The sequence below is a fragment of the Bidens hawaiensis genome, unplaced genomic scaffold, assembly GCF_021521415.1.
Source record: "Bidens hawaiensis isolate Kalapana, Puna unplaced genomic scaffold, B.hawaiensis_p1.1 tig00001087_1, whole genome shotgun sequence".
NCBI lineage: Eukaryota > Viridiplantae > Streptophyta > Magnoliopsida > Asterales > Asteraceae > Bidens > Bidens hawaiensis.
In genome coordinates this window covers 797174-869262 of record NW_027491062.1, presented here as the reverse complement: position 1 = coordinate 869262, position 72089 = coordinate 797174, and the positions used below count along the sequence as shown (strand labels likewise).

Sequence of the window (72089 nt, the reverse complement as noted above, 5' to 3'; positions counted from 1 at the left end):
GCCTCACACTTTCTCGTTAAACGCGTACACATGTGAAATAATTTACAATCTTGTCATCACCGAACGAAAATTCGCATGTGCAATCATCTTTCTCTTTGAATTCTGTCCAAATCTTCAAGATTTGTTCAAGTTCATCATAAGCTTTCATTGGTTTGAGTTCTTCATGTTATTCAACCGGTAGAAACCTGTAAAGGCATTTTGTTAAGCCGGCAGTGACACAATGCTTTGGGTCAATGCTGAAAAAACAAAATTAAGCTGATAATGACATTTAAATTTGTTTTATCTATGTTGGTGTAACTAAAGAGTGTTGAAAAATTAATGGAAAATAAATATTTATAAGTAAGTTCGGGTATACCTACTCAGTATTTCATTTCGGTTCTATGGTGTGAGGGCTTGGCAATGAAAACTGTGTTGTGTTCTAAAAGATGAATGAGACATCAATGCTCGAAGATATGCGCTTGGAGTTGTGAAATTAAGTAGGAAAAAGTTAAGAAACAATTGAAAATTTTTCCCACATCGGCGGAGAGAAACATTTTGGACATTTTTATAAGTGCGAATATTGCAACATAACAAATGTTTATGGGTATTTTAAAGGATGCTAAGTAGGGTGTAGTGGCCGGTTTAAATCATCTTGCTTTATATTTTTGAAATTTATTTAACTGACCCTAAAGGTAAGGCTGTCGAAACTTCGCGACTCGCTTGAAAAAACTCGAATCTAAACGAGCTAGCTCGGCTTTACTCGATTTTTAAACAAGCCGAGCTCGAGGTAGCGTTGGCCCAACCCTTTGGTTCCTTTGCGTTCTTTATGATGTTTTTTTTCATTTTTTTTGAAATTTCTTTTTTGGGACCTTCGAAAAGTTCACGGCTTGCTTGAAAAAAACTCGAATCTGAATGAGCCAGTTCGGCCTGACTTGATTTTTTTCAAACGAGTCGAGCTCGGGGCAGCGCTTGCTCGGTTAGTTGTCTCGTTTAGATTTAAACCTTATATTTTAATATAATAATAATAGTAGTAGCCATGGGGCATGCTCAGAGACGTTAAATAAGCGAGCAACAAAACAAATCAACATTTCGATGATGAAAAGAGATCGAAAGACGTTACGTGGTTAATCTGAATCCTATTTTGAATTTGTCAAAAGGATTAATAAGGGTAACATACAAAATTTATGAACTTCATCTTTTTACTGTCCCACGTCAGTCTTAAGACCAAATATGACCTATTTTGCCTATATGAAGTTTACTAGTAAGTAAGGTTTAGATCTGCTCGTTTACTGCCAAATATGACCTATTTTTAACTTCATTTTTCGTCTTTCGAAACTTGTTTTATAGCTCCCTAAAGTGACCATGCTAAGGTCCGGCGACGACTGACACATAATGCCTCAACAGCGACCATGTTAAGAGCATTCATTCCTCATTTATTACCTTCAACACAAACGATACTTATTTCTCACGCCGGAGTCGGGTCACAGGCTAAGGGTATTATTTGTCTTAGTATGTCCAGGTCAGAAGTGCTTCATACTGCTGCTACCTCACACTGACTCAGTCATTCCCGGTGCCCGTTTCAACGTGTACACTTGTTTTATAATATAAAATCTTATCATCATCCGACCAAAAATCCTCCTGTGCAGCCATTCGTTTAGTTCTTCAATCGGTAGAAACCTGTAAAGGTGATCTTTTAAGCTTATGATTGCACTTTTGAATCTTAAGATAACACGAGACTAATTCGAGCTTAGTACTAATGATATTAAAAGTGTGTAATCTTCACTTGGCAAACTTCCCTTTATTTATCAATTGCTGGGAACATTTTAGAAAATTGATATAGCTGTCTTAATTTAACAAAAGCTGAAACAAACAAAATTGATTTTAGTTTTAAACCGTAAGCATCTATAAATGTTTGAGCACTAAAAGTTCAACTGAATGATAATCAAATTTAGTTCCAATGAAAACTAATGGAAAATGCATATTTATAAGAGTATTTCGGTTTGGTTCTATGTTGCGAGGACTTCGCAATGAGCTAAATCGTGTTGTGTCCTAAAAGATAAATGAGATGTCGATGGTTGAAATTAGGTGCTTGAAGTGAGAATCAAAATGAAACGTGTCCCACATAGGTGGGGAGGGGCCCGTAACAAGCCAAACCGTGCTGTGTCCTAAAAGATGAACGAGATATAGAATTTTGAAGTTAGGTGTTTGAAGTGAGAAACAAGTGGAAACTTGTCCCACATAGATAGGGAGAAAATATTTGATGAGTTTATAAGTGTGTTTAAAAATTATAATAGCAAGCATTTTAAATTGTGCAAAAGCAAGATGGTCAATAATTAGTATTGCACATCCACTGTATTGCTAATTTGAGATCAACTTGCTTTTTATCTTTTAGAGTGTTTTTTTTTTGTTTTAAAGACGTGCGAAAGCACTTTAGGCTGCAATTGCGCTCGCACGTCACAACAGTTTGCAGTGCTTTTTTCATCTTTCGAAATCTGTTTCAACGGAACCGTGTTGAATATAACCATGAACCAACTAGTATCGTCTCATCTCCTCTTCTTGTATTTTCAATTTATTTCAGTTGTGTTTGTATAATATATTGCAATACAAATACAAGTGAAATAAATTGAAAATAATACTAGTTGGTTCATGGTTATAAGACTTTGATCCTCACAGAAAGAATTGAGATATTTGAGTTGGGTTACACTTGAATCCAAGTGGCTGAGTTGTTACATGCACACTAGTACACATGTTTTCTAACAATCTCATACACAGAAATTAGAAAATTTTGGGTAATTATTCCATGAAAAAAGTATAAAGCATGTTGGTTTTATGGTATTTCTCATTTCTCCTATCCTATGACAAGCTAAGGTCATTACCGGTGCCCGTTTAACGCGTACACTTGTGAAATGATTTAAACTTATCATCCAACCGAAAACTTTCCTATGCAATCATTTTTATCTTCGAATTCTGTCCAAAATCTTCAAGTTCTGTTTGACTACATCATCAGACGATTTTTTAAGCTTATGGTTGCCCTTTTGAAGCATAAGATAACCCGAGACCGGTTTATAAATTGATTAAGTTTCAACCCGTAAGCAACCATAAATTTTTTGTTTGAGCACTAAAAGTTCATATGAATGATAATCAAATTTAGTTCTAATGAAGGGACATTAGATTTGTTTGTCTATCTTGGTGTAAAGAGTGTTTGAAAATTAATGGAAAATAATATTTATATGTATTGCGGCTAGTATAAGTACTAAGTATTTTGTTTAGGTTCTATGTTGTGAGGGGCTTCATAACAGGCCAAACCGTGTTGTGTCCTAAAAGACGAATGAGATAGGGACGGTTGAAATTAGGAGCTTGAAGATGTGAAAATAGGAAGGAAAAAACCTAGAAACAAGTGGAAACTTATCCCACATTGGTGGGAAGATAAATGTAGGATGATTTTATAAGTGCAAGTATCATGATAATATTAATGTCAATTGTGTTAGGTGTAAAAACAATCATTACATACTCGTTTGTTGTAGTGGTGTTTTTACACTCTTCAGAGTTGTCGTTTTTCATCTTTCAAAGTTTTGTGAAAGCACTTTAGACTAACCCACGGTTAGCTTTTTGATTTTTTTAATAAACGATTTTTCGGTTCAGTTAACCATTTTTTAATAACTGAAATGAACCAATTAATACTTTTATTCGTAGCAATCTTCTTCTTCTAATGAAATGATGTTCCAATAAGGAAAAGACGAGTTAGATGATATCTAACGACTATAGAAAGAGACTTGGTGTTCATTGCTTAGACTTTGATACGTTTTTTCTAAAGTAAGCATCCATTTACCCATTTTTCCATTATAATGTATAATACTATAATAGTACGGATTATGAAAAATAAAAATCAAGAATTCATATTTTACTGTATGCACATGTCTAAATTTTGTATTGACAAATTTAATAAGTTTAGGGATACTATTGAATAAAAAACTTACTACTTTTATATATATCATATATTATATCTGAGATTTATTCCTTTTTTCATCAAGTAAATTTGTGTATTGCTAATGCTTATGCTATGCCTTTTTCATGGTAATCTGATTTATGATTACTTGTATCAAATTATACAAAAATTCGTTCAAATTATTAAATAGTTCTCTTTTGATGGATAAAACTTTTGAAAAATTAACCCTTTAATGCATCCACCCTACTTTTATACATTTTTATGCTGTTTTTATCCCAGAAAAAACTAGCAAAATTCAAAAATATTAGACCCAATTACAAATTTTGTCCTTTAAAAAAAGCCAAATTACGGTTCGTGTCCTTTCCTTGCAGGCGGTGTCCTTTAAACTTTTTTTTTCTACACGTTATGTCCTTTACGCTAACTGGGTTAGAAAAAGTCAATTAAATGCCCTCACGTGAGACGCATGTGAGGGCATTTTTGTCTTTTTGCCTACCCTTCTTCTTCTTCTTCTTCTTCTTCTTCTTCTTCTTCTTCTTCTTCTTCTTCTTCTTCTTCTTCTTCTGTATCTATTAACACACACACACATTTCATCACCATACCTCCCACTCTTCTTCTCCATCACCTTAATCGATGCCTCCACCATCGCCGGTTCTACTATCGCATGGTTTTAACATACAAACCCTAATCGATTTCGATTCTACTGATGCCGGGTTACAACTGTATTTGTCCCCCGTACCGTCATCTTGCACCTCTAGCCACCACTGTTATCTTGCCTGGCTATTATCGCCTATTTTCCATCTGATCTACTGTTGCCGGGTATCTTTGGGAAACCCTAGGCGGCGGTGTGACGGTGGCAGTAGTCCGATTGTGGTTCTGATTTCGATTGTTGCGGTTACAAGACGGTTGTGATTTTAGGGTTTTCTTCTTTCTTTCTTTTTTCCAGGTCAAAACAGGTTTCAGGTTGAAATTGAATCGGAGGGTTTCTTGACGGATTCGGAGCGATTAAGGGTGGAATTAGGTGAGGGTTTTAGTGGGTAATCGATGGCTGAGGTTGAATTGATGGTGTAAGATCGGTTGTAGATTGAGGGTTGTTGTTTGTGGTGATCGGAACCGATCATTTTTAGGGTTTTCGATTGAATTGAAATGAATTTGGATTGGGATGATGATGGTTTGATTTTGTGGGTGAGATTGAAGGTGATGGTGGCGGCGGTAGGTGGTGGGTAGTGGTGGCAGTCGGCAACAAGCCGCGGCGGTAGCGACCTAGACCAAAGCTCACAGATTCATCGATTTTTTTTGGTTGATGAAATCCTTTAGATGGTGGTCGATGTTGTGGTGGTGATAGATTGGATGACGATGATGAAGATGATGTGGAGCAATGGTGGGGATGGGTGGATGAACAAGGTAGGTGATATAGGTGTGTGTTTTCCAGCGGCCAGTTTCATCAATCCGGCCATGGTTATGGAGGTTGCAGCTAGAGTAGAGAGAGAATAGAGATGGAGATTGAATGTCCGGTGGTGTGGGTGGTCGCCGGATGCTGTGATGGCGGTGGACCTGGTGGTGGCCAGAGAGAGAGAAAGAAGTGTGAGAGAGAGTGAAGATGGCGGTGGCTGCCGGAGTGTAACAGGGGGAGAGGGAGAGAGAGGAGAGAGAGAGAGTTTATATCAATGTGTTAATAGATACAGAAGAAGAAGAAGAAGAAGAAGGGTAGGCAAAAAGACAAAAATGCCCTCACATGCGTCTCACGTGAGGGCATTTAACTGACTTTTTCTAACCCAGTTAGCGTAAAGGACAAAACTTGTAGGAAAAAAAAGTTTAAAGTACACCGCCTGCAAGGAAACTTAGAAAAGGACACGAACCGGTTTTTGGCTATTTTTAAAGGACAAAATTTGTAATTCTGTCAAAATATTAATAATAAACGTTACTGAATGCTTAAAAAATATATTTTTTTTTTAAAGTTTGATGAGAGTTTTTAAAAATTGATTCATTTTCTTCATGTGTGTGTAAGAATAGATCATTAAGTGTGTAATAAAGAATATTTGGTTTGGGTATTTAATTATAAATAAATAGTGAAATGTAACTCCAGTCTCATTTACTCCTTGTTAATTAAAGACAATTAATTCAATATTCGATAATTGACCAATTTTTATGCTTTTTTTTCACCTGAGCTATAAGACTAAAAGGGATATTTTTGTCAAATATAGAATATGTTTACATTTTCTCATTGTTATATAGATTATTTCTGACATTTTATATGTTATAGAAAAACTATGGTTACTTTTTAAAATATTAAAATAATAGTTAATCGTATAAACTCATGCAATTTTAGCAACCGGTTTTAACATAACTATTATAGCACCCCATGAGTTTTAAATAATTTCTATAATTGGTGCAAGATTAATCATATTATTATACATTAGATTCCATTTAGCAAGTGTTTTGAAATGGTTATTTTTTTATTATTATTTTTTTATATATATGTAATTGATTTTTACTATAACTAGTTTATCCTTTATGAAACAACTTTACTAATTAACAGTACTACTTTTTGACAAAAGGGTACACATTTGGGTAAGTGCTAAGGAATAATTTCAAATATTGGAAAAAAAATGTACTTAAAACTTAAAACAAATATAGTGTGTTTTGACCAATTAGAAATTAAAATACATTATTAACTAGAATTTTACTTTTGTTTTAATTTAAAAAGAAAATAAACACATTTATATTGGTTTATTATTGCATTGATGTTCAAGTTTTAAAGAAAAGATTTATAGTGTGTTTTGACCAGTTTAAAGTTTGGTCATAAACTAATTCTAACCATTGGATTACCATAAACATCATTAATGTTTCCTCTTAATTAAGTTTTTACCTTATAAATGACAACAAAATGAAAAAATTGCAAATTAAGCTTAAGATAAAAGACTACAACATCACCATCTCTAAGCTTTATGTTCTCTCCCATGGATATTGTTTACGAAAACTACTCGAAACCCGAGTTAGAATCTGAATTCAAATTCAAAGATGATTTTCCAATCGACACAAAAGGAGTCTTTCAAGATTTCCATCATCTTGATGCTTCATCTTTCAACCCGGATTATACAACACATGTTGTGGGATATGACCCTTTTGGGCTTTTGCCATACGGATTGGGTTTGAATGATGATTTTTATGAAATTAAACCGGTTGAACAAGTGACTGATGGTGGAATGGTGGTGAATTTGACCAACCAGTATAAAAGCTGTACTGGTTGGACACAGGTGGATCTATCATCCCGTTTTGGACTAATGGAACGTAGCCCGATTCTGAATCCAAAGCCGATGAGTTTCTTTGTGGCTGATGAAGGATCGTGTGTAATAGCTGACAATGGAACGAAGAAAGGTGATAAAAAGAGTGGTAAAGGGAAAACGAAGGTGAATTCATCCAAAGGGCAATGGACCAAAGAAGAAGATAGGTAATGTCACTAGTCATTAGTGTCTAATGAATTATATGTAAAAGGGTATAATATTAAAGGTTTAATGTCTTAAACATGCAGGGTTTTGAAAGAGATGGTGGAGAAATATGGGGAGAGAAAATGGTCATATATTGCTCAAATCTTGAGAGGGAGGATTGGCAAGCAGTGTAGGGAGAGATGGCACAATCATCTTAGACCCGACATCAAGGTTTGCATTTACGTTCGTTATTTAAAAATGTTCAATAAATCAGTGTCTCAAGTGTCAAATTTGTATATAAAATATAAAACCGTTGAAACTAACCAAACATATCAATTTATAGCAACTCAACAAGTTTGAGAGTTATATGGTTTGGTTAACAATCCGGTGTTGACGCTTAAGTGGTTTAGTAGCCGGCTAACAGTTTGGAACCAATTGTCTAAAAATGAACCGGCCGCTTAACATTATTTTATTATTTTTAATTTTTATGAAAATTATATATGTATGTGCATAATATTGTGCTTCGAAAGTAGTACCTTTGTAAGATAGAATAGAAGTCTCGAAAATCATAACAATACTAATAAAATGCACAAAAAATTATCACCCAAAATCTCTTTTTTAGCAGTCACTTGATAGGCAGGCGGTACAGCTTCAAGCCTTCTTAGGTTTTAAACGTTTCACCTGAGAGTATAAGAATACTCCAGCTAGGGCCACTCCGGTGCCTGAAGATTCAAATTTTGACTCGTTAGAGACCAAGTATTAACCCGAACCGAACCGACTCGGCTAGACCACAGCATGTCGGCTGGTTTGGTCAGTTTAAATTTAAAATCCAAATGGGTCAGTCCATTAGTTACATAATCAGCCCGTTATGTGTAAAAAGACCAAAATACCCTTCCAGTTAACAAAATAATTAACAATGTGAAAACCACAGGGCCAGATAAGTGGAAACAAAAAATAATTGACTAAATGGGTGGTTATTTTGGCCAAACCATAGAGAAGAAAATTATAATTTATTCTTTATTATTTATTGTTCTTTAAAAAAATTAAAAAAATGGAGTATATAGTTATGCATATGTGTGCTATATAATCAATTAATCATCATCCATCTTTTATCATTTTTAAAAATTCTAACACACTAATGATTTTGAGTTTTGACAAATAAAAAATGGTTGAAATCGCCAACTGGACCGTGAAATGGTTTAAAACTGTTAACTCTAGAAAACGTAAGGGGCATTTTTGTAAATAGTTCAAGCATTACCTATGGAATTGATAGGTGAAACAGGTGTTCGGAAGAACAGAACAGATGTCACGATCACCACCACACGTTTCACACAGTTACCAACAGAGTGTGTGACTGGAGATACCCTTTGTAGAATCATATAGGAAACCTGCACAATATATTCAACTTAGTTTCTATTTACAGAAAGGTAAAGTTGTCCAACAGTTGACTTTAAAATACAAAAGTCAACTGATTTACCCGAAGTATAGATATAAAGGTTACCTGCTGATAGGCATGGAAGCAGATTGCAGCAAGAAGAGATCTAGTGTACACTTGTTGGACATTCAAACCCTGAAAAGATTATTAAAAACTATAAATAACTGTTCATGAAAATATAAGCTAAATATAACAAATTCGTAAACTACAAAGGTTAATTATAAAAATTACTCACAGCAGATTGGAGATATGCAGGGGTAACCTTCACCCCTTCAGTTAAGAGAGTAACAGGGGCCAACAAGAAAAATGACATGATTGTAATAATCGAAAAGAGTGTAATATTATCCAAAGACTCCTGTAAATAAACATAATGTTATAATAAGAAACTTATAAATCAGTTTCACTAACATTATCCAACAATACCTCTTTCTTAACCATAAATTTCTTGCTAAGAACGTTACGCGATTGGTTCGACACATTGGATGCCATGGCACTCCAGAACCCAGCCCTGTTACCAAATGCAATAATCAGACCATAAAGATAATAAACAATAAACAAATAATCATGAAAACATTAAAAGATAACAAAATATATATTTTTTCTGTTTATACCAATTGAATGAGGCTTCAGTCATTGATGCAAGGGCCACTCCACCAGCAATTGGTAAAAGGGAAGCAACCACCCATGGAGTCGGCATCTGTAGATAAATACCAGAATAAATTGAACTTTAAAAAACTTTTTAAATTACATAATGAGAATGACATCATGTAGATTGTAAAAGATACCTCCCCTAAGAACATAGCAGACAATACAACTGAGAAAAATGGTTCCATAGCTTTAATTGTGTGAGTAAACGAAACAGCAACTTTTCCAAGACTCATGTTTGTGAAAAGATTGCCTAACGTGTGCACCATAGCCAATGGCAGGATTGCTAGAAGCTGGCAAGTTAGCAACTAATTAGTAACAATTATCAAAAAGAATATATTAACAGATAAATACAAATATATTCTAAATAACATGAGCATACCTGTGAACCGCTAATCTTTGGTCGTTTGTGAAGATTTAACGTCCACATCAAAAACACAATGACACTACCAACAGCAAACTGTACTGTTGTCACGGTTATTGGATTTGGGAAGACTTTCAAAACCTGCAGCGTTGATCACGATAGAATGAATTATAAAACTACTTTTCAATTAGAAAATTATAGTGACTTAACAAGTGTTTTCCAACTAACGTCTGTTTCCGAGTTCGGTTAAAGTTAAATATGAACAAACATGAACATGACTCTGTTCACGCTCGTTCAGTTTGTTTACAAACCTAACAAGCAGCATATATATATTAAGGCGAATAGCATGTAACAACAAACTATTTATTGAATTCTTCGCAAAGTTACCGATCTATTCAACCTAAGCGCCTACAATTATAACAGCAATTAATTCAAATCAATAACATACATATCATCATAAGTTTATAACATACATATAACGTTAAATGCGAACAAACATAAACATGATTCCGTTCGCACTCATTTGATTCATTTACAAACCTAACAAGCAGCATATATAACAGCAAACTAATTGTCGAACTCTTCACAAATTTACCGATCTATTAAACCTAAGCGTCTACAATAATAACAGCAATAAATTCAAATCAATCACACACATATTATTATAAATTCATAACATACATATAACGAAATCCTGTCGTAACTAACCGCAACGTATATCAAGGTATAATAATAATAATAATATAAACTAATGTATGAAATGTATAGAAGAACATATCGCACCTGCTTATTATAAATATTGAAGTAAATATTAAACAGGTACCAAAGCCCAAACAACGATCCAAGCACTAACGTATCCACCAGCTTCGACTTCTCCGCCACGTCACCAGCACTGTCAGCAGACGCCGCTTTAGCCTCAAATCCATCGGATTCACGCGACGGAGTTGAAATCCAGTGGCCTAGGGTTTTAGGCGATAACGAACAGCAGCTAACTGACGGAAAACGGTTAGTTGAGATTCCGTTAATATTGAGATTGACGGAGGAGGATGATTTTAACGGTAACGGAAGGTTAACGAGGCGGTGGTTACGAGGCTTGAGGTTTGTTGTGATGGAGTTTGAGAGAGTGAAAGAAGATGTCTGCATTTTGAGATCTTGGTGTTTGGTAGGAGTATTGGAGTATTGGTGTTATGTGGGAGTATTGGTGTTATTTTATATGAGTTTGGTACGGTGTTTTTAATAGGGATATTCTTGGGATTTCAGATTTTTGAGCATATGCATTTGCCCCCACCTTTGAACCTAACTTCCTTTAGTTTTATAAATAACTGGTTTTTAAACCCGTGTATTACACTTAGAGGTGCACAAACCGGTTTTTTTAAAAAAACCGGTTCGGTTAATAACCGGTTTTTTTCTGTCAAAACCCTAACCGGTTAGGACCGGTTTAGAAACCGGTTTTTTTATTAACCGGTTTTTTTTTTTTTTTTTAAATTTCGCGGTTTCAAATACGAATATTTGTTTTTTATATTTTGTACTTAATGAAGACCATTATTTTTTCACAGTATAAACAAACCGGTAACTACAAGGCAAAACGGATTGACCGAAGCCATTCTTTGCTTTCGTTGTTAGGGTTCTTTGCTTGGAAAATGAGTATGAGTGTGTGTTGGTGAATGTGTTTTCAACAAACCAAAGATTAAAAACACATAACTTTCATTTATAGTTTTTACATTAAAAATACAAACATTAAATCGTGATCTCATATTCGTAACTCAAAAATACAAACATTAAATCATTAACACTGAAGAAATCTCTGCCAAGAACTGTTGTTCATGATTTAACTCAAAAATACAAACATTAAATCGTGAACTAGCAGATGCTCCTGTTGTTCCCAATCGCAGTTTGTTCATGATTTGCCTCCATGTTTGCTGTTTCTTTAACTAAATTAGAAAAATCCAAATCAACAAGTAAATAAGAGCACATATTAAGAAAAAGAATGCTTAGACACGATTACATGAACAACTTGCTGTTTCTTACTCATGATTTGCCTCCATGTTTGCTGTTTCTTTAACTAATTTTCTTCGCTACCCGATCCCGAGCTATTTCTTAGGTAATCGTCGTACGCGGCTTCTTCATCGGTCATTGGTTGAGTGTGTCCTTCATTGACCTCGTCTTCATACAAGCCCGCTTCATACTCCATTTCCCCCTCGAGTGAGCGTTGATGTTGTGCCCTATCTAAAGAGTCCAAGTAATCCTTGTAGCAAATCGACATCTCTATAGCTGGTGCAGTGAGTCGAGTCCTCCTAATCGATATAACCCTGCCAGAAACAGAAAAAGCAGACTCCGAAGCTACCGTGGAAGCTTGGACCGTTAGTAAATCTTTGGCCATGGCGGCGAGGATCGGAAACTCCTCCTCCTTACCTCTCCACCAAGCCAGCAAATCAAGACTTCTAAATTCATCCGGAGTCATGTGTTTCACAAAGTTGGTACCACCATACCTTCCAAGTTCACTGCTTGGGGTGTTTACCCTTTGACGTTTACCGGCGTCTTCCCAAATCATGTAGTACATCCCCATTTCAAGGTCGGTTTGGGATTGGGATTGGGCAACAGCTCTTAACGAGTCATGAATTTGGGAAGACGACCCGTATTTTGTAAGGTAGACATCATACATGTTTTACAAGGTGGTGTTGAAAGCATTCTTTAAAGTTTGGCTATAATAGGGGTTTTGATCGTCGTTTAACCCAAGCTCATCACAAATTTTTTCTATTAAAGCTTCAACACCACCAACATTGATGCAAGGGTTTAACGCAGCAGCACATGTCAAAACAGCGGGTAGTTGTTGAAAATATTTTCTAAATTTTTCTTTCATTTTTACACCCATATCAAAATAAGTTGCACCCCTACAATCAAGTTCACTCAACTTTGTGCACATGACAGCAATTTTTGGTAAAGCAATGGGGCTTGTTGGATAGTAAACCCCGGATAAACTAGTTGTGCAAGATTTAAAAATTTGAAGGACCTCCGTAACGATCTCAATCAATAACCAGTTTCTAGGATCATATGGTGCACATTTACCCCTACTTGACAAAATTTGATGAAACGCAATTAATGATTCTTTTTGTTGGATGGCTTTCTCAAACATATTACAAGTCGAGTTCCATCTTGTTGGACAATCCCAATTTGGCCCCAACCATTGACAATTAGCTTCTACACAAAATTTTTTGTATCTTGAAAATGTTTTATTGTTGCTAAAAACATCTCGTAACATTCTTTTAAAATTGTTTCTTTGCGTTTCGATCACGTTTAACCCATCTTGCACGGCCAAGTTGATAATACGTGCAATGCATCGGCTATGAAAAAACGCTCCATCACAAATAGGTTTATACTTTAATTTTAAATGGCCAACCGCGGCCGTATTGTTGGACGCGTTATCAAACGAAATTGAAAAGATTTTATCTTCAATTTTGTATTGTCGAATGACTTTATCCAAGATTTGAAAAATATTTCTACCCGTGTGCGGGTAATCAAACAATTGAAACGCAACGGTTCGTTTCATCATTTGCCACGACTCGGGGTCAACCCAATGAGCCGTCACACAAATGTATGAGTCGGGCGAACCATGAGGTACCGACCAAATATCCGTTGTTAAGTTTACACCAGTTTGTAAGTTTGAAAAGTATGAAATTAGTTCGGATTTAGCGTTTTTCCATGCTTTAAGACAATCTCTTCTAAGGGTCGAACGACTTACGTGTTGGTAGCGTGGTTGAACATAGTTTTGCATCATCTCCGTGAATTGAGGGTTGTCGAAGTGGTTGAAAGGAAGTGTTTGTTGAATCACAAAGTTTGAAAACTGTTGACGTACCGCTTCAACGTCGTACGTAAACACCCCTCCTTGATTCGTCATATCCGGGTGCGAACTACTTCCCGCTTCGTCCTTCAAGGCCTTGCAAAAGCGTTGTTGTATATGCGCTTTTAAAGTGGAGTTTGCATCTTTGGCATAGAACTTCAAACAGTGCTTGCATCGAGCTTTTTGGCGACCGTTAGACAGTTCGCATAGGTCGAAATGTTGCCACACATCTTGGTTTCGTTTCGTGGGGATGATCCGAACGACCGTTATGTCTGTGTTCGAGGCACCCATGTTGACGGATGAAGCAGCACTTTGGGAGGCCATGATAATAAGAGCGTATAATCGATTATGAAATAAACGAGTACGAGTATGAAATAAACGACTACGAAATAAGAGCGTATGGAGTGGTAATGTGGTATAATTGAGTGTGAGATAACAAAATAATCGCGTATGAAATAAACGTTTAGAGCTAGTAGAGTTGTATAATCGAGTGTGAGCTAACCTACCCAACCTAAACTATATATAGTTGTTTGTGGGGGTAAAATGTTAAAAAAAACGGCTAGAAATCAAGAAAAAACGGGCAAAAAAGGACCCAAACGGTCATATGGCCGTTTTATAACGGTCAAAAACCGGTTAACCTAAAAACCGGTTAACCGGTTTTTAGGTTAACCGGTTTTTGACCGTTAACCGGTTAACCGGTTTTTAGGTTAACCGGTTTTTTAATAACCGGTTTTTAAATTTAACCGGTTTTTTTACTAACCGGTTCAATAACCGGTTTTTGTCCACGAATGAGTAACCGAAGTACTAACCGGCGGTTCAATAACCGGTCTAACCGGTTTTTTAATAACCGGTTTTTCTATTAACCGGTTTTCGGTTAAACCGACCAAACCGGTTCTATAACCGGTTTTTTTGAACACCTCTAATTACACTGTATTACACGGTATTTGTTAAATAATTAAAATTTGGGTATTTATTAATATGTAATTTAAAGATTTTCTTTTGAATTTATAGAATGTTTTTAACATTATCACACATATTTCACATATTGCATATTTAAATTTTACATTTTTTTAAACTGAAATAATGTTTTCAGATGGTATAAAATCAAATATTGGTGATTAACTAAACATATATATGATCAATATGAATGTAAGTTAAATAGTGTTTTACAAATTGTAATATTATAAATATTGTCACACATAATTAAATATCTATTGTAAACATAGGTCGATAATTTAGATATCTATTGTAATACGATAATGGCGTAAATCACTATTTAACTAATTTAATAATTCACCGCTTGATTAAAACTTATTATAGGTATTCAATAGTTGGTATGTTTTTTTTTAAATCATGGTTGGAACTTACATATTTAATAGTAACATTAGATAACACATTATTAAAGTTAGTGTTATTTAAATTACATTAAACACATCTGTTTATATGGTTTACAATTAATAGGTCATACTAATTAAACTCATGACTCATAAATATAATAAATTAAGGACGATATAGATTAGAAAACATGAGGAAAATCGAAGTTATGATTGAATGTGGTTAAGACGCATAATTCTCGCTACTTTTGTTTATTAGTACAGGTAGATAGATAATAATAATAATAATAATAATAATAATAATGTATGCAATTTGTTAGGACGTGTGTTGTGGGGAGACTAAAACATGTGTAATGTCATGTTTCGTTATTGTCATGTAAAGAACGAACTTTAGCTAACTAACTATTTAACTATTATGTTGTGGGTTACCTAAATTAATTAATTAATAATAATAATAATAATAATAATAATATAGATAATGGTAAAAAAAAGAGCAAAATGATAATCGGTTGATGAGGTAGTTCCATCTCTTTCTATCTTGCAACGCTCGCTTTTCACCTCTATGACGTGATGTGCGAGGCGTTATCATGTCTTTGTGGTTGATGATAACGCCCAAATACAACCCACAATGCATATATACATAGAATAATATTTCACCCATGTCCATGACATGACTCAAATCTTTGACCTCCAAAAGAGGAAACAACTTAGGCCATCTGTTATAAGCTAACGTCCTTGTATGCATTAGCAATGGAAGGCGCTATACACCAATACACAAATGCTAAATGCAATGTCAAAGGCAAGTTGCTCCTTTGGGTGCCACTACTTTGATTAGAAAAGGGGCTCAAATGCGTAGCGTTAACCTAGTTTCCAATCATCCATACTACCTACTCAAATTTTATAAAAAGAAAATTAACAATAATTATGTTGTTAGTTAAACTCTTAAGCCTTTTTTATATATAATTGTGAGAGTCCCTGTAAGCTTATAACTTACCAAGATAACATTGAGTTTTGATAAATATTAGATGCATTTTACAAACAATTTACTTTTATAATTCATATAGTTGAATAAAAATTTGTATTTGTAAGACAATGATAAATACTTGATTTTTTATTAATTAAAGTTATCATGCATCATTTAGAGATTATAACAAAACTTTACAAACCTAAGATGGATTTATGAGTTTACGTTAATAATGTCTAATAATAATATAGTCCAATATGGCATTTGTGTTACATGTATATATACAATTTTCTCTTTTAGTTGTGAGCATTCCCATCTCATCCCCCATAATTATGTGAGAGGGATTGGTAAATTATAGGGTGGAGTTTTGAATGATTGTGAGTGTAAATTATAAGGTGGAAAGAGAAATGGAGTGATTTTTTGTAAATTTAGGGAAATATTTGGGGTATATTGTTTGCCCCTATATTTTAATATTTGTTGGATTGGTTGTGAGTAGAGAAGAGAGAAAACTGTAATGATAAAAGTATTATTTAATTAAACAGGAAAGATAAATGTAGTGTTTTGTAGTGTAATTATAGAGATGGGGACGAGGAATTAGATGTGAATGCTCTAGAAGTTAATAATTCATTAATTAAATTCAATTAAAAATTACAAGAACATGTGGCTAAAAAGAATTTCCCACCAACCCTTCACCAACCCTCGACCTAGAAATTTCTACCTCTATAATCCCCTAGTGATAGCAACAATGTCAAGAGAACCGGGGCCAAATCCTTATTTTTATTCTCTATTTAACAATCGTTTATGTTTATTATTTGTTAAGTCAAACAACACAAGTTATTAGAGTAAAACAAAATTATGTGTTAAATCAAACCACCTATTATTACTTAAAATTTAAATAGCCGCCTACAAATACAATTTAGCTTGACTAGTGAGAATTATGTTTATTATTTGTTAAGTCAAACAATACAAGTTATTAGAGAAAAACCCAATTATGTGTTAAATCGAACTACCTATTTATGTTTAAAATTTAAAATTTAAAACTTAAAATTTCCGCTTACAAATACTTCTATTTTTTGTAAGCTACTTATACACACAAAAGATTATGTTCTTGTAGAAGAAAGGGGTCAAACATCAAGGTCAAAGGGGTGTATGTTTTTTAGTTTTGTGTTAGTTGTGGTCCTTGTGGAGGCACTTCCAGTCAAAGCAAACATCCATCTAAAGGAACCCATGAATAAAATATAATAAAATAGTGTAAAATAAGGTTGGTGGGCCGTTTAAAGAAATGGGGTTGGTGGGAAATCTAAGACCAATAATAAATGTTTTATTTGTTTTCTTATTTTCTTATATCCCAAAAGAATAATAAGAGAAAAAGAAAAGAAAATCGGTTGAGAATTTATGAATTTCAGTTTCTAATATGACACATACTTGAAACGAAAATTACAAAATTAAACATGATGCTAGTTATAAACGGGTCATCCAGTCTAATATGTTTAATAATTGATCATGTTCACTTTTAAGCACCCAATTATGAGTAAAAACATTTAAGAACACACATAATTTAGTTGTCATGTAAAAAAACACATATCCTTCAAAAACATTTACTTCCTCTCAACTGGTAAAACCTAAAAATTCATAAGAACATTCAATTATATATATCATCATAATCATTTATATTTGATTTTAAAAACGAACTTATTTATTATAACAAACTACATATAAATCAATTTATGTTCTTTTAGTATAATAAAATGTAATAATAATCTTTTCGTACATGGTTTACTTGTCATTAAAAAATTAATCTTTACACAAACAAAGAAAAGTTCCATACCTCGAGAAATAAGGACTTTGATGTAAATACATTAGTAATGGACGGTAAAAATTTGTAAATGAGCGAACGAATGCTTTGAGTCTACTAGTCGTTTACCACCAGCATTGGATTCACTATTACATTCGGCCCTTCTACATACTTGGCACATTGGGCTTTTACCTAACCCTATCGGGAGACCGGTAGAAGGTCTATTATACATATTACCATATATCTAGAAACTTGTAGCCTGAAGATAACAAGGTGTATGAAAATGTGTTCCTCCTTAAATGGTTGAGGCTTGAGAGTTCTAATCTTATTGTAGATAAAAGTGTACGTTTAGGAGTAGTTCTAATCTTATTGTAGATAAAAGTGTAGGTTTAGGAGTAGATTCAAAGGGCGTGCGAGATAGCTAGTCTACAAAAATATATCAACATTTATATATGACTCTCTTATACATATTTGAGTTTATTGTGGTTTTCTTTCCTATGATTTGTAAAATATCTCACAAAGATGGTGTTAATTTCATAACTAGATAGGGATAAGTGGCTAGCCTTTAATTTGTTCCAAAACTCCCAACCCTAGCTTGAATAGATGTGGACGGGAGCTTGATTTGAAGGTAGCTATAATTATTAATAGATTCTTTGAAAATGGGTGATAATGAATTACGATAATGTTTGGTTTACATAAATTTCATTTTTGATATTTAGTAGAGGATAAAGAAAATGCTAAAGTTTTATTATCGGAGAGACACATGATTTTATTTAACACGAAAAAAAGTAATTAGTCTCAGAGACTAAAACAATAAAAAATAAAAATCACATAGGATCATATATAGAAAAACAAATGTAGGGTAATTTAATATACATATTATAAGTATGCATTGCCATAGGGCTTATAGTGACATCGACTTGATCGTTAGATCATGTTTTCAAGACTTGAGTTGCGTAACAAGTGAGTCGAGTTAAGCAACTTTAGCTCGATCTTTAATTTGAGTAAGCTTGACTCGATTAATCTTAACAAGTTGAAATATAAGCTTGTATTCAGCTCAGATAAAAGCTCAAGTCAACTCGTATACTTTTATAGCTTTAATGATTTTGTATTTCCTGCACATGTAAATTTAAATTAATAAAAATATAAAATATTAACATTTCTTACTCAACATTATAGGTATAACAATAAAAGATGAAATTTAAAATCTTTACAAATATGACCTATACTTTTATAAGCGATCTACTTAGCTTAAATGAATTAAACGAGTGAGCCAACCAGTGAGCTCAAACTCAGTTCGACATTATTTAAACTAATTTCAAGTGATCATTTTCAAACCATTTTCAAATGAGTGTTGAGCCGTACTCGCCATAAAATCTCTTCATAAATCGTAACGCCACTTCAACGTGAAGTATACATTTATGGATGATAATGTGATGGGTTCAGAATGAGCATCAAGTTCTATATCTAGTTGTAAAACCATGTTACATGTCGTAAGTCTGTAACTATTAGAATAATTCGTTACCAGACTATGGTTCATGTAAGGTAACACAGACATATATTTTCAGGTAATTGGGTCGGTAAACCAAATCTAATACTCGTTCATCTGCAAAAAAAATAATAAATAAAATAAAAAAAATAAAAATAGGGGGTGTTTGAGATTTCTTATTTTGGTCTCCTTTGAGCATTCATATCCCATCTTCTATCCCCCATCTCTATAATTACACTAAAAATCCATACATTTTTCTCTCATGTCCAATTAAATAATAATTTTTATGCTTTTATCATTACTGTTTTCTCTCCTCTACTTACAACCAAATCAACAAATATTAAAAAATAAATAGAATCAATCAAAGTTTCCCAAAATTCACGAAAAATCACTACTTTTCTCTCTCCACCCTATAATTTACACTCACAACCACTCAAAACATCACCCTATAATTTGCAAACTCTCCTCACATAATTTTAGGAGATGGGTTGTGAATGCTCTTATGACTTTTCCATATGTTATAAGTTACGAAGTTGTAACTGATGAAACATTTCCCCTTACATCATAAGCAATTTCAAACACTTTTTAACTTTTTAAAAAGCTAATAAGTCATAAGTTGGTGAAAATTAGCAATCCCAAACACCCCCACAGTCAATCCTATACCCGAATACCCAACCCCACCAAAATATTATTACAATTAGGGATAAACTTGATATGGTACTGGTACCGATTTCAAAAATTCCCAACGGTTGGTACCGGTATCGGTACCGAAATATTCGGTTCGGCACTGGTACAATGTCGGTATTTCATGCAAAATTTAGAAAATACTGGTACCGAAATATTCGCTTCTGCACCGTTACGATGTCGGTATTTCATAAAAATTCAGAAAATACCGGTACCATACTTGTACCAAAAACTTAAAACTTACCAATTTGATACAAAATCGATACCAGTACCGTTACCGATTGATTGGACCATAATAAAAATCTAAAAAGGATACGATAGAGCTAGTGGACACAAACGATTACTATTATTATTCATGTGTAATTTAATTTAAGCCAAAAATCTATTATCCATATTCAAATTTCCTCCGGTTTCCCCTATTTTGCCCTAATTCATAACCCAATTCAATCACATAACATTTCACATTAATTTTAATTTAATCACAAATCAAATCATGCATTCACTAACCTTAAAGCTGTTCACTGAATTCAACACCACTATCGATTCAAGACACGCGCCGCCGCGTCGGACAAGTTTCGCAGCCGGAGATGCTTCGGTGAGGTTAAATTACGGCGATCGGAGGACGAGAAACTGTAGAATAATAATCGCACGTGCGTCGGAACAAGACGCCGGCGCCGGAGCTGAAGCCGGTGGAGCAGACAGTCAGACTCAGCAGAATTCGAGTTTGTTTTTTGTACGGAATCAAACTTATTCTTTGCTGAAACAACAGATGGAACTTGCCGCCAAATCTGAGGTTAGGGTTTTGTTTTAATCAATGTGGATATATGTTTAGTTTGAGTAAGAGGTTACTGTACAATAATTGCTTAACTTACAATAGGTACGCGACACGCTCAAAGGCAAAAATAGTAATACGCTCAGCCAAAAACCTAAAACGCTCAAAAACGGTTTTCGTGAAGAAAAGTAAAAAATTGATCGATTAACGATCCAAAACTGTTTATTTCGGTGAACTAATGATTAATTTGATATGTATTGACGATTTCGAGATCTTGTGATGTGATTTTGTGGATCGATTTCATGAATATAAGTATTCTTGTACCTATTGTACGTTAAGCAATTATTGTATTCTGTCTTTTCTCTATAATTATAATTATAATTAAAATTATGGTTTGTTTTAGTATAAATGGATGGGTTAAGGCTACTTAAGGGTCATTGTATTGTAAGTAGGGGTAAGTGTTTTCGGTACTGGTATTGATTCGTACCAGTATTGAATTTGGTACCAAGTTTTGAGTTTTCGGTATCGGTACGGTACAAGTATTTTCCGAATTTTGCATGAAATACCGGTACGGTACCAAATATTTTAAATTTTCGGGATCGGGATTTTTGGGATCTGTAGCTCATCCCTAATTGTAAGTGCGCCAAGAATTATAATACAAATAGAAAAGTTGATCTTGGTTGGCATCAAATTCTGTGCTTGTGTTCTTGGGCCTGATTGCCAAATTATCAGTTCAATTGACACGAAGTTATGATTTTTGATACGGTACTTGTGTAGGATTACGAAGAAGCAGCTAGGCTTCGTGATTCTTTGAAGTTGTTTGAAGAGGAGGAGCCTGTTTTACGTCTTCGAGCTTTAATGAAGGAAGCCATTGCGAATGAGAGGTTTGAGGTACAATTTCTTTTTAATATTGTTAGGAATCAAGCAGTAATAGCAAGCCTGAAGCTCTGATACCAGAACAAAAGATAAACGAACACTGACAATATAACGTGGTTCGGTTTCGGTATGAAACCTACATCCACGACTGCAACTAAGGTTTCTATTTATTAGCTCAAGGTGCAAATATTACAGTTACATTGCACGGTATATATAAGATAAAACTATGATTAATAACTTGGGCACTTAGAAACATAAGTATGGACTATGGACCCTAATTAAACAATTAGAACCACACCGGCAGACCCCTCTTTGTTTCTTCTTGTTGCCAACCTTAAGCTCAAGTTCAAAGCCTTCACAAACACAACAAATTTACTGTCTGATTTACTCATAAAAGCAACCATTTCTAGTGTTCTTTGTTCATCGTTTTCTCCTTTTAGGATGCAGCAAGATACCGTGATCAGATCAAAGAAATTGATCCTCACTATCTACTGAAATGTTCAAGTGATGCAACTACCTTGGTATTTTATCTGTCTCATCTTATCATATTAACATAAGTTAAAGTTTATTATATTAAAATCCTTCAAAATTTGCAATAATTTAATGAATTTACAAAAATATAATTATTTGTTTTAGGGGATTAGGGTTCAAGTTAGGAGTGTGTACATTGAAGGAAGAAGTCAACCCTTGAGAGACCAATATTTCTTTGCATACCGAATACGAATTACTAATAATTCAAATCGACCCGTTCAACTTCTCAAAAGACACTGGATAATCACCAACGCTAATGAAAAATCCGAGGATGTTTGGTATGAAACATGATCTTTCTCTTTCCATTGACCAACTTTTTACATGGTATTTGACTTTTTGATAACTTTGCTTTTATAGGGGTATTGGCGTTATCGGCGAACAACCGGTTATACTTCCTAATAATAGTTTCGAGTATTCATCAGCATGTCCATTAACCACTCCTACTGGAAGAATGGTGAGCATATATCGTTATTATTTTTGTAGTTTTTAACATTTGATGGTTTCTTATTGTTTAATACATTGCATATAGGAGGGTGACTATGAAATGAAGCATATTGATAAAGTAGGGTCAAAGACGTTTAATGTGGCGATTGCCCCCTTTGCTCTTTCAACATTAAGGGATGCTACAGATAATATTTGAGGTGTGTGTTTGCTTGTATTTACACACACATGATGATGGTCTCTTGCAGAAGTTGAAGACTTAAAGGTAGTGAAGATTGGGTTGTGTATTTGGTAAATGTGAGGTTAAAAGAATTTTGTTTAAATATCTGTGGAAGGAGTTGACTGTAGAGATAAAAATGTGTAGAATTTTGAATTTGAAATGTGTTCTGAATTTTGTGGTTTAAAAATTTGTGTTTTATCAGTTAGGTTGAATTGATAAGATGAAGGATGATACAATGTTTTTCATAAATTTATAGGTACATTCTACAATTGATTTTGCAGCAAAACTAGTTCCAAACCGCTTAATGTATCGAGTCACAAATCTAATTTTGTTTTTAGCAAGTGTGGTTGGTGCGTCAATGAGTCGAGCCCGTCGAGCATTGCTCATTAGAACTCTCTTTTTAAAGCTTGAACTTGGCTAGTTTATCATTTACTATTATTTATATATGTATATTTACAAATATATGCTATATTATTTAGTTATTTTGGTCATAATTTTATATATAATATTAATTATTATAGTAATTATAATGTAAATATAAATTTAATAAAATAAAGATAAGTTATATAAGTAATGGGTTTGTTTAGACTTGTCTAAAGACTATGTGAAGCTTAAACTCATGCTTGTTTATTAAAAGAGCTCCACTATAAGCTAGAGCACATTTATTAACGATTCAATTCGACTTTCTAATGATCCGGCCCTAAGTAGCTCCACAAGCGGTTCAACTCATTTACACTCCTAGTTATGGGTCGGTTAGGTCACTCTTAACGACTTGCTACCAGAAAAACCTAGCAAGCATATAAGTGTACATGTATACATATATCACTCAATATAGAAAAAATTTAAAGAACCATACAACTTATAAATATACTGTCAGAACTACGTACAAGCACTTACACAGTTAAGCGATTCTTAATTTAAATATAACATGCCCATGCTTGTGTATATCGTTCTTTTGAATGTGTACTAATTTCCACAATTACAAACAAAATTTTAACAAGATTAAGAGTATAAAAGTTTCTCGAAAATATCGGTAAATTCAAAATTTATCACACTTTACATATACAAGTAAATAATCAAAGTGAAGAGTTTGGTAAAGAACCCATTGGGATTACCGTATCATCATTGTCTTTAGTCACCCAGAATTTTGAAGAACTCGCCTTCGACAACAGCCCCGAGAGGAACCCTGGTGAATACTTCGACAATGTATCTTGACCCGGATTGCTTGAAGTGACGCGGGCCACATCTCTGTTAATGGATCTTGACCCAAGATCTACACCACATGGGCAAGTAGCCATCCTTTTGAAGCAAGGCTTGTGGTAAACCAGTTCACATGATTTACATCGTTCAACCTCGCCTTCCTGTAGAAACAAACATGACTCATTCGTCAACTTGCGATTCTCTTTGTTTTGGTGGTGTTCGAAGATGTTTTTGACATATTAGTAGGTTATTTGTAGTAAGAAAAATCGATTTTAGTTTTTTTTTATTTTAGTTATAATAAACTTATTTTTCTTTTACAGCTATTAATGTATATTTTGAATTGCAATGTGTACCATTTATCTACATTGTGATAAAGCATATATCAAAATGTAAATAAATATAAACATATCAGACATAAAACTTGGTCAAAGAAACTGCCATGATCTGGCAAGTCAAAGAGACGAGAGCCTAAACCGGACTTTTTTACCTTTAAACTTAAAAACACCATGAAAAGAAATCTAATATTTTCATTAACATGGATATAAAAAAGATGTGGTCAGATACTTTATTCATCTGTCAACAAGAAACTCTGTTCTTTTCACGGTGTTTGGGCGTCTTTTTGTCATATTCATTAAACTATTCATAGTAATTTCAATATTTTGAAAAACAACCAATGTTTCAAACATATAGATAAAAGACCCAATTACAAATTTTGTCCTTTAAAATAAGACGAATTACGGTTCGTGTCCTTTTTTTAGTTTCCTTGCAGGCGGTGTACTTTAAACTTTTTTTTTCTACAAGTTTTGTCCTTTACGCTAACTGGGTTAGAAAAAGTCAGTTAAATCCCCTCACGTGAGGTGCATGTGAGGGCATATTGGTCTTTTTGCCTACCCTGCAACTTCTTCATTTTGCAGATCTTTACCTTCCCCTCCTTTCTCTCTTATTTCTCTCTCTACGCCACCACCATCACCATACCACAACCACTCCGCCCATGGATATCCTCAAACACCATCACCACCGCCACCACAGCTCCAGCTCCGACCACTCCTATGACGCAGACGCCGCCACAGCTCTGCCACCAGCCACTCCGGCCATGAATTAAGATCTGCGATTTCGATTTTTCAGATCTGCGACCACCAACCACAGCTCCGTACACCGCCGCCACCAACCACTCCGGCCACCACCACAGCTCCGCCACCACCGCTCCATCTCCGTCACTGCTTATTCGCCACCACCACAGCTCCGCCACCACCGCTCCAGCTCCGACCACTCCTATGACGCCACTCGATTCCTTATTAATTTATTTTAAAAAGTAATAATGTCCGGCCCCACACGGCCGCTCTCATCCACCGTCACACCTCATTTTCCAATAGCCCACACTACACCCGGTCACCCTTCTTCCACTCGTATTTCAGTGTCTAAATATTATTAATATCATTATTATTGTGTGTCGGTCATTCCATTTCCGTCAACAAATGGCCATCTCCGGTAGCCTTCGGAGATCTCCGACTACCGCCGGTAACAATCGCCGTATTACATTCAACCTATTCGCATCTTCACTCTCCATTGCTGTCATCTTCTTCTTCACAGCCTCCTTCCTGTTCACCTCATCCTCTCACTCCGTAAGATCCTCTTCCATTATTATTATTATTATTATTATTATTATTCATATTTATTCAATTACACATTATTTTCTACTTATTAATAGTGTAATTAATAATGCATCAATTAATTGTGTTTATTGTAGAATCTAGGTTTTAAATTAAGCGCCAACGCAGCTGGAACAGCCACTCGTAGATCTATACTTGCTTTGAAATCCGATCCGTTAAAACCTAGATTTGATCAGATCCGTAAGCAAGCAGATGATCACAGATCCTTGTCTCTAGCTTACTCCGCTTACGCGCGTAAACTGAAGCTCGAAAACTGGAGCGGTGGAGCGGTGGATGAGAGCGGCCGAGTGGACCACACAACTCGTGTCGGCGTCATAGGAGTGGTCGGAGCTGGAGCGGTGGTGGCGGAGCTGTGGTGGTGGCGAATAAGCAGTGACGGAGATGGAGCGGTGGTGGCGGAGCTGTGGTGGTGGCCGGAGTGGTTGGTGGCGGCGGTGTACGGAGCTGTGGTTGGTGGTCGCAGATCTGAAAAATCGAAATCGCAGATCTTAATTCATGGCCGGAGTGGCTGGTGGCAGAGCTGTGGCGGCGTCTGCGTCATAGGAGTGGTCGGAGCTGGAGCTGTGGTGGCGGTGGTGATGGTGTTTGAGGATATCCATGGGCGGAGTGGTTGTGGTATGGGGATGGTGGTGGCGTAGAGAGAGAAATAAGAGAGAAAGGAGGGGAAGGTAAAGATCTGCAAAATGATGAAGAAGAAGAAGAAGAAGTTGCAGGGTAGGCAAAAAAACCAATATGCCCTCACATGCACCTCACGTGAGGGGATTTAACTGACTTTTTCTAACCCAGTTAGCGTAAAGGACAAAACTTGTAGAAAAAAAAGTTTAAAGTACACCGCCTGCAAGGAAACTAAAAAAAGGACACGAACCGTAATTCGTCTTATTTTAAAGGACAAAATTTGTAATTGGGTCTAGATAAAAAGAAACATGGATATATTGATTTACCTGAAATGGGAATATAAGAGAAGATGGATCATCACAAGCTTGTCTAGCACCACAAGGGACACCAACATCATAGCATATTAAACATTCATCCGTAATATGATCCACGATTTTCTTGGAAATGGTTTCTAACATCACAGGCAGTGCTGCATGCAAATATATGAAATCAAAAGTTAACAAGAAAGCAAAACCGATATACAGTTCTTAACTCTATATATGATCTATTTTAGTTGTCAGCTTGTCATCATGCGAGGTCTACGTCTTTAGTGCAATTTAAAATGTTTCTTTGAATGAATGTATAGTAAACTACGGTTTTAGTCCGTATGATTTGACCAAATTAACCCTTCTAGTCTAAAAGTTATAATTTGGTTTTTTTCGGTCATTGTGGTTTTGTTCTCGTTTCAATATATAGGATTCCGAGTTTTCCAATTTAGATATATTTTGAGAAGCATAGCAATTTATTTTACACGAACAGATTTCACACAATATATAAAAAAGTTACAGAAACCGTATGACAATCGGCTACTAACCTGCAAATACCCCTTTGGAAAGATCAACTAGATCTTTTAGCGCAAAAAAATCACTGCTTTCAAGAATATATCTTCTGGACCCCACTCCTTTGTATATGGACCTACGAAACGGGCAACGAACATACGGAAGCATTCTCCCAATTCTTTTTCTCACATTTATAACGTGTTGTAAAGGTGGAATTTTGGAGAACAGAAATGGGTTCACAGCGCTTACACAAAGCATCGGCTGGAAACAAAATAAACAATAAAAAGATTACTAAACATACTTTTAAAGTAGAAAAATACACTATTGTTAAATAATAAGAATTACCTTATCATGAATTGAATCAAGATATGATTTAGCCAACTGGGACACGGGATACTCTTTAAAATCCCACCAATGCAAAACCCGAGCAGGCAATATTGCGGTTTCATTTACATGACAAGATGAACAAAAAACTTGACCGCTATATTCACAAACACAAGGCTTGCCCCATCCAAACGTCTGTACTAATTCCCATAACCGAGTTTTCCCTTCGTCAAAATACTTATGACAACCCGCACAAGTATAATTTTGACCTTCTAACATCTGTCTCATTGACTTATAAGGCCTCGTTTCAACAATAAGTGATATCGACTGTCCTGTTTGTGACAAAATCTCGGGCCCGTTTTTTGGTGGGGCCAAGAACCATATAATAGAATTAGGAAGATTAGATGAATATTTTGAGTGTAAAATAGATTGTAAGCATTCTTGTATAAGAGCACTTCTTTCTAAAACGACATCTGGCGATGAATTCCCAAAATATTTTCTTGACTCGCGCTCGACCGTTGACCAAGGGGACGCTAACTCAAGACCTTTATTGGCAAATGATGATTTTAAACGACGGTAAAGAGTGAAAAAATCACGGTATCTTCGTTCAACCTCCCATCGGTGGGTCCCGCTCCGTACGCTTAATTTGTAAACAGTGTATTCCTTAACTCCCACCAATCTTTCAGGTAATGAGACATCACCTTTCTTTTGTTTTGCACCAATTACTTCAATGCCATCGATTTTGTAAGGGTTTTGAACAGATGAGTGACGTGTGTCGATATTAGAAGTTGAAGCGGTAGGGCCACCGTCTCGTGAAGGGAGACACACACGATTATGGTGGTCCCTACCATGGATGAATCTAGCTCCAGGAGACTCACCAGAATTAAGTAGTATCGCTTCCATTTCAAATACAACCTCATCATAGAATTCATTCAATTCATTGTTTTCAGCCTGTGAAAATGTACTTAGGTTACTATAATTTACTATAAAATAGTTCACAGCTACAAGAAATAATATAAAAAGATAGAAAAATAAAACTAACTTTACTTGCCATTTCTATATCTTCATGAGCATTCAATGAAACTGGAGAAACATTTTTTCTTTTCTCCACATTAACAATTGGCAATGACTGGCGTGAATATGCATCTTCAGCAGCATCTTGAGCCATTTTAATGTCTTCATGAGTATTCAATGAAATTGAAGAAACATTTTGTCTTTTCTCTTCATTTACAATTGGCAATGACTGAAGTGAATATGCATCTTCAGCATCTTGAGTCAAAGCTGACCGAACCTGGCCAAGGATAATATTGTCCATGGCTCCATTTAAACTTGTATTTTCAGGCTTTTTATGGAGCTCATTAGTCTCGAGTTGACTAAAGTCTTCTGCTTGCTTCGAAACAACAAATGCATCTGTCAATTTTTCTTGTTTATGTGACACATCAATACTTTCACACACAACAGTGGAATTTGAATTTGAGGTATGATCTTTAATTTCAATATCAGTTTCATTTTGGTTATGTTTTGGGATTTCATCTTTGGCAAACAAATCTTGAGGGTTTTCCATGGTTTCTTGCATGTAATCATTCCAATCATCTGAACCATACGCTACTGTTGAAGTCATCAACAACGGGTTCTCATTATCTTTTTTCTTTTCCTGTGAATAACCGGTGTAACCTCTAAATGGCAAGCCAGCAATTTCATCATCTGTACCATAACCATACATAGAACCTTCAGATTCTGAATGTTCTAACTGAGACGAGGTTTCCCCTTCAAATACATTGTTGACCTGGTCAACACCATTACAAGGCTCGGAACCTTCTTCCACCTCTACATTCACCATATGCTCTTCCATTATTTCTTTGTTAGTATTATTACTTTGCATGTTTCTAACTTTGCATGTTTCTGGAATTAACTTCGGTGTTCCACTTAACCACACCTCCTTCATCTTCCAAGTCTGATAAAGAAGATTCCATTATTTCTTTCTTAGCATTATTACTTTGCAATTTTCGAGAATTAACTTCGGATTTCCACTTAACTACACCCCCTTCATCTTCCAAATCTGATAAAGAAGTTTTCATTTCCATTTCATCATACTTTTGTTTTGATTTTTCACCGTTTTTCTGACTATATTCACCTAATTTTCCCAAAACTAATGGTTTTTTATTCTCAAACTTCCCACCTAAACTGAAATTCTCCAAACTACCTAAATCTGCAAATCTGGAGCTCTTTACAGACCCGACATCGGAATCAGCAAAGTCATGAAACGTCCCAACAGAGCCACACAAACTAGGTGTACCCATAGCAGAATTGGCACTACAGTATCTATCAAATTCTGATTCACCACACGATGAGTAACGTGACGAAACTGGTGAATGCTCATCACTTCTATTATTCAATAACTTAGGGTTTGCAACTTTCCAGGCTGATAATTCATCATCAAACTTATCATTCAAGGAGACAGTTTCACTAGTCCCCTCTCCATTCATCATCCTATTATATACACACAGATTCATCAAACATATGTAAGCAATTAAATTAAAAACAAAATTAGGGCTGTAAACGAACCGAATCCAACAATGCCTTGTTCATGTTCGTTCATTAAGCTTTTATCGAACAACCGAATGGTACACAAACACCTAAATGAACGAAATTTGTTGATGTTCATTCATTAAGAAAATGAATTTGTTCATGAACGGTTCACGAACACAAACAATGTTTTATTTAATTTGGATAACCAAGAATGGTTAGTGTCAACGATTCCGTCAGGCTACCAAGTTTGTGTTGGTGTTTTTTCTAAAATCCATATTCACATGTTAATTTTACATGTAAATTAGCCACATAATTCTCATATATATTTTTGTATTAAAGTTAATAAGTTTGCTTAAATCTTTATGATAAAAAATTGCAAAAATCATTAAAAAAATTAACGAACGTAAATGAACACATTATCAAACGTTCACGAGCATAGTTGAACAAACATGGCTTCTGTTCGTGTTCTTTCATTTAGTTAATCATACAAACTTTCGTCAAACGTTCGGTTCGTTTAAAGCCCTAAACACAACAGTTTCAAGTAACATCATCAGAAAGTTAAAGATACCGGTAAAGGAGATTACACACTTAACCTTCTGACTCCGGAAACTTAACGGATCAGTATAAACCTATAAACAATTGAAAAAAAAAAACCTAAAATTAGAAGCTGAATCTTGCGAATTAAACGATCTAAATCCTAAACCTAACGATCCTAAATTCACTAACCAAAACGATCTAATTTGAGTTGTGAACTTTGAAAACGTGTTAATTATACGAATCATACAATAATAATTCATTAATTTGATAACTGAAAGTGAAATCACAATCGGAGTGATGATTACGAGTGCTAGGGTTACAAATTCGTTGAAATTAATGGTTCGAAATTATGTAAATGGAGAATTGATAAGAGTTAATTGGATATATATATATATATATATATATAGATTGAATAATATTAACCTGATTTTGGTGAATTGAATCAAGTGATTGCTGCAATGCAAATCTCAAAAATGGTGGTGGTGCTGTTGTGTTCAGATATCAACGATGTTATTATTCTTACACGAAATCAATATTATTATTATTATTATATTTTTTTACTGCGTTTTCGTTACTTGGTTATTATATTGTCTTAATCGAGTTTTTTAGAGTTTGGCTCTGACGTTTATTGGAAAACCATATCATTGACTGCCACTTAACAGTCGTTATGCCGCAACAAAAATAAAACTCTTTTTCGTAACACACGAGAGAACTCGATATTCGAATTTACAACCTTAGATAAGGTCTAGCTCAAATCATTAATTACCAGTTTACCGTAATTCAAAAATGACACAACTATGCTTTGGAAAGTATTATTATTATTATTATTATTATATTATTTGGCTTTGCAAATCTGTCTTTTATGATAATGATTATAGCCTTTAGTAACTTACAACTGAATAATAAAAATAAAAATCATTTAACCAAGGGCGGATCTCTTTAAACATGGCGTTACGCCCTGTTCTTGAGTTTTTATAAAGGAGGAAATGAAAGGAAAACTAAGGATAGTTAAAAAATAGGTGTTTTTGAGTTTTTTTTAGGATGGAAAGGAAAGAAGTAGGAGGAGTTAGGAGGGATTAAATTAATGTATTTTCCCAATAAGTTATCCTTCTAAAAATGGGATGAATAATTATAAATGAGTTTGTTTATTTAAGGCCCATTTGGTCTATAGGCTAGTTTCAAATTTCATTAATACATCATAACTTCTTGTTGACTTTTTAGTGATGGTTTTATGTTTTTAACATTTCGATTAATATGTTGTCAAATGATGAATATGTTTTATTTTTTTATTAATGTTATTTTTTATCTTAGTCTTTATTAAAAGTGTAACTTTTACTTGTATTTAAATTACATTACACGTATAATTTTAGAAAAAAAAATATGGGTGAGGTGAATTTAAAAAGCGTTAAACCATTTCCTTGGATGAGGTTAGATTGGGTGAGTGTTCAGTGTACTTGAGTAATAGTATGAAGGCTCCAGTGGGCATACTGTTTTACCTAGTGGGCGTACTGTCTGACCTAGTCCACTCAAGGAAAGCAAATTTTTTTGAAAAACGCTAGAAATCGTGGTCCACAATACTAAAAATCTGTTCTACACTAGATAGATTGCTCTGATTTTTTTTTTACAATTCTCTTTTTTAAAGCAGATAGTTCACAGTGCTCATTCTATCGATACTTGGAAAAATCATAAATAAAATAAAAAATCATAAAGCAAAAAAAATGACAAACTTTTGTAAAAAGGTTTCATCTTCAGTGTCTAAAGTGTCTAACTTCTGTAATCGGAATTAGAAATGGATAATGCTGTTTGGACTCCTACCGAAGCTGGGACACAAGCCCAAGGCATGGATCTAGTTCGAGAAAGGGTGGACGAAGACTTGGTTGAGCCTGAACCTGGTCCTTTGAGGGATCCCTAAATCCTTAAGTTAAGTCCCAGGATACGGGCCTCGAGGGGCCCCTCTCCCCTCGAGGATTGGATTGACTTGGTTATTGCGGAACCAGCGTTCTCACTTTGCCAACTTTGAAAAGAGAGATCTATGATCCCCATAAAGGAAAGATAAGAAATAGATAATGTCTATGAGCCCTATGACCTTTCACTCCCGGAATGTGCTTTAATGCAAGGAAGCACTTCCTGGACATCTATATCTAGTTTGAAACCAGATAGAGATAACAAGTGGAGCCAACGACCCACTAAGACTAACGTATCTACAACTACATCCCCGAGCGGCAGTCAAACGGGGGCGTGAATGCGAGATGCCAACGGAATGATCGACTGGACAGAGGCTAGGGCTACTTCCTTCCCACCGCGTCCTTCCTTGTGTGTCGGAGATATAAAGCGAGTGCACCGGAAAAGAACGGGAACTGGGTCGATCTATTCTATGTCGAAGCATCCGAAGCATAACTGCACACTCACACGATCTTTGCCGACAGATAGGAGCATTCGGTGGAACCGGTGAACTACACTTGCTTCTGGATAGATGTGTGGGACAGAGGGCTCGTGGTACCTGCTGTTCACCCCTCCTCCTCTGCTTTGAGAACCGTGTGAACGGAGAGTGGGCAGAAGGGAAGGAGGTCCTCATACGGATTCGCACACTTACTTGAGCAGCGCTAACTTGATCATGAGCGAATTTGTTGATGTTGCACCCATCAAGTATAGAAAGTGCCAAACATTGGGAACTACCCGGGGAGGAGTTAGGAACAGGAACAAGGAGAAGCGAGAACCACTTAAATGGAGGAATCGATTGTATTTCGTCCTTTGTTCCCCATAGCAACTGGGGATCAAAAAGCACCAAATTTGATGACTTATTAAGGGAAAGACAAAATAAGAGCATGCTATTGAAGACGTTGCAAGATATGTCGGGGAGGCCTCCGTTGATTGTGTACGAACAAAATACGAGTCCAAAGGCAATGTAAGAATAAGAAAGGGTTTAGCTAATGGAGATATTAACTCTTCCGGGAACCAGTAACGCGTAAACCATGTCAAACCGAGACCGATCAATATCCAAACGGAACGGATTCGAACTTCTCCTAGAATAGTTTCCGGTGCGAAATGAAATTCATAGAGAGTCTTCTTTCTAAGAGTAGGCGTGGAGAGCTTTTTGCGGGGAAACTTGCAAGTACAGTTTGGGGGGAGACGGGCGTCGACCCTACCTTATGAGTATTCGGACTATTAACAGTTCCGATGAACAGTCACTCACTTTTGACAGTTATACAATTCCAGAAGATGATCTAGAATTGGGTCAATTACGTTTATTAGAAGTTGACAATTGAGTGGTTGTACCAGCCAAAAGTCATCTACGTATTATTGTAACATTTGTTGATGTACTTCATAGTTGGGCTGTACCTTCCTCTGGTGTAAAATGTGATGCTGTACCTGGCCGTTTGAATCAAATCTCTATTTCGGTACAATGAGAAGGAGTTTACTATGGTCAGTGCAATGAGATTTGTGGAACTAATCATGCCTTTATGCGTGCGCCCGGAAAGATAGGCCGACTGCTGAGCCCACTCTGGCTCAGCCGCACCACCCAGGGTGCGAGCCACCCGAGAACCATTTCCTTGGATGAGGTGGATTAAAAGACGTTAAAGTGTCTTGCTTATTATTCTCGTTGACCAGAGCTCTCGAGCCTGGCATATGAACAAGATTATCATTAATCGTTTTTGTAGGAATTAGTTATTCTTATTTTCGGATTTATGATGTTATTTTGGTGAAAATAGTTGTTTTTTTTGTGTGTAAAAACTTAGTTTTTTTTGTAATATTTTGGCCCCTCCCGTGTAATTGTTCAAGTTACTGATTTAAACCAAGTACTCACACCACTAAAAAGGTAGAAGTCCACCGGGTAGTGCAAAGGTTTGGTTTAATGTAGTTAGCTTTCCAAATGGAGAAACAGATACAAAAATCTGGCTTGATTTAATAGAGTTTGTTTTCCATTCTTGTTGGTTTTATTTAAGGGAAAATTCCGAAAATAAGCGTTTATGAAAACAAATTTCAAGTTTTAGGTGTTATATGCAAGAAATTCTAGAAATATATATTATAAATTAGTTGTGACGAGCAGTTTGTAGAACCAATTAAAACTTGTTACGTGTCCTTAAACTAACCGTAACGAGCACGTTCACTAAACATTTACTCGTCGCGACGAAATAAGTTTCATGCCTCGTAATCAACGCTCACGAGTAATTCATAAGTCATTAGTCGCGACGAGTAGATTGTAAGGTTAAACTAGTCGTGACGAGTTAACTACTAATAAAATATTCGTGTAGGGAATGTAAACTAGGTAAAAAAGTCGTTGCTACTAAAGGACTTATGAATTACTCGTGGACGTTGATTACGAGGCATGAAACTTATTTAGTCGTGACAAGTAACTGATTAGTGAGCGTGCTTGTTATGGTTAGTTTAAGGACACGTGACAAGTTTTAATTGGTTCTACAAACGACTCGTGTGTTATCATAATATACTCGTCACGACTAGTTTATAATACATATTTTTGAAATTTCTGGCAAATGACACCTAAAACTTGAAATTTGTTTTCATAAATGCTTATTTTCGAAATTTTCCCTTTATTTTAACTCATTGTTTTATAATAAGGGTATATGTAGTGGGGGTCAGGTTATTCTACAATGAGGAACAAAAATGAAAAGGATGAGAAATATTTTTAGCCATAAAAAAACCCCTCAAAAAATAATGAAAAATTAATAAAAAAAATCATAACTCAAAATTTAATAAAAAAACTAAAAATGTAAAAACGCAAAAATGTTTCTAATGTCTTCCTCGTTCCTAAAAAGATCGATAAAGACATAATGTTGAGGAAAAACATTATTGTGTCTTTTTATTTATTATTGTGTTTATTTCGTCATTGATTGTGTCTTTTTTCCTTGACATTATGTTTTTTTTATATTGTGTTATATTACTCAACATTGTGCTATATTTTGTTCGACATTGTGTTAAAACTTTGCGATCTATTGTGTCTTCTTTATTTATCATTGTGTTGTTTGTTCATTTTCGGCATTGTGTCTTTTTTCTCTGTATTGTGTCTTTTAATCGGTTTTTTTTTGAAACGGGAATGACGGAGAAACATTATGATTTTAAATTTTTTTTTCCGTTTTTTATTTATATTTTGAGTTATGATTTTTTAATTATTTTTTTGAATTTTTTGTTGAGTGGTTTTTTGTGTGGCCACAAATTCTTCTCACACTTCTAATTTTTGTCTTCCTTTTTATTTTAATTTTACCCTCTATAGTAGAGAGGTTAAAAACTGTTGTTATTTATGTCATTTTAACGTCACATAGACACTAGAGGCTTTTTCCAGTTCCAGTTATACATTTAGTGGTTGAAGTTGCTTATAAATGATCATAGCCCTTTAATAACTAATCTATATCTATATTAATATCTATATTATACATATAGGCAACCTTCAATCTCCCAACTTCTCTCCCCTTAAGACACCTTTAAATTAAATGACAATTAAAGCTCCGGCAATTTATAACACATTCTCAATAATTCTCCGGCAAGTCTCGGGCCGACACATTTAAGGCATAGTCCGTCACATCCAGTTGCTTATTAATAAGTGCGCAATTCGTCGCCCATCCGTTATATCTGGCGACCTATTAACGTTGGTTATATTATATCAACATTTAACCCTTTAATTTGCTACCTATCTTCAATTCTTCGTAACATCCTTTGGCATACCCAATTTGGTGGGCTCGGCAGCGAGAATCCCTTCAAGTTTTTCCAGGTACGTGTTTAATCTCAATTTTGTTGAATATTGTTTTTGGTTAATTTTGTTGACCGTGTTTGGTTAATTTTGATATATCCTGTTTCTTGATATTGTGTTTGGGTAATTATATCATGATTTGGTTTCACTTGAACTCCAATGAAAACAAACTAACATGCCGATGCTTTCAAGTATACCCTCATTTTTTTTTTGTTTTTCTTTACAAATGTTATTGCTCATATGTTATCATTCACTTTGTTTGTTTGGTTTTAGTTAATGAAATTATAGTTATTTTTCTGGATAAATGTTGCTTATATGTTTTAAAAAAGCTGTTGTTTTGTTTGTTAATATTATAAACTGAAATCTGATTTACTTTGTAGGTACTTTGGTAAACCCATCTTTACCATTGGACAAAGTTTCATGCAATTTTATTACTTTATTATGTGTGTTTTATATGTAACAACTCAGGTTTTTCAAAATTTTATTCTTATCATTTACCCGACTTGTTTTTATGTTCGAAAAATTTTATAAATAATATATCGAGTTATTTAATTTATTTAAATTTATAATATTATTGTATTATTGTTTATTTATTTAGTTTATATATATATATAAACGAAACATTTAAAAGCTATCTAATTGCTCCCTACATTCTCTCAGGCCACCGGCTTGCATTATTTGTAAATGGAGGTTTCTCATGCATTTTGTCACACCACAACCTACGACGGAAATGCCGGGGCGTGAGCTTATTGCTCACAGCTCTCAAGGTTACTATCATGCATTATTAAAAGTTTCAATATCTATTAAATAAATTACAAATAAAAACAATCATCCATACAATATCCAAACAAAACAAAAGTGCATTAATCGATCAAAAATCATAATAATATGTCTCATTAAGTTTTTTTCTAGCATAAATCCTTAAGTGATCTTGTACTTCAGTTACTTCACATCAAACGATGACCTGCATATGCGTTGAAAATAAAATGGTTTTGTCAACACAAGGTTGAGTGAGCAACACACAGTTTAAAGATACATATAGTATATATAAAAATAAGTAATTGCAACAAGTCAAATGAGAATAACAAATTAACCAATGAGCAAATATAAATGAGATGTCGAGAAGCACAAAGGCTATAAAGACTGGCGTATGATCATACTATTTCTGAGATTATGCTGGACCTCTCCGAATGCGATTCACAATGAGCACATAAACACATAACAAGTTTGGTATACAATTCGTTAGCGCATAAAACAATAGTTGCAGTTTTGTGTATAAGTATATATGAGAAATACAATTTACACATATGCCCCCAAAACGTTGAAAACGACTAAAAATACGGGGAATGTGGTATTCACCTCAAAGAAGAACAAAAGTGATAATGAAAAGGCGGGAAAGTCACACGCGAACGTTAAAGCCTATTGAGAACGAGAGTAACAGATACGTTAAGTAAAGATGTATTATTAACACTAATTAAACAATATTACAATAATTTAATATTACATATCAAGATTTATTATATAAAACAATTATTTTAATTTATAAAAACCTAGCTTAATAAATATTATTCATAGTTTCATAAAATTAATTTACTTGATATATATATATATATTTATTAAAACATTCGTTTATAAGTTATAGTATACTTTATTTATATATACGTATATGCCTTTATGCATATACGAGAACGAAAACGAGTATTACAAACCGGTTTTTATTAAAATAATCTTTATTAGTTATTATTGTTATGAATATAATTGTTACATGGTTTAAAAATAAATTAAACAAGAAAATCCTAAAAAAAAAAGTGCAGGGGGTCGAACCTGCGACCACCGCCCCATAACTCATATATATTAACCAGCCGGGCTACAACGACGTGCGGTTAATACCTTCTTTCCAATAATTATAAACAAAACCAGTTCATCACACTTTTGATCATAAACCGTAATCAATCAATTTGATCTATCCCGTCCCTGATAATCAAATTGATATTGGGGCTTTTGATCTACATGTAAACGCAATTAAAATCATGTGTTCAATTACCTTTTGCGATGACCGGTGATAGGGTAACAAAGGTTAATAGTGGCCGGTGGTATTATGTGAATGAACGAGATATAAACGTTTATGTTAATCTAATTAAATATGGGGAAATTGTCGGGTACTATATAAGGAGTGTATCTATACTTTTAATTGAAACATAATTAACGATTTCTTGTTCATCAAGGGCTAGGGTTGTCGGTTTAGTTAGAATGGAAATCGAATCAGATTTGATATTATTAACTTGATTAGAGGTGTCGGCTAGGCCGATTATACCATAAACAAGATATATACAAGATCAAACAACACGTTTATAGCGACAATTATGGTTCAAGAAATCAAATTGTATATCGGGTCCAAGAAAAAGATATAGATACAGGTATAGGTAAACGGATATCTAGTTTGTAATGTGGGTTATAACAATAATGTTACAATCTGGTCCCTGGAGTTTAGGAATGGACACAAGAAGTTAAAACTAAATACTTTGGGCTAAAAGTGTATAAACATTAAAGATATATTATAGATAATTAAATATAATTAAAACAATAAATATAACTCGATAAATGCGGAATATTATTAATGAACGAGCCCAGACCCGTAAATGGGTCGGGTAACAGTTACAAATGAGATGCGGTAAAACCCGAAAGGTTACAGTATCCCCTACTTTTGGGAATTTCGTCCCGAAATTAGAGAATCCGTAACAACGAAAAGATGAGGGTATTTGAGTTTCATCCGATCCTCACGCTCCCACGTAAACTCGGTGCCTTGCTTGGAGTTCCAACGAACTTTAACTAAAGGAATGCGGCTTCGCTTAGTGACTTTATCCTTATGATCTATAATCTCAACGGGTTGTTCAACAAAATGCATAGTCTTATCAATACTAACTTAATCAAGAGGAATGTGGAGATTACCCTTGGCAAGACACTTCTTGAGGTTAGAAACATGAAACACCGGGTGAATATTAGAGAGTTCATCAGGAAGTTTGAGTCGATACGCAACACGACCAACTTAATCAATAATCTCAAAAGGACCAAATGACACGAGGAGCTAGTTTCCCCTTCTTTCCAAAATGAACAACTCCCTTCCAAGGGGAAGCTTTAAGTAAAACAAAATCACCAACACTGAACTTTAGGGGTTTACGTCTCTTATCAGCATAACTCTTCTGACGACTACGAGCAGCCAGGAGATTTTGATGGATTTGAGCAATTCGGTCAGTAATTTCTTGAACTAATTCAGGACCAGTGATTTGAGATTCACCAACTTCGTTCCAACAAATCGGAGATCGACATTTATGACTATAGAGCGCTTGAAAAGGTGCTATACCAATGCTAGAGTGAAAGCTATTATTATAAGAGAACTCGATAAGCGGTAGATGAACATCCCAATTGCCTCCAAAATCGAGAACACAAGAACAGAGAATATCTTCTATAGTTTGAATCGTTCTCTATTGGCTGTCAGATTGCGGATGATAAGCAGTACTAAGATCCACTTCACTTCTTATTTTAACCCACCCCACCCTATATGTATATATAACTTTTTAAATATTACAAATTTAACCCTCATCATCAACATCATCATCATCATCGTACTGAGTATATCCCACCAATAGCAAAACTATGGTAGGGTTTAAGGAGGGTAAGATGTAGACAGCCTTACCTCTTCCTCGTAGGAACATCTATGTTGCTTTTGGTGAGAGCCTCGGCTCGATAATAGTTTTATATAAAGCCTTGAACATGAGGCACATAACACTCAACCATCGGGACACCGGCTGATTGGTGTATGCACCATTGTCTTTCGGCTATCAATGCCACCACATGATGCCTGATTAACCATCCACCACTTTTAATGTTATTTTCACGAGATTGGTAAAATAACGTCAAAATTAGTGCAATTTCACTTTTACCTACCCGAGGGTGATGGTCGGGTAAAAGTCATTTATATTATTATATTATTTGTTTAATTTTAGTTCAAATATCATGTAGACTTTGGTACTTCAAGCGTGTTTATGTGTTTCAGGATACTTGACGTCAAGGACGCTTATCGGGATGAATTACAGGATTGGAAAGAAGATGTAGAAGACTCATTACGAGTGGCACGCTTTCCTATGCAAAATAAAAGAAGAAAATAATGAAAATGTGTTAGATACCCCTTAGCTCGGATAAGGGGCCCTGAGTGAACCTTAGAGCTACTCTAAGGTCAAAGTTAATAAATTAGGAAAGTAGGCCTTAGTGCGGCGCTAAGGTCTCACCCCTGGATGTTAGCGCCGCGCTAACATCCCTTCAGACGGGAAAATTAACCTAACTTTGATATAATCAATTTTGAGCCCCTATTTCGACCTATCCTTCATTCTAGCAACCAGTACAAGCCCTGGGACAATTTCCCCCCATCTCGAAGCCTACGGTTCGTCAGTTCATCGCATGATTTCATCCTCTCATCAGATAAGCAAATCCTTCGTGATGCCGATGTCAGGCTAAACCATTGTATTCACTTTAGGCTAGGATTTTGTGTAAATTAACATTGAACAGATTCTATGTTTTGAATCAGTGTGAACTTGATTAAATGTTTTTAATCTTGTTTTACATTAGACTTGATTGTTTAAACAGTTTATGATTTTGTTTATCAAATTCTGCATCACTTTTCTGGTTGTGTTCATCACATGTAGGGTTAGCTCTTATGTCATTGAACCAGTAATCGTTAGTCATTGATTAAAATTTGGTTTTCATACACTAAACTGGTAATTGGGTAAACCGGAGTTCAGTTGTGTCTACAATTTGGCTAGTACAGCGTTTGTCCACTTAATATAATAATTAATAATTATGAACTTTACTAGCACTTTCCATTGATTCCCTGTGGAGACGACCTTACTTACCTGTACTAGTTATAGGTATTTAAGCTTCATAAATACTTATATTTTATTAGAGCACAACATATACATCAAAATGGCGCCGTTGCCGAGGAATCAACGCGCAAAGTGTTAGTGTTTTTGTCTGTGCAAGTAACTTTACAAGTTGATGTAGTCGAGATATTCCCTTGAGAAAGAGTCGCTACAGTTTGATCCGGAAATTGAGAAAACAACAAAGAGAAACCGAGCAGCTCAGAAAACCAAACTAAACCGAATACCAGAAGTCACAAAACCAAAAATAGAAACAATGAATACCCAAAATAGAAGAGACCCGTATGATTACTCACCATATGTGACTTTCGTCATTTTCCGATTCGATTCGTATTCGCCCTTTTTTTTTTTTTTTTTTTTTTATTATGAAAACCGATCTGTTTTGTATTCCGAACCTTTAAATGATATAAAAATGATAAATTCTATGTTACATATTTGTTTTATGGTTGTTGGATCTCAAAAACACCTTTTACAACCCTTAAAATGCCCATAAAATGCTGAAACGAACTTCAGGGACTGAAACTGCCAAAGTTGAAAAATTAGATTTTCCCTTTGTGACACTTAGCACCGTGCTAAGTGGCAAGGGCAGAGCCCTTAGCGCCACGCTAAAGTGCTCTGCAGCAGCAGATACGAGTTTTGTTGTTTTGTGTTTGTTTGACTCATTTTTCTCTACCCATTTGCATGCAAACACTTGAATTAAACCCCATACATGACCCATTCAACTTACCTTATAAATATAAGCCTATTCCCTTCATTTTCCCCTGCTCTTTTCATCAAATCTCTATCTCAATCTAAGATTTCTAAGGTTATTATTCAAGTTCTTGGCAGTTTTACTTTCCAAAGTCAAACTGAGTTTAATCTTACATTCTAACTAACTTCTTAGTAATTAAAGCTTGTTTTTGCAACATATATATAATATACACCCCTTGTTTCCTTCGGTTTTCACTTCTTTCGGTCATTAGTCGATTGCGGTAGGATACTATAAGGCAATGCTATATGGAGGACTATTATAATCCTTGTTTATATATACATCGTTTAAGGTTACTAATCTTGTTTAGTTTCTGTTTATTTTAGTTTTTAAACTCATTTTTGTAAGTTCCATGATATTGAGTATGTGGCCACCATTTTCGGTTTCATCCCGAGTCAAGAGCCGAACCAAAACGAACTTTTGTTTAATAATTTATTGTTAACATATTGTATGAAAGATTTGAGTATTATTATTTTTAAGTTTATCTTAGGTGCTGTTTGTTTTTTCAGAAGTAAAATGTCTGCAGTCTGCGGACCACATCTGCCAACATCTGTAGCAGAAGAGGTGGACCAAAACTCTGCAGTCTACAACAAGAAGACTGTTTGTTTTTTAACATCTGCAGACTGCTAAAATAAGTTGAAATTTAAATAAACTGAAATATAAATAAAAAAGGTCTTCAACATCCAAATTTAAATAATAGTCAACAACACTGAAATAATATTCATAATACCACAAACATTTTTTAAATCATTTATTCCGTACTTTGCATTAACTGCTCAGCAATTTCATCTTGTAACTTAGTCATATATTCCCGATCTGATGCAGTACCAAGTGCTTCAACCTCGTCTTCATCAGCATCAATTTGCCCATGATTATTTCCAATCGACACATTGGGTTGATCGTATTGTGTAAACAACTCATTGTCCAAAACCTGTTTCCTAATAAAATTATGTAGCATGAAACATGCAACGGTAACGTTCCTTTGTGTTTCCAATGGAAATGGTGCCATCCTCTTCAATATAGGGAATCTTGCTTTCAAGACACCAAAAGCACGTTCAATGACGTTTCGAAGTTTTGCATGTGCATGATTAAAATTTTCTTTATTGGTTAACGCACGTCTCTGACGAAAATCTCTAAGCCAATACCTCACATTACGATATGGAGCCATAAATCCTCGTATGTGTGCATACACGGTGTCACAAAGATAGTATTTCTCTGTATATATTTACAATTAATTACAATATTAAACTAACATAGAAATAATTAACAAACAATAAAAATACCTGATGGTGAAAATGGGAATGGCGCATGTGGATCTGATAATGCCTCTGATAATATTCTAGAATCATGTGCTACCCCTTCCCATCCGACCACAAAGTGAAAATCATGTTAAAATCACAAATTGCTAATACGTTTTGATAACAATCACCCTTTCCCCTTCCTCTATATAAATCTTGTTGCCTAGTAGGAACAACAGCATGTATCAAGGTCCCATCTAGTGCACCAAACGCTCCTTTAAAAATCTTTCGTAGCCTCTTGTTATGTCCCGGAATGTTTGGATTCGGATTGAAAGAAGTTGGTACTATCATATCTTTGGCAAAAAGCATCATTTTATCCAACACTTCATGAAAGAATTTATGAATTGTTTGCTTTAAGTGTTGAAATTTACGCTTGATAACCACGTAACGTTGGTTATGGCTGATTATCATAAAAAACATAGCCATCTTTTCATCAACCGAAACATGTTTACTATCCTTTAACGAATAATTTGTTCTAAAATGTGCACATAGTCGGACAAATGATTCACGGGACATGTGTAATAATTCAATGAATTGTTTGGGATTTCCTTGCAATAACTCTAACATGTATTTATGTCCCGTCATTGCCGAATCATTGTCTCGTTTTCGTTTTAAACCCCTCTTCCAAAAAAACCGGATATACAAGTACATAACAACTACCAGAAGTATTTTATCATCATTATTCATTATTAACCAGTTAATAAAACATAAACAACCATGTCAGATAGCCATAACAAAGCAACCATTATCATAAAGCATAAACAGCCATGTCACATAGCCATAAAATAACATACAATGTGTTCAACATAACCAAAAAGCATAGAATGTTTTCAACATAACTAAAAACAAATATGTTTTCAACAAAAAAAAAACATACACCAAAAGCAAATAATGTTTTTAACAAAACCCATGTTCTTCACTACTTCATAAGTCCTAAATTTTTAGCCGTCATCTCGATCCACCCTTTTAACACGTCGGGAACATGTGGCAATGCCATCCACGCCTCTCTCATGTCCGAGGACATTCCGAAAATATGTTTTTAAGTAAAGCAACCCATGTTCTCAGAACATTCAATAACTGTTGTAACTGTTGGGCATTTTTTTGGGGGGTTTTTCTCTAGTAAAATGTCGTAAAGCATTTTGCATGTCAAGTGCTAAATCCTCAAGAGTGACAGATGATGATGATTTTTAGGTTTTAGCCCTTTTAGGGGTAGGCTCGGGATTAGGCTCGGGAGTATGCTCGGTAGTAGGCTCGATAGTAGGCCCAGTAGTAGGAGTAGTGCCTGCATCATCTTCTGTGTCGGCAAAAATGTTGTCCATAATCATCAATGGTTGGATCGATTGGAGCCGAGACAAGAGGATGATCCAACCACTGATGTTTGGGTTGAGGTCCACTTGCGATTCCCCGTGGCAATATTATTATCAAACAGTTGTGCACAAAGTTCCGGAAATGCTAATGAAGTTGTTTTTAAGGATGCAGCTTTCACATGCCCCTAAAAGATTAATGGTAGATGTTAAAAAATAAACTAGGGGTGGACCTTAAGGTAGAGATAGATGTTAAAAAATAAAAATATATGAACATACCTTCTTAAATTCTTCCCATTCCTCGTTCGTTAAGGTAAAGGTATTTGTTTGAGGGTTGTAGATGTTGCCGGTTTTGTTTTTTAAATACACCCATCCTATGTATTTGGCTTTAAGATTATCATAGGCGTTTTTCACTTGTTTTTGTGACAAATCCAACCCAAACTTTTCCTTAAGAACACTTATTACCTTAGCCCATGAGTCTTTGTGCAAACTCAACCTTTTTTACCCACGGTGTTTATCTCTTCAATGCAAGTTTCTAATAAACATTTTATTTGCTCATTCGACCATTGTTGTTTCTCTCCCATTTTTATGATCAACTAACAAGAAACAACAATTCTATTAAAACAACAATTCATCGAACCTAAACTTTCTACAAACTTTATTCAACAACAAACTCATAACAATATTCTACAAACCTAAACTTTCTACAAACTAATAACAATCTAACAAAACTAACAAAAACCTTTAACAATTAACAAAAAACTACAAACTTTATTCAACAACAAACTCATAACAATATTCTACAAACCTAAACTTTCTACGAACTAATAACAATCTAACAAAACTAACAAAAACCTTTAATAATTAACAAAAAACTACAACCTTTATTCAACAACAAACTCATAACAATATTCTACAAACCTAAACTTTCTACAAACTAATAACAATCTAACAAAACTAACAAAAACCTTTAACAATTAACAAAAACTACAAACTTTATTCAACAACTAATAACAATATTCAACAAACCTAAACTTTCTACAAACTAATAACAATCTAACAAAAACCTTTAACAATTAACAAAACACTACAAACTTTATTCAACAACAAAGTATTAACAATATTCAACAGACCAAAACTTTCTACAAACTAATCAAAATCTAACAAAATTAACAAAAACCTTTAACAATTAACAAAATTAACAAAAAACTAACAAAATCTAACAATCTAAAACTTTAACAATCTAACAAAATCCAACAAAACTAACAACAAACTAACAAAATCTAACAATCTAAACTTTAACAATCTAACAGACTTATGAAATTAAAACAAAAGGTAATTAGATTATAGCAATGGTGGTGGTAGTGGAGGAGTATCAAACCTGGACAGAGAGAAGAGAGGTCGGCGGTGAATGACCGAAGCGACGGAGCGGCGGCGGCGCTGGAGCAGTGGAGCGGCGGCGGCGCGGATCAGTGGAGCGGCGGTGATGTGGAGGCCGCCGGCGGGTTGCAGCGGTGGAGGAGTTGGGCGGCAGTGGAGAGGAGGAAAGGATTAGGGTTTGGGAGTCTTGATGAAGAAGAACGATGGAATAATATGGGGTAGAAGAGGTGAGAAGTAACAATACTAACACTTCTAGGAGAAGAGGGCGCGCATATGTTTTTTCATGAAACGTCTGCGGAAAAACAAACACACTGCCGAGCCCAACGTCTGCGCGCCCTCTTCTCAGTGCAGATAAAAGAGGTGGAGAAGTGCTTTTGAGGAAAAACAAACAACACCTTAATGAGTTCCATGATATTGGATATGTGGCAACCATCCTCGGTTTTATTCTGAGTCAAGGACTGAACCGAAACTGAACTCTCGTTTAACTCGTTATATAATTGTTTCAAAACAAGTTGTATGAAAGATTTAAGTGTTTAAGTTCTTTTATTTACATTATTGTATTTGTTAATTTAATATGGACTTTTTGGAACCAAACTTGGTCACATATCAAGTCTTGGACCAACTAAACCAAACAAATCGAACTAAACCGGGTTTACTCGCTTGAAACACACTAGTTGTGTTTCGGGCTACCGAATCTCACATTTTCTTTTTAAGATCTTTTACAAACTAATTATAAATGTTTTCTTAAAGTACTTGGTATGCCGGATCCAACTTGATCTTATAACAAGTTTGGACCGATAAAACCGAACACTCGCTTAACGATGATGTTTAGAGTTTCTCCTTTAATAGAACTTCTAACATTAGTTAAGTCTTTGTTTTAAATAATTTATCTCATGAAATTTATCACTTGTAACGTCGGGTTCGGACTTGACTATTTATCAAGACCCGAACCGACTAACAGAACACTCGTTAAAATCCCGTTTTGGTATTTCTAACAAGGGGTCGTGCACTATTTCATTAAACCAATCCCCACATATTTACTTAACAAATGTTAAGTAAAACTAATGAGTGGAATACTGAGACCCGATTTCGAGCAAACTTACTTTTTAAAAACCGTTACTTCAAGTTCTAAAATATTTACGTTTTAAACCTCAAACTTTGATTTATTATTTAACTTGTCATTTTATTTTACTTTAAAGTCTTTCAAGACCATCTTCTAAACCGAAACCCTTTTAACCTAGACCTCACTCGTTGAACTTATTATCCCGGTTTATCGCAAACAACCCTTCAAGTTATTTATTTCACGTGAGTACTTTTTCATCCCCCGTTTTCATCTTTACATTTTGGGGGTGAAATTGCATACTTATTCAAATGATTTATACTTGTGTCTCAAACTACAAACTCTTTAGTATATGTTACTTAAATAAATGCTCGATTTGGTGTTATATGCTTTACATGATTACATGCTATATGTTTATTGGTTTAGGCGGGTTGGCCTCTATGAAACTATTAAGTATGATCATACGCTCCCCTAACTACTTTAGCTTAATTGCTAGTAGCATAGGGCAACTATTATCCGAGTATATTTGGTTGTTACCATATAGAAAGGTGTCTCAAACTATTTACTATTTGCATATCTAATTTGTTGCTATTATTTATTGTTCCATATACGAGTTGTTTGACGAATGTTGTGTTGACGTAATTGTTTGTAGTTTATTGTGAACATGTTGTATTTGTGATTATTGAATGAAATTAACAAGTTTATTAAATATTGTCACTTTAATAGTGTTTTGTGTTCTTCGGCAATCCGTTGCACCCCGGCATGTTCCGCCGCCTTTGGTCGGGGTGTGACAGATTGGTATCAAAGCCATGACTATAGGATAGGTGGTTAGACGTAACGACCTAGTATAGTTTATGCTTTTGGGTCCTTATACGTGTTGCCTATACGTGTTTACCCTACTCGATTGCTCATTACACTTATTTATTTATATACTTATTTATTTCATCAAATCGTAAATATACACATACACACTCTCATAATAATCTAAGGTATCATTACCTTACCGCAAAAACATTAGTTTTTATTGTTTTTTATGGATTACGAGCTTAACTTGGATCCCGTTGTTTCAAATCTCCTTAAAGATTGTCTCATATGAGACAACCACTTTAAGTTGCCAAATGCAAGCGTTCCGGTTGCCTCCTTATATTTTGATGTTAAGATATAAAGGCCACGGTGATACATGGACTAGTGTTTTTAACATCTCGTTGTATCTAAATCTTGTTGGTTGTTATTATCGTGATTTGAGTCGCAAACATGAAAGACGCGGTGATACGTGCACATGTTTGACTCCACATTTTATCTCATTTTTTTATTTAAAAGTTATCGTCGGGACGTCAAGTCATGGTGGTTCATGGATGATTTTTCCGCCTTTAAATCTTAAGACATTATTTACCAACTTTAAGGATTTAAACATTTTTCCTCTTATTTTGCCAAATTAATTCTCATCACAAGATTCTCCTTTATATAATTTTATTTTTCCATTATGATTAATTCTCATATGTTTTGATTTCACATAGTAAATTTTTTTTTCATTTTGATTTCACACCACTATTTTTGTTACAAGATTTCGTCTATTATGATTTTTCTTCAATTTAAGTTAACATATTTCGAATTACTCCTAATGACTTTCAATATGCCATCTTTGTTCATTAAGACTTTTTATAAACAAGATCTTTATCACATAAATTTCATCATATTAAAAAGGTTTTATGATAAATTTTACCTTGATTTTTCAAGTAAATCCCATCATATAAATTTTAAATTGTCTTTAAAGTCCTCATACAAGATTTCATAATTTTTTTTTATTTTTTATAACAATCCCGTTTATTTTGAACTATCATTTCACAATATTGATTATTTAAATTTCTCACGACATTTTAATTACACCATATTATATAATACACATGGTAGAATTTTCATTACCCAAATTTATGTTCATAACAACTTTCATTATGAAATTTTTGGTTAATTATAACTTTTCACAAATAAAATTTGCATTATACGATTCAACTCGTTTTAAATTTCTTATGATGGTTTTGCCTTGATTTTTTTTCTTTTTAAGAAATTCACAAACTTATAGCTTGTAATTGTCTTAAAATCCTCATGTAAAACTTCATAGAAATTATATTTTTTTTAAGGACGGTATTGTTTATTTCGATTCCTCGATTCACAATGCCGGTCATTTTAACCTACCATGATATTTTTGTTACACGATATTAAATAACGACCTTGGTAAAAATTTTCATTACGTAAATTTGTATTCCCAAAACGACATTCATCATTCATATTGATACCTCATAACAAATTTCGACATTCAATTTACTTATTTTAATTTCCTCATAAGCAAAAATTTTATTTTGATCCTTATAAAATATTTATTTTGCTTCCTCATAACAATTAGCTCTTATTTTTACAATAAACTTCAAAATACAAACCTTATTATCTTAGTTTCTCATGATATTTTTCACTAATTAATTTTAAGAATTTCAAGAACGATTTACGTTACGCGGGTTGGTATATTTCAAATTTCTCGTAAATTATTTTACAACTTAAGCCGACCCGACGTATCGTAACAACTCTCGTTTTAGTGATAAAATTTTTAGCAAAGAAATTGTGTGATTCACAAACTTGAATCTCAATATTTTTTATAAAAACTTTATGTTTCAAACATTTGTAGGAACCTCCTAAATAATTTTCTCTAACTATTACAACAATCTTTTTCATGAACATGAGTTTGCTAAAACGCGAACAATCCGTGGTGGTTCACGAAAGTTCCGTTTTTGCGCAAAAATATTAACTTGAAACTTTATTATCAAAAGTTTCATGAATGTTTCAATCATTATTTATAAATTATGATATTTTCAACTTAAAACTTATTATTAGTCAAAATTTCCCTAAATACAACCACACATTTCCAAACACCCATATTCCACCTCAAACTACCACCATAAATCAAACCATCCTTCCACTTCAAAAGTTTTCCCACACAATCAAGTCTTTCCTCCATATGAACAAAACCTAACATACCAAAGTTATAATACCCTTACCAACTCAAACCCCATGCAAATCCAAGATGTACAAAATCAACCAACAAAAAGCCCTAAATACTGACACTTTTACGCCATAAAAACCTATCAAACTCACTATCCTGATACTTTGAAGACACCGACAAACACATCCACAATGCCTTGAATATATACAAACCAAAGTTTACCCAACTATGACTCAATCCATTGACCCAAGATATGTCAAATCACAAACCATGTCGCCACACCATTTCCATCCAACCATAGAGTTTGATATCAAAATAGTAACCCAAACACTCCTTGCAAAATACGTGAATAAACCAAATCTCAACCCAAACTAGTCAAGGTCAACTTATCGAACCCATCAACTTAACCAGAACTCAAATAAGCAAACCTCATCCAAATAGCCCAACCACTACTCGCACAAGTCATCTAAGCCTAACCCACTCAAACGACCTAGTTCAACAAACCCCATCAATCCAACTCATGAAAATCCAACTACGCAAGACACCCAAAACACACTCACTCTTCACCAAATTTCCAAACCATTCACCATTCGAAGCCTAAAACCTCTCCATACATATGCAAGCTTCATTTTTCCCCTAAATGTTATATATATATATATATATATATATATATATAACTAGTGTATTTATAACGACCTCATATGCTCAAATATTCATTTTTAAAATTATAAACACTTTCAAGAATAACGATTTACGTATTACACTCATATTTTATAAATCATCTTTGTAGAATATAATATTGCCATGACAACTAAATTCTATTATGAGGATTTGTTTTCAAAGATTATTAAACAATCATATACGTGTTTTCAAGATTATAAATATTGTCACCTAAGGTGATAATCCCATAATAACTTTATAAATCCGAGGCTTCGTTTTGAAAGTTGAATTCAAGATTTATTCAATAACAAATTACAACTTTCATTATTTTGCATAAACTCAATGATCATGGCTTTACAAATCCTTATTGGGACACATTCATAAATGCTTCATACACTAGATATTGTAACATGAATTTTGTTCGATAACGATTTATGTGAATTAATACTTCTTATTATCGCAAGCATCATTTCTTTCATGATTTATTATCATCACAACGACTTTACGCATGCAAAATTCATTTAACAATTTAACTTACAAGAAATGCGTTTGATAGCAATTTAGATGTTTCTCTAACTACGCGTTACCGCAATGCTTTGTTATTATATACATTTTCTTGGAAACGAGAGAACGACTTTACTTGAGATTTCATTTTCGATTATTTTTATGTTTTCAAAAGAATATATGATACACGATTTACACATGCCGTCATTACTCCGAGTCTCACTGTTATTACGATTTTATTTTTAATTGATGAGATGTTTCGATGGTAATTTTATGCGCATGAGATTTCATTTTGTGTTTTGATTATTCATGACCTAATTCAAGTTATTCAATAATAATTTGTGTACTACTTTCAAAACCTCATTTTCGCTAAAAATTTCGTTTACATTTTAAACGATATTTTCATGACTATGTTCGAGTATTATGTTTTTCTAGCAAAACACAATTCTATGCATTTTTCCACATCATTTCATTTACTCAATCAATGGCCTATGTGTGGCTGTCCGCAAGTTTTGGCGCTATTGGAAACCGTTACTATAATCATGATTATGTAAATGGTTTCACAATATAAGCCGTGTTCACATTTTATTACATTTCTTCAATGATTTTGCCAAGTTAACCAAAATTTTTAATGTGATTTTGTGTTTGATAAATGCAAACTCACCCCATAGAACTTACCTCATTCTCATGCTATCACATTTCTCGCAATCCTACTCACAAATGTTTACTTTAACCTCAAGTTTGCATTCATCAAATTCTCATTTTCACATGTTTTGTTTTATCATGTCTCAATTAGTCCCTCAATGTTAGACCTCCATATTTATTTTGATAACTTCCGACTTCGATTCACACCTCACTATTGCTTACACTATCATCCATAATTAATTATTCAAATAATTAAGATTTGCAAAATTCTCCTTAAAAAAACTTCTTTTGAAAACCACACAACGAAATGAACCATGGTGACCGAACAACGACTTAGATAATTATGGGTGCACACTTAATTATCGAAATCCTCGTATGGAAGTCATAGCAAGTGCAGTTGTGTGCAATAACTCATAACCAAGCATGATTTCGAACAACGATATGAATGTGATACAATAAGGACATGGTGGACGCAATTGGTACATCCTATATATAAGTGTCCTTATTATGTTCACATTTATGGTGTTTTTCGGGCCATTTAAGGATTGATGTTATTATTTTTACTTATAAACTTCTAGTACATTTTTCTCTTTTCAAACAACACCCGATGGCAGTTTTCTTCTTTTTCGTTAGCTTATTTTTAATTTCGGGAAGAAATTTTCAAAATGTTGGGGATACCGTGACATTCGTCAATTTCCGATGCGATTCGTATTCACCCTTGTATTTATTTTTATTATGAGAACCAGCTCATTTTGTATCCCGAACCTTTCAATGATATAAAAATGATGAATTTTATGTTAAATATTTGTTTTATGGTTGTCGGATCTCAAAAACACCTTTTACAACCCTTAAAATGCCCCTAAAAATCTCAAAACGAACTTTAGGGACTAAAACTTCCAAAGTTGAAAAATTAGATTTTCCCTTTGTGACACTTGGCGCCGCGCTAAAGTGTTCTACAACAGCATATACGATTTTTGTTTTTTGTGTTTGTTTGACTCATTTTTCTGCACCCATTTGCATGCAAACACTTGAATTATTCCCCATACATGACCCATTTAACTTACCTTATGAATACAAGCCTATCCCTTTCATTTTTCCCTGCTCTTTTCATTAAATCTCTCTCTCCAATATAAGATTTCTAAGGTTATTATTCAAGTTCTTAGCAGTTTGACTTTCCAAAGTCAAACTGAGTTTAATCTTACATTCTAACTAACTTCTTAGTAATTAAAGCTTGTTGTTGCAACATATATATAATATACACCCCTTTTTTCCTTTGGTTTTCACTTCTTCCGGTCATTGGTCGGTTGCGGTGGGATACTATAAGGCAAGGCTACATGGAGGACTATTATAGTCCTTGTTTATATATACATCGTTTAAGGTTACTAATCTTGTTTAGTTTCTGTTTATTTTAGTTTTTAAACTCATTTTTGTAAGTTCCATGGTATTGAGTATGTGGCCACCATTTTCGGTTTCATCCCGAGTCAAGAGCCGAACCAAAACGAACTTTTGTTTAATAATTTATTGTTAACATAATGTATGAAAGATTTGAGTATTATTATTTTTAAGTTTATCTTAGGTGCAGTTTGTTTTTTCAGAGGTAAAATGTCTGCAGTCTGCGGACCACATTTGCCAACATCTGTAGCAGAAGAGGTGGACCAAAACTCTGCAGTCTGCAACAAGAAGACTGTTTGTTTTTTAACATCTGCAGACTGCTAAAACAAGTTGTATGAAAGATTTAAGTGTTTAAGTTCTTTTATTTACATTTTTGTATTTGTTACTTTAATATGGACTTTTTGGAACCAAACTTGGTCACATATCAAGTCTTGGACCAACTAAACCAAACAAACTGAACTAAACCGGGTTCACTCGCTTGGAACGCACTAGTTGGGTTTCGGGCTACCGAATCTCACATTTTCTTTTTAAGATCTTTTACAAGCTAATTATAAAAGTTTTCTTAAAGTACTTGGTATGTCGGATCCAACTTGATCTTATAAAAAGCTTGGACCGATAAAACCGAACACTCGCTTAACGATGATGTTTAAAGTTTCTCCTTTAATAGAACTTCTAACATTAGTTAAGTCTTTGTTTTAAATAATTTATCTCATGATATATATCACTTTGGAACGTCGGGTTCGGACTTAACTATTTATCAAGACCCAAACCGAATAACAGAACACTCGTTAAAATCCCGTTTTGGTATATCTAACAAGCGGTCGTGCACTGTTGCATTAAACCAATCCCCACATATTTACTTAACAAAGGTTAAGTAAAACTAATGAGTGGTATATTGAGACCCGATTTCGAGCAAACTTACTTTTCAAAAACCGTTACTTCAAGTTCTTAGATATTTACGTTTTAAACCTCAAACTTTGATTTATTATTTAACTTGTCATTTTATTTTACTTTAAAGTCTTTCAAGTCCATCTTCTAAACCGAAACCCTTTTAACCTAGACCTCACTCGTTGAACTTATTATCCCGGTTTATCCCAAACAACCCTTCAAGTTATTTATTTCATTTGAGTACTTTTTCATTCCCCGTTTTCATCTTTACGTTTTAGGGTGGCATTGCATACTTATTCAAGTTCAAATGATTTATACTTGCGTCTCAAACCACAAACTCTTTAGTATATGTTACTTAAATAAATGCTTGATTTTGTGTTATATGATTTACATGATTACATGCTATATGTTTATTGCTTTAGGCGGGTTGGCCTCTATGAAACTGTTACGTATGATCATATGCTCCCCTAACTACTTTAGCTTAATTGCTAGTAGCATAGGGCAACTATTATCCAAGTATATTTGGTTGCTACCATATAGAAAGGTGTCTCAAACTATTTACTATTTGCATATCTAAATTGTTGCTATTATTTATTGTTCCATATACGAGTTGTGGATTCCATCTATTATATACTTATTGTTCAAAACTATGAAAATTGCTCACCAACATTCGTGTTGACAAAGTTTGTTTTATGCAATTTTACAGGTTTACTATTTGATTGCTTGTGAAGATTGAAGACTCATCACTTAGATCATACCTTTAGGATACTTTAACGAATGTTGTGTTGACGTAATTGTTTGTATTTTGTTGTGAACATGTTGTATTTGTGATTATTGAATGAAATAAACAAGTTGATTAAATATTATCACTTTAATAGTGCCCTGTGTTCTTGGGCAATCGGTTGCACCCCAGCATGTCCCGCCGCCTTTGGTCGGGGTGTGACACCATATAATCAAGACCACCCATATAACCAAGAACAAACCGCTCCGCAAAACAACCTACCCCCTAACCGAAACCAAAATGTTGACCGAAACAGAAACCAAAACCTATCTAACCATGGAGAAGTCAACCGTAACCACAGGAGGCATTTTAATATGGATGTCAACTTGCCAATCAGACCCGCCCCAGTAACCCGTTAAAGACAAGCTGATTTTAGAGAAGAAAGACTCGGGATTAACCAGACTCGTGTACGGGTGAACAATTGGCATATAGTGGATGATTTGGGGTTTGATTATGAGGATGAGGAAGAATTTAGAGATGAACATGGGGGTCAGTATCAGCAACAAGATATTAGGGATGACCAAGAAATTCGACAGAACATACAAAAAATCAGAGAGATCGAGCACCGAGACGCCAACATAACCATGAACAACAGGCCCCGTATTATGAGTTTGATGACCGGTTACCAAGGGCATACGTCCCACCACCAGTCAGGGGAGTTCAAAGTCACTTCATCCCACAAGTGGCTATGAATCCTCTACCGATCATTATTCCGGTCAGAAACGAAAGGACTTTTTCGATGAGGCAGAGCAGTTTGACGGGGTTACCCACGTTTCATGGAATGGTTACTGAAGAACCATACATGCCTATGTGAGTGATTTTAACTTGATATGTGCGCTTATTTCAAGTCACGGTTTACCTCGGAAGGAGTGAAGATGATAGTTTTCCTTTTCAGTTTAAAAGAAGCAGCGAAACAATGGTTCTTATCTCTGCCATCGGCTAGTATCTATACTTTGGGGGATTTGGCGCAACAATTTTTAGACGAATATTATACGCCACAGACAACCACCGAGGCTCGAAACACCATTCGAAATTTTCAGCAAATCGCAGGCGAAACCTTTTATGAAACTTTTCAAAGATTTAAGCGATTGTTAAGGACTTGTCCACATCATGGAATAGCCCTATGGGAATTGATAAAGGCATTCCACAACAGTCTCTCAAATGATGATGTTTGTGATCTCCAAGCCACCATTAATGGATCCTTTCTTGCAAAGGATTGAAATGTGTATTGGGGGCATTTGGAGAGACATGCAAATAATTCAAAGAGACAAGCGCAGTCGAACAAGATGGACAAAAGAGCGGTAGTAAAGGCTGTTGAAAGTCATGGTTTAGATGACAGATTGGATAGGCTGGAAAAGAAGATGAACATGTTGTTGGATGCAGGTGTGCAAGGAGCAGGGAGATCGGGAAAAACATATCCGGTATGTGAAGGTTGTGGTGAGTTAGGGCACGAGATTGCGAGTTGTGGGGTTGCACAAGATGAAGAAACTGAGGAAGTGGAGGTCAATTATATGCAGGGTGAATGGAAATACAATAATATGAGTTCAAATACTTATCATCCGAGCCTCAGGAATCATCCAAACTTCAATTATGGAAACCCGAACACGCAGCAGAACCCGAACTTTTAGGGTAGTTCTCAGAAGAAAGGTTATCAGTTAAACCAGTAACAGTATGGGAATAGTTCGGGCAATGATCAAAGTGGGTATAATTAGAGAGATTCTATGGGTTACAATAAAGGTTAACAAAAGAGTTATCAGCAAGGGCAAGGAAATTCTTCGGGTAACAAAGAAGAGTTGATTGAGGATGTGATGGAGTTATTGAAATAAATGAAGGTAAATCAAGAGACTCAAAATAAGGCTTTGAATAAGAGGTTGGAGCTTCAAGTGAAGGCAAATGCAGCAAGGGATAAACAGGTGAGTCAATTGGCAGAAGAAATGGCAAGCCTAAAGAGAAATCCATTCAGACTACCAAGTGACACCTTGAAGAATCCGAGCCATCAAAGTAGTATTTCGTCAAACTCCAAAATTGCACATGTCAGTGTCATCACAATCGAAGATAATGTGGAGAATAACACGGTTGAAGAATTTGAAACGGGGGATCCACTCATCCCTTTTCATATTGGTGAGTTCAAGACCACCAAGGCACTTGTTGATTATGGTGCGAGTGTGAGTGTTTTATCGGGGAGTGTGTATGACCGGATTACGAGCTTAACTTGGATCCCGTTGTTTCCATATGAGACAACCACTTTAAGTTGCCAAATGCAAGCGTTCCGGTTGCCTTCTTATATTTTGATGTTAAGACATAAAGGCCACGGTGATACGTGGACTAGTGTTTTTAACATCTCGTTGTATCTAAATCTTGTTGGTTGTTAATATCGTGATTTGAGTCGCAAACATGAAAGACGCGGTGATACGTGCACATGTTCGACTCCACATTTTATCTCATTTTTTTATTTAAAAGTTATCGTCGGGATGTCAAGTCATGGTGGTTCATGCATGATTTTTCCGCCTTTAAATATTCAGACATTATTTACCAACTGTTGAAATCGGAACAGCAAGTATATCTATTGCCATCTTTGGCAAAAAACGATATTTGAGCTTGTGAACATTCCACCAATCTAAGACATTAAAATTCATTCCTCCATGGCCTTTAAGTACACCTTCTTCAAAATACATCTGTAGTTCAGATTTATTTGGGGTAACCACATCCGAGTCTTTAAGATATTCTCCAAACGCATCCCATCCTGATCCAGACGAGTCTTCATTAGCTCTTGAACTAGTGCTCCCTCTAGAAGATCCACTTGTATAGCTTGCACTTTCCTTGATAGACGCATCATGCATCTCCAAATATTCATCGTACATAAGTTCAAGTGCATTTAAGACATCTTGAATATTGTTTTTAGCTACGTCTGGTGAGTATATTTGTGGGTAGCAGAATTCAATGATCGACTTTTTTAATTTAGGATCTAAAACCACAGCTATGTCCATCAATAGGTGGCATCCCCCCAATACTTATCAAACTTAATCTTCATCTTTGCGATCATATCACGAATAAACTTATTTTCAGATGATACACCTTTGTTTAATGTTTCTTTGATCTTGTACACTTCTATAAGATACAAATTTGATGTTGGATAATCACTTCCAGATACGACATTTGTGCACCTCTTAAAAATCTTCAGAACTTCACAAACACTTTCCACATTTTCCCAGTATTGATCCGTTGGTAGATTTTTGAAATTGGTTCATACTCCGCATATAAAAAACAATTAAATGTTATTAGAAGATTTTTTTTAATCTTAATTGACGCACAAGAAAGAAACATATACCTTGGAAAAACATCTTTAAAATTTTTTGCTAAAGACAACATGTCGTATGTTGAATTCCATCTTGTTGGAACATCAATCAACAACTTTCTATCACGTACTTGAAGTTGATGTGCAACTTTAGAAAATGATTTCCGCCTTGCCTCCGAATGATTAATATATTTTACAGCTTCACGAACATTTTCAATTACATTCTCAATGTTCGAAAGGCCATCTTTGACCAGCAAGTTAAGTATGTGTGCACAACACCGACAATCTAATTTAAGAAAACACGATCAAATAGATACAACTTGGAATTTAACTAACCTTTGATATGCGAATTCTTTATTTGCAATCTGCACGGCATAATAATCAAATTAAACGTGTGTACTCAGTCGTCTTGACCTCGAAATCATTAACATTAAGCCTAATTGAATATTGCGAGTTGCTGTTATGAGTTCGTGATCGTGTTTTAGCCGCAACCCTTATTCCTTCGTTCGTCATCGATTTGGCTCTGTTAAAGGAATCCTTGACGGTAAATTCTGAAGGGTTCATTATTCTCACATCCTCACTTGTGATTTGTTCCGCTAATCAAGTGAGTAATCACTCCCCTGTTCACTTATTTTAAATCTTTTGGGGACATATGCGTATCGTATCATATTTACGTATTATCTATTATTCAAAACTGCAACTGTTTAATCCTTGTGTGTATATCAGTTTATGCCTAACTTGCTATTTGCTTACTTGCTTTATTTGAACCACATTCGGAGAGGTCCAACATATTCTCAATCTAGTATGATCATACGACCGTCGTAGTAGCCGGCGTCCGACGCATTGACAATGGTTTCACCGACACCTCATTTTTGGTAACCAATGCCCATTCGCATGGCAACGGTTTAGCCCTTTCTTTATGGTTGATTATTTATGTATGTGCTATGGTTTAACTGTTTTTCTCACAGGAACAGTTGCATCTTCTTTATTTGTTATATATTATATTGTTGTGTCTTAAACTGGTATTTTACTTACTCAACATGTGTTGTTGACAAAACTTTATTTTATACGCATATGCAGGTTGGTGAAGACTTAGTGACGAACTTAGTTTAAAGAATATTTTAATCAAGAAATATAAAATTTGTATTGTTGTATGAATTATGTACTTGTTTATATGGGATTCATTTGATAACTGAATTCAATTAATAGATATTGTCATTTAAATATTGCATTATACTAACCTTTGAAAAGCTGTGAGCAATCAGTTCGCCCCGGCAATTCCGTCGTAGGTTGGGGTGTGACAGATTGGTATCAGAGCCGAAGGTTTAAGATAGGTCGTTAGTGGTGCCTTAGTAACATGATTAGGAACCTCATACATGTTTATTTGTTTACCCGATGTGTTCCATTTGATTGTTTACAGCTTACGTATTTGTCTTGCTAGATTAGGTACTTATTTCATTGTTTAATTAATTGTTTATTTTATTTGTCCAGCACACACACAACTCCGAAGCTATGCTTCACTCTCATAATATTTTATTACTCCGAGACTATGCCTCATTCTTAAAATACTTTTATAACTCTGAGGCGACGTCTCAACCTCAAAATATTTTTATTTAATTTTATTATATTGACTTTTATTGTCGGGAAGTACCTTGAGAATTTCCTAGCTTTGTTTTTGCTCTTTTTACTTAAAACTAGGGAGTGTGACAAGATTCCCCACCATAGTGGAAATTGTCATGCGACCGACACTTTAAGCGTTTAACGTAATCGGCCAAACGTTTACACCCTTTATTGTGTTTTATTATTTTTAAAATGTCTAGTCAAGTGTAAAACTCATGGGATGCCATGGACACGCCAATTGTGCATTTGCACAATTTGTTATATTTGCAATATTTTGTTGGAACATTTTCATCCGTGGTGATACACGAGATGTTTCAACTACTTATGCTTGAGTTCGTTTATTCGTTATTTAGTTTGGTCAGTCAAATCGCCATGTAACGCTCATGGGCCGACAAACTCAATTAATTCATTGATTCGTTAATTAAGTTGGGCCATTCAAATTGCCATGTAATGCTCATGGGAGGCCGACTAACCAATTTGTTTTGGTTTTGGTATGCTAATGGGAAACCCAACACCTTGAAGAACATTCGTTAATTGTTTTATTTGTTTGATTTTATACGAAACAATTTATGATTTGATTTAATTATTCAAATATTTATTATCCTATTATTAAACTATTCAATTCCTTATTTACTAGATCATTTTTTTAATCAAGATCTATTGATTCGATCTACTCATACACTCAAAACATTTTTATTCTTCTGATCGGATACAAATCATTCATTCATCAAGACTTGGTTATCACGAGCCAACCAAACAAACAATTTACACTATATTATTGAAATTGGTTTTCACCTATTCCTCTTATCACGTTATTATAATATCAATACCTCAAGTGATTTAAATAATATAACACAATTTAATACTCATGATATCATATGCATAAACCACTAAACATATTCCAAGCATTTAACCTCCAATTCAAATTTTTTAAAAACATATCAAACTTTGATAAAACTTTTTCTCTCCTCAAATTAACTCATTGATTTTCAATCCAGATTCTAACTTATCCTTAAGTTATAAATAATCATCAGCATAACACATTTAAGTTTCGTTTTACGCAATAACTCATATGAAATCTACAGTACCATCCAATCTTCTCATTTAATCACATCTTTATTATTCAAAGAATGTTTTCTCAACATTAAACAACATCAAGTATTTATTCTCTATAACCACCTCATGCCCACATGTTTAGTCAAGGAGATAGCTCCCGCGATCTCTAAAATATAAACTCAATTTCCAAAGCATATATACAATCAATTCAATCTTGTTCATTAACTTTTTCACTAATAAATTCAATTTATTTACCTCTACTCATTCTCATAACGACAACAATAACAAACAAAAGTCTAAAACATCAACCATATGTCGTCTATCAAATTAACAATCAATCTCAACAAAATCACAGCTTCTCAAACAAGAAACTTTACGCCGAATTTCACTCGCTATGCTTCACTTGCCACTCTCGCTATTCAATTCAATACTCATATCACTTTGTAATCAATGTAAACACTTGTCTCGTACCACAAGACGTTCCACAACGGTCTATATAGTCTAATTCTAAGACCCATGCTATGACATTTGCTCAAACTTTATACCCAACCGCCTATAATTGCTGCAACTATGGAAATCCTAATCATCTACGCCATGTGTGTTCTCGGTTCAATCATGTTCACCGAGCTCAATATTTCCAAACTTATTCTATCAAACATTCTTTGCAATCTAGTCAAAATATTTCCATTCAATTAACTTCAATCATTCAAATTTTTATAGATCTAATTAATCGAGTTATTTCAAATTAGATAAATCAAATCAATCATAACTAAATTCATCAAAGAAATATGCTTTTTTCATTTTTATGTAAACATATTTTATCTTTCTTAATCGTTCATTATAACAAATCTCTACTCAATTTTTGGATTTAAACAATTTCGATTCTAACAATTTATTAATTTTAAGTGGTTATGCTAATGTAATAAGATCTATCTTTTCAAAAGACAACTGCCGATAGTACCGTACCCTTAGTTTATCTATTGTCCTCATCTATCCCAAATTCATTTTACTCTCGACCCTAAGGGATCCTTTCCTTTTCAAACTTCCAAGATATATAACTTTTCTCAAAAGACGTTTTAAAAACTTTAATATTTTATTAAATCAACTCAAGAGTTCAATTTATTTTAGTAATATTTTACACAACTACGATCTTGTAATTTACAATCAAAATGTACTAAAAAATAAAAAAACATTTCTCGCAATATTATGTCTTTCAATGTTTTGTAACCCACACGATGGGACGAGTTATGTGGACCATCCGACGACCTAAGTAATTATGGAGGCCTACATAATTATCGAAGTCCTCGCATGGAAATCATAATGTGTGTAATTTTGTGTCATAACATAGAATCGAAAGTAGTTGGAGTAACGATACAAATGCAGAGATGATAAGGACATGGTGGATACGCTGCTGGTAAATCCTATATATAAGTGCCATTATCGAATTTGCATTTAGAGCGTTGCTTGACTATTCAAAGTTCTGTGTTATGATTAATTTTAAAAATTATATTTAAAAAATTTTCTTTTCCTCAAAATCTAATAGTTTTGTTATAGTATTCTTTAATTTCGGGACGAAATTCCCTAAAGTAGGGGAGACTGTAACAACTAGGGTTATCGTTTATATTATTTATATCAATATCCAACCCGTCATAGTTATCGGATAATTTTAATCAACAAAACTTTGCATTTATCAAATTAATAATATTTTATTATTTATTGTTTACTATAATTATTTATTTTATATAAATAACTTTCATTTATATGCAATTTACACCCTACACTATAGTTTAACCTCATTTTGTATCCATATTGAAACTATAGGGACTTTTTACAAATATAATTTAAATATGTTATTTACCCAGATCCAACACCCAACCCATATCCTATATCCGACCCACATCATAACCCACGACCCATTTTAGTTTGCTTGCACCTAAATGTTCTCCTTAAACATGGAATTGATTTTGGTAGGTCGTTTATACGCGTATTCCGAGCAACACCGACAATCTAATTTAAGAAAACACGATCAAATAGATACAACTTAGAATTTAACTAACCCTTGATATGTGAATTCTTGATTTGCAATCTGCACGACATTATAATCAAATTAAACATGTGTACTCAGTCGTCTTGACCTTGAAATCATTAACATTATGCCTAATTGTATATTGCGAGTTGCTGTTATGAGTTTATGATCGTGTTTTAGCCGCAACCCTTATTCCTTCGTTCGTCATCGATTTGGCTCCGTTAAAGGAATCCTTGACGGTAAATTCTGAAGGGTTCATTATTCTCACATCTGCACTTGTGTTTTGTTCCGCTAATCAAGTGAGTAATCACTCCCCTGTTTACTTATTTTAAATCTTTTGGGGACATATGCGTATCGTATCATATTTACGTATTATCTAGTATTCAAAAATGCAACTGTTTAATCCTTGTGTGTGTATCAGTTTATGCCTAACTTGCTATTTTCTTACTTGATTTATTTGAACCGCATTCGGAGAGGTCCAACATATTCTCAGTCTAGTATGATCATACGACTGTCGTAGTGGCCTGCGTCCGATGAATTGACAATGGTTTCACCGACACCTCATTTTTGGTAACCAATGCCCATTCGCATGGCAACGGTTTAGCCCTTTCTTTATGGTTGATTATTTATGTATGTGCTACGGTTTAACCGTTTTTCTCACTGGAACAGTTGCATCTTTCTTTATTTGTCATATATTATTCTGTTGTTTTTTAAACTGGTGTTTTACTCACTCAACATGTGTTGTTGACATAACTTTATTTTATACGCATATGCAGGTTGGTGAAGACTTAGTGAAGAACTTAGTTAGAAGAATATTTTAATCAAGAAATATAAAATTTGTATTGGTGTATGAATTATGTACTTGTTTTTATAGGATTCATTTGATAATTAACAGATATTGTCATTTAAATATTGCATTATAGTAACCTTTGAAAAGCTGTGAGCAATCAGTTCGCCCTGGCAATTTTCCGCCGTAGGTTGGGGCGTGACACTAGAAAAGTTGTCTTTCAATGACCTCACCGCCCTATCATTATACGAGGCATTATCGACTGAGATAGAGAAGATTTTTCGCTCAATTTCCCACTCGTTTAGACATTTATAAATGCCATCGGCAATATCAAGCCCGGTACGAGGAGGAGGAACATGAACAAAACTCAGCACACGTTTTTGCAATCTGTGTTAGACAAATACAAATTTGAAATTTATTAAAATAAAATATTACAAAAAATAAACATGACTAAACAAATAAATACATGTTACCTCCAGTTTTGATCAATGAAATGCCCGGTGATGACCATATACTCAACTCTTTGATGAGACGATTTCCAACAATCAGTTGTCAAACTAATATTTGAAGCATTATTTATGACGGCTTTCAATTTTTTCTTCTCATTTTCATACACCTTAAAACAATCTAACTTTAATGTCGCTCTACTTATCTTCTCAAACATAGGATTTGCTGTCTTCATCATATATACAAACATGCCATCTTCCAGGATAGTAAATAGTTGCTCAGTTGCCATTACCCAATGAGCCATTGATTCCCTCATCTTGTTGGCATCATACTTTGCATCGGGTCTGATCAATGGAGGTGACTTAAATCCACTGTCTACATCGGCTGGTTGAAATTTAGCAATCGTTGAGTTGTCAAGTATTCTTTGCGTTTAGTGCAACTATTCCTGTGTCGTTTATAAGTTGTTGTCGACTTGCTTATTTGTACAGCCAAAAGTTTATTGCAGTGAAGGCATTGAACCTCTTTTGTTCCATCTTTTAGAGTGACTTATTTAAAGTCACTCCACACAATAGAGGTCTTTTGTCGTTTACTATTTAGCTCCACATCATCTTTGTCGCCATCTTCATTCACATTTTGAGTATTTTCCTCTTCCACACTTCCCGCTTCGTTCACCTCCTTGTTGACCCATATTTGATGTTGAGCCTTACATTTGGCTAACTGGATTTTTTCCACCATTTTTATTCATTAAAAATGACCTAACAGGGAAACATATAGACATTATTACTGCGAGTAAAATACTTAAAATGAGGTAAACGTGCACTGAAGCAACATCAGTTGGAAACAAGCCATATGTTGAATATTTAATTATTATATCATAAAGCATGTTAGAGATTCCAGACATCTCTTATTCTAGTTATTTAAAGAATTTAATTGTTGATATTATATGCTCATATCATATGCCCATGAAGCCCCACATGATTTGTTTATTATATTTCAACTAATTGAGGTGTTAACTATTAAGGTTCATAGTGAGACCAATCAATTATTAACTATATTACACTAAATTGATTTTCCACTTACCTTTTACTTGTCATGAGCCAGCGTACAGAGATGAGGGATAATGAATTGATGAGTGGTGGCGATGAACCCTTAAACTGATCTGAATTGCCCAGCAGCGGCAGTTGGTAAGAAATTAGGGTTAAAGGCTTAAGGAGTAAAGATTAAAGCGTAACACTTTAAAAGAAATATGTTGGGCTTTGGGCTGGAGTGAGTACATATCTTAACATGGGCTAGAGCATAATAAATAAATAATAAAATAATATAATTTTGTCGCGCTCGATAAGGCTCGCGAGCTCAAATGAGCTTTGTCTGAAAAGCTCAAGCTCGGGCTCGATAATTAAACGAGCCATGACTCACACTCGAGCTCGGGATCGAGCTCAATTAGGCTCGGCTCGTTCGAGCTTTTAACCGAGTCGAGTTCGAGAAGCTTGCGAGCCGCTGGGCTTGTTTACACCCCTAACCTCAACTATGAATGCAACTACTCATGGTTATTCAAGTCACATCAACTAAGCTACTAAAGGACTCCGAAGACTTTTGTCGATTTTCTCATTCTATCTTAAGTTATTTTTATCTTTTGCCCAGTTATGTATTTTAACGTCTCTTTATGGCCTTGGATTATTTCAATTTGAACCTTATCATTTGCATGTTTTACCTCATGAATAAAGTTTCTTTATTTAAGTAGATTGTTTATTAAAGCACAATTCTATATTATTACCTTACCCTCATTCATCACGACCCATTTTATTAGCCTCAACTATTAATGAGTTATTCCTTTTTAAAAGACTTATAATTTTACGTTAAAAGATGTCTTAGAAATTTCTTTATTTTATTTAAATCCACTGCAACTTTTGTAATGTTTTATACAATGGTGATTTTCTAGTCTTTTAATAAAAATTCCTTAAAACTTTTGTTTTCTCAAAATCATGTCTTTCAAATGTTTTGTAACCCACACAATGGAACGCGTTCTGTGGACCATCCGATGATTTAAGTAATTACGGGTCGACACGTAGTTACTAAAGTCCTCGCATAGAAATCATAATCCGAATAATTGTGTGTCATAATATGGAATTGAAAGTAAATGGGACAACGGTACAAATGTAAAGATGATAAGGACATGGTGGATACGCCGCTGGTACATCATGTATATAAGTTCCCTTATCGGATTTTCATTTGCAACGTTGCTTCAACTATACGAAGTTCTGTATTTTGATAAATTTTAAATTATATTTAAAATTTCTACTTTCCTCAATGGTTTTGTTATAGTATTATTTAATTTTGGGATGAAATTCCAAAAGTAGGGGATATGTAACAACTCGGGTTTTTCAAAAATACATTCTTATCATTTACCCGATTTGTTTTTATGTTTGGGAAATTTTATTAATAAAATTTCGTGTTATTTATATATTATAATATTATTGTATTATTGTTTATTTATTTAGTTAATATATATATATATACACATATCTTTCTAAATATTACAAATTTAACCCTAAACTAAACTATTATTCAATTACGTTTCCCTCTTCATACTCCAGGGACTAAAGTGCAATTTCTATATACTATAATCACTCAACCCGTTTACCCATTATTCTACCCAAACCCAAGACCCTATTAGCGAACCCGGACACCCAATTCGTTATCTTGGGCCTCACTTCTCGTCACAAACATGGTAATTGAATCAAAATATATGTTATACTTGCCTAATGCGGCCTACCGACAATCGCAATTATGTTATATAGATCAGAACAGATTCGTTTTGCCTAATATACTAGCCGACACTAACTTGTTCGTAATATACAAGTTAACGTGCACTATAATTAAATTAAACATACAGTTATAATTATCTAACCCTCGCCGTCATAGCCCCTACACTTAATTGCATTCTTATTCGCTGTTTGATCGTGTTCTTGATTTCATCTTGCTCAGCCACTGTTCTCGTAATTAAACCCTCATATAGCATCATAACAGGCTATCTCGTCATAGCTTAATCTACCGTTATCTTTTATATCAATCATTATCTTATTGCTCATTCGATAAGGTGAGTACTCACTCCCCTTTTTACTTGTTTTCAATGTTTTGGGGACATATGCGTATTTACAGTACTTTATTATTATTATTATTATAATAAAAATTATTATTATAATAATATTATTATTATTATTATTATTATTATTATTATTATTATTATTATTATTGTCCACATTAGCAACTGTTATCCTTGTGTGTATATAAGTTTTTGCCTAACTTGCTATTTGTTTACTTGCTTTATTTTAACCGAATTCGGAGAGGTCCATCATGTAACATCCTGAAATTTCCAAGAATAATATTTAATGCATTATTCGTTAACGATGGAAAAGTTTACTAAAATTGGTAGAGAAATGATGACGTAATAATAAGATGGTTCAAGTAGACTAAGTAGATGGAATTAATTATGGACCATAAAGGAAAGATGGACCTTAGGCCCATGGGCGTAAGGGAGTATATATACCCCTTAAACCCTAAGCCTTTCCATTATTATCTATCACTACACCATAGCCTACACCTTGAGAAACACACACGCCATCCTTTAACCCGAGCCTAGATTCAAAGTTGAAAACCCGAGCTTGTTGGTGCTAGATCATCGTGTCAAACCTAAACAACATCAAGACCAGCTCATGTTCGTAGAACGACTCGTTTAAGGTACGTTTATATTTAGAAATCGTTCATATAGGTTCGGTTTGGTTTGGGAAATCATAGATCTGTGTTAGTATGGTAAAAACGAATCCAACAAAGCTAAACTTACTGAAATCGATTACAGTTTGATAGGTTAATTGTTGGAATGAAAAACCCGTAGGTATATACATAAATCGCGCCATGGAAACTCAGATATTTGGATTATTGGACCCTTGGGGTTTGTAGGCGATGCATAGACGATTCCAATGATACCAAAATCATGATATTTCGTTAAGAATTGAAGGTTTAATTGCTGATCTAAGATATGTTGACTGTTATTGTTCTTGACGATTTTGACTTTGACCCTTGAGTCAAAGTATGGATAAGAACTAGATGATTCGTTATAATTAAGATAACGAATCAGGTAGTTCGTTACTCGCACATTCGTTCTGTCAAGATAACGAATTAGCTACCCAGTTCGTTTTGATCCAAATAACGAATCAAGCGATTCGTTACTCACCATTCATCATAATTTAGATAACGAATTAAGTTGTGTCTGGGTAACGAATCAGATGAAGATAAGGTAACGAGTCAGTTAGCGAATCAGACTCAATTCGTTATAATTGAGATAACGAACTAGGCCATTCGTTATAGCGAATGAAGGAGGATTTTGTAACGAATTAGACTGTAAATTGATAACGAATTAGCCAACGAATTAGGCTTAATTTGTTATAGAAAATGAGTTAACGAGTTAGATAGTAATTAAAAATCCTAATGGAAAATGTGTTAAGACAATTAATGTAAATAAAATTTTTCCAATCTGACCTGGCAGCTCGACCCCAGCCAGGGGCTCTACCCCTTGGACCTTGCTAGGGGCTGCCGCCCCTAGAACCACGCTGTTAGGGGCGCTGCCCCCGAACCCCTGTTCGTTGAGGGTAATAGTTTAACTAGAAACACGATGTGAAAAGTGATAGTAATCAATACGCCTAATTGTTATACAGCTAGCCGTGCACAGCCAAAGAAAGGAGTAACCATTAACGGAAGAAGTAACCGAGTTCAAGTGAGTTTCTTGCCCCATTTCCTTGTTATGTTTTCGGAGCTGTGTGCATACTCGATGTGACAGTTAATACACTTAACTTAAATGGTATGTGTATGCCATGTATGATATATGTGTTAAATATGATCGATTGCTTGTCGGTACGTGAACGATCTTCGGATATTGCATGTACCATTAGGTTATAAATAAAGATATGGGTATTGTATGTAACGCAGGGATGATTACTTGACTATCGTGAACGATCTTCGGATATTGCATGTATTGCCAAGAATAGCGATGATTGTCTCCTTATATGGATATTAAATGATAACTTATATATAGAGTTCCCTCTACGGATAATATATAGAGTGTTCCTTTAATGGAAAGCTCCGTGTTCCTTTGATGGAAATCCCCGTGTTCCTTAGATGGAAAGCATAGTGTTCCTTTAATGAAAAGCCCAGTGTTCCTTTGATGGAAATCATAGTGTTCCTTTAATGGAAAGCATAGTGTTCCTTCTATGGAAGTATATAGGATGTTCCTTCTATGGAGAATATATATATAGAGTGTCCTTCTATGGAGAATATAGATAGTAGGGTAATAGTAATAGTTCTTTTAATAGATATTATGTGACGTCCTCTTATGGATATTTATACAAGGTTAAGATATGTATGTATGTAAGATATGTGTATGTATTGTCTGTCGCATGATTAACTAGAACTCACTCAGCGTAGCTGACTTTTAGTATGCACGCAGGTATATATGTTTATCAAGAAGGCATGAGGATGACACATGGCATGGATTGAACGGCTGGCATACGAAGATAGAAGAAACGATGTTTTAACTATGATGTCTAATGTTATGGATTTAAAGAAAAGATTAAATGTTTTGTAGCGAATGATTAATGTTTTATATTCCGCGAAAGTTTTGTTGGTGCATAATGTCAGTAGTTCAATATCTAGTGTTTTGTATGTGTCTGTAATCGTGTTAGATTGGTTTTAGATATGGTGTCACACAAGTTCGCCTGATGTAAGCGAACTTGTAGACAAGCGAAGTTAAGACAACTTCGCCTAGTCTGTTAGGCGAAGTTGTCGAGGCCTATATATGCCTAACTTCGGCTTGTTTAGAAAAAGAGTTTTTGGCAGAACGTGTAAGTGATATTCGAGATCACGTGTTGAAGTGTTGCAATACAAACGTGTTTATTAGTATTGTAACGTGTGTTTATGTATCGTCTCAACGTATTATATATCTTACGCTCGTATCGTATTACGTGGGGATTCCGCACCCTCGTGTTACGAGATATTCCTGTGTAGATCCGGCTGGGAACCTACAATTGGTATCAGAGCATTTGCTCGTGATTGTGTGGTTCGGGACTATCACACGGGTGTTAAGATTGTTCCGTTTGACTATTCGCGGAACGAGTTTATGTTGAAATACCTAGTTTTTGTGTCTTGCCCATCTCCCACCATCAAATACAACCCAATACACCTTCGCATACCTCGCAATACGTTCAATTAAAACCTGCAGAAACTCGTGTTCATCAGGCGAAGTTGCCGTCATCGTTTGTAGGGTTTAAGCAAACTTATAAGGTTTAGGCGAAGTTACAGAGAAGGCGAAGTTACAAAGAAGGCGAAGTTACAGAGAAGGCGAAGTTAAGGTTCAACGAAGTTAATGTTCAGCGAAGTTAAGGTTCAGTGAAGTTAAGTACAGCGAAGTTAGGAAGCAAGCGAAGTTAAGCTCAAGCGAAGTTAAGCACAACTTCGCCATCTGATCACTGTTCAAAATAAAAAAAAATAATATACTTTCTTTGTATTTCGAGTCGTATTTCTTTCAACTATGACTTCAATAAACATTACTGAACTGGTAAAAATGGAGGTTGAAGCCGGTTCAGCAACCAAAGCTCCAAAAATGCTTAAGGGTACCGATTTCGTTGCATGGAAAGATCGGTTTGAACAGTATGTGAAGTATCAAGATGCTAAGATGTGGGTTTGCATTCAAGATGGATACATTCCACCAACATCCTTGTTTGAAGGTCGTGATCAAATTAAGAAGTACAGTAAGATGGAAGAGGAGGAAAAGAAAATGTATGAGGCAGAGAGTAAAGCTCATGCAACAATAACCATGGCTCTTCCACAAGAGATTCTTCATACCTTCAAGAAGTACAAAAATGCTAGAGAGCTTTGGGAAGCACTAGAAAATAGATATGAAGGTAATGTGGGGATACGTGCTTCCAAGACAAAGCTACTAAAACCGAATTCTCTGTATTCAAGTATTTGAAAAATGAATCACTTGACGATATCATCACCAGATATTATCACTTGATGACCGAACTTAGTAATTACTCCATTGAATACAAGGAAGAAGAGATAGTAGAGAAACTCCTTGATGCTCTTCCACCGAAATGGGAAATGTACACGGTTTTGATGAGAGAGGATAAAGACTTTGCCAATATTGATTTGGAAACAGCAGTGAATAAGTTACCAAATTTTGAACTTAACATGGTTCGGAAGGAGACACCAACTGATCAGGTTCAGGATCCGGGAATGTATGGTGCGAAAGTCACTCCAAGTTCAAGTTCAAAATCAGAATCCTCTGCCTACTACTCAAAGGGAGAATCAAACTCAAACTCAACTCGTGATGGTCATGTGATTCTCAATATGGATGGCGACGTATGTTTCGTAGCTGGAGGCAGTAATCCTTCAAAACCTCAAGCCACAACTGGAAATTTCTCGTCAAATGTTTCGAGTTACAACTACTCACAGATGCCCATGAGTGTTAAATCAGCTGAACAACAGGTTGCTCTCTATGCATCGTTCATTGCATCCTATGAGAACTACATCAAATGTAAAATAGTCGACCCTGCAACGTTGGATGAAGACTATGATCAGATCGATGCTGATGATTTGGAAGAGATGGACCTACAGTGGCAGATGGCTATGATAGTAAGAAGGGTAAAGAGATTCATGAAAAAAACGGGCAGGAAGTTCGTTGGAGAAAGACCAGGGTTTGATAAATCAAAGGTTCGATGTTACAACTGTCAACAGAATGGTCACTTTGCTAAGGAGTGTACAAATGAGAGAGTCGAACGAAGTCAAAACAGGCCTGCACAACAGAATGGGGGTGGTAGTGAGAATAGGGATATGGTATCCAGACAGAATGGTGGATACAACTGGAATATACACGTTGAGGAAGTGTTCGAACAAGCTAATTTGGTAAACATCGAAACTGGAGGAAGTGAGAGGGAGACGGGAGAAAATCAAGCATATATGGCAGAAGTGAACGATCAGCTCTCTGAGGTAAGTTCTGAACTTCATTTTATGCAATGTGAAAATCTGTCTGAACAATTGAAAACAGTAACTGATCAGTTTGTTAGTTTGGACGCACAATTTAAAACGT

The 72089-nt window shown here is 34.7% G+C and overlaps 5 protein-coding genes across 8 annotated transcripts; 2 read left to right on the top strand and 3 right to left on the bottom strand.

The window, feature by feature from the left end:
• The first annotated feature begins 6572 nt into the window (after positions 1 to 6572).
• On the top strand, positions 6573 to 7710 carry LOC143556864 (transcription factor MYB98-like). Its single transcript, XM_077046090.1, has 2 exons — positions 6573 to 7373; positions 7455 to 7710. Exons 1-2 carry the CDS (start codon positions 6871 to 6873, stop codon positions 7708 to 7710), a joined length of 759 nt encoding a protein of 252 aa, XP_076902205.1. The 5' UTR covers positions 6573 to 6870.
• Positions 7711 to 7865: 155 nt separating this feature from the next.
• LOC143558338 (phosphoenolpyruvate/phosphate translocator 1, chloroplastic-like) lies at positions 7866 to 10965 on the bottom strand. Of its 2 annotated transcripts, none has more exons than XM_077047192.1 (10): positions 10578 to 10965; positions 9813 to 9935; positions 9571 to 9723; positions 9397 to 9482; positions 9209 to 9293; positions 9021 to 9140; positions 8852 to 8920; positions 8609 to 8738; positions 7998 to 8072; positions 7866 to 7961 (listed from the first exon to the last, which is right to left on the bottom strand). In XM_077047192.1, exons 1-9 carry the CDS (start codon positions 10935 to 10937, stop codon positions 8002 to 8004), a joined length of 1197 nt encoding a protein of 398 aa, XP_076903307.1. In that variant the 5' UTR covers positions 10938 to 10965; the 3' UTR covers positions 7866 to 7961; positions 7998 to 8001. The 2 variants fall into 2 exon arrangements, with proteins under 2 accessions (XP_076903307.1, XP_076903303.1); XM_077047188.1 differs by having other exon boundaries at positions 7866 to 7964; positions 8000 to 8072.
• Positions 10966 to 20376: 9411 nt separating this feature from the next.
• On the top strand, positions 20377 to 22974 carry LOC143557034 (uncharacterized). 2 transcript variants are annotated; one of them, XM_077046206.1, is made up of 6 exons: positions 20377 to 20691; positions 21448 to 21561; positions 21987 to 22067; positions 22183 to 22355; positions 22435 to 22531; positions 22607 to 22969. In XM_077046206.1, exons 1-6 carry the CDS (start codon positions 20392 to 20394, stop codon positions 22715 to 22717), a joined length of 876 nt encoding a protein of 291 aa, XP_076902321.1. In that variant the 5' UTR covers positions 20377 to 20391; the 3' UTR covers positions 22718 to 22969. The 2 variants fall into 2 exon arrangements, with proteins under 2 accessions (XP_076902321.1, XP_076902324.1); XM_077046209.1 differs by lacking the exon at positions 21448 to 21561 and having other exon boundaries at positions 22607 to 22974.
• Positions 22975 to 23423: 449 nt separating this feature from the next.
• LOC143558320 (uncharacterized) lies at positions 23424 to 29949 on the bottom strand. 2 transcript variants are annotated; one of them, XM_077047173.1, is made up of 5 exons: positions 28408 to 29949; positions 27387 to 28316; positions 27077 to 27302; positions 26550 to 26692; positions 23424 to 24099 (listed from the first exon to the last, which is right to left on the bottom strand). In XM_077047173.1, the coding sequence occupies exons 1-5, from the start codon at positions 29308 to 29310 to the stop codon at positions 23815 to 23817; spliced, it is 2487 nt and encodes an 828-aa protein (XP_076903288.1). In that variant the 5' UTR covers positions 29311 to 29949; the 3' UTR covers positions 23424 to 23814. The 2 variants fall into 2 exon arrangements, with proteins under 2 accessions (XP_076903288.1, XP_076903295.1); XM_077047180.1 differs by having other exon boundaries at positions 23425 to 24099; positions 28417 to 29949.
• Positions 29950 to 57243: 27294 nt separating this feature from the next.
• Positions 57244 to 57705, bottom strand: LOC143557613 (zinc finger BED domain-containing protein RICESLEEPER 1-like). Its single transcript, XM_077046652.1, has one exon. It carries the CDS (start codon positions 57703 to 57705, stop codon positions 57244 to 57246), a length of 462 nt encoding a protein of 153 aa, XP_076902767.1.
• Positions 57706 to 72089: the final 14384 nt, after the last annotated feature.

Bases quoted from the DNA above. Each gene is read 5' to 3' on its own strand.
- LOC143556864 (XM_077046090.1), top strand. From the start codon at position 6,871: ATGTTCTCTCCCATGGATATTGTTTACGAAAACTACTCGAAACCCGAG. The intron at 7,374-7,454 runs GTAATGTCACTA...TTAAACATGCAG, and splicing joins TGGACCAAAGAAGAAGATAG to GGTTTTGAAAGAGATGGTGG.
- LOC143558320 (XM_077047173.1), bottom strand. From the start codon at position 29,310: ATGAAGGAGGTGTGGTTAAGTGGAACACCGAAGTTAATTCCAGAAACA. The intron at 26,693-27,076 runs GTTAGTAGCCGA...ATTTGCATGCAG, and splicing joins TTCCAAAGGGGTATTTGCAG to CACTGCCTGTGATGTTAGAA. The intron at 24,100-26,549 runs GTAAATCAATAT...TTGTTTCTACAG, and splicing joins CTCTTATATTCCCATTTCAG to GAAGGCGAGGTTGAACGATG.
- LOC143557034 (XM_077046206.1), top strand. From the start codon at position 20,392: ATGCATTCACTAACCTTAAAGCTGTTCACTGAATTCAACACCACTATC. The intron at 22,068-22,182 runs GTATTTTATCTG...TATTTGTTTTAG, and splicing joins CAAGTGATGCAACTACCTTG to GGGATTAGGGTTCAAGTTAG. The intron at 22,532-22,606 runs GTGAGCATATAT...CATTGCATATAG, and splicing joins CCACTCCTACTGGAAGAATG to GAGGGTGACTATGAAATGAA.
- LOC143558338 (XM_077047192.1), bottom strand. From the start codon at position 10,937: ATGCAGACATCTTCTTTCACTCTCTCAAACTCCATCACAACAAACCTC. The intron at 9,141-9,208 runs GTATTGTTGGAT...GTTTATTTACAG, and splicing joins AATTTATGGTTAAGAAAGAG to GAGTCTTTGGATAATATTAC. The intron at 8,739-8,851 runs GTAACCTTTATA...TATATTGTGCAG, and splicing joins GCTTCCATGCCTATCAGCAG to GTTTCCTATATGATTCTACA.
- LOC143557613 (XM_077046652.1), bottom strand. From the start codon at position 57,705: ATGGACATAGCTGTGGTTTTAGATCCTAAATTAAAAAAGTCGATCATT.